The sequence below is a fragment of the Humulus lupulus genome, chromosome 3 (genome assembly GCF_963169125.1).
Source record: "Humulus lupulus chromosome 3, drHumLupu1.1, whole genome shotgun sequence".
NCBI classification, from domain to species: domain Eukaryota; kingdom Viridiplantae; phylum Streptophyta; class Magnoliopsida; order Rosales; family Cannabaceae; genus Humulus; species Humulus lupulus.
The window spans coordinates 275,174,448-275,246,536 of record NC_084795.1 but is presented as its reverse complement, the minus strand read 5'-3'; the positions used below and the strand labels follow the sequence as shown (position 1 = coordinate 275,246,536).

General features: G+C 36.6%; 1 protein-coding gene across 1 annotated transcript; it reads left to right on the top strand.

Annotated features, from left to right (window-relative positions):
* Window positions 1-41,413: 41,413 nt before the first annotated feature.
* Window positions 41,414-44,709, top strand: LOC133825731 (type IV inositol polyphosphate 5-phosphatase 9). Its single transcript, XM_062258637.1, has 8 exons — window positions 41,414-41,640; window positions 41,741-41,839; window positions 41,933-42,041; window positions 42,093-42,254; window positions 42,390-42,574; window positions 43,214-43,322; window positions 44,128-44,279; window positions 44,430-44,709. The coding sequence occupies exons 1-8, from the start codon at window positions 41,414-41,416 to the stop codon at window positions 44,707-44,709; spliced, it is 1,323 nt and encodes a 440-aa protein (XP_062114621.1).
* Window positions 44,710-72,089: the final 27,380 nt, after the last annotated feature.

The window sequence follows — 72,089 nt, the reverse complement described above, 5'->3', positions numbered from 1 at the left end:
TAATGGGCATATGACTTGATTAGTTAACAAGCCCCAAGTAGTATAATGGTCATTGTAGTAGTATGACATATGTTTATGATATAGCATATGTTATGATATAATTTTCCGTGTATGATTTATGTTGTAGATTTTCATTGTTGGGCATTAGGCTCATTCCTTTATGTTATATGTGCAAGAAATTAGCTACGGTGGCGGGAAAGGTTCTTGGCAGCTTGGGGATGTGTATTGAGGTTGGATGGAATCGATGGACTGAGCGTTCAATTAGAGGATGAAGTCTTTAAGTCTTTAAATTATGATTTCTATGTATTATTTTCCGCACTTGATTTTGTAACTCATTTATTTAAGTTATGTTTTGTTTTATTTTCAAAACAATGGGATCCCTTATCCTAAGTAAAATATTTATGTATTCAAACATTTTCTTTACATAATAAAGTTATGATGTTTTCGCATGTACGTTTTCTTATGATTAGCATAGTGGTCCAAAGTCTAGAATATTTGGGTCGTTACAACTTGTTTTTAATCTGATCTTCCCTCTGTTCAGCATGTTGTCCTGTGTTTGTTCTGGGCTGGTCGGTATGACTTATGAATCCCTACCGACCAGCACTGTTCAGTGTTCTCGCCTCACCTTTCCCTTTTTCTTGTATACGCATACGGGAGGTGATCACCAAACCGTGTTGTAACTTATCATTTGGAACGACTAATGGCCCGCATCAAACAAACTAACTGCAGTGCAGAGGAAGGAGACCCCCATGTAGCGCGTCATGCCGCCATTGGGGTTACGCAGGGGTTCCACTGGCGTTATTTAAAATTTCTTGAAAATTTGTAGAATGTTCTAGATAGCTATAATGTACACCGTCATATAAAAAATTTGGGATTATATTTATCTAGGTATCGAAAATAAAAAAAGGATGCACCGATATTACAAAATAATGGGATGCATTGTAGTCACTCCCTCAGTATATATATACATAATAATTAGCTAATGTTGTTACAACATTATATAATTACGTTACCTTCTTCATTTTTATGTATGTATTATTTAGTATTCATATGGTAACAAAAAAAAATATCAATCTTTTTGGACAAGTATGTTAAAATTGACTCCATTTTAAATAATGGGTTAATAAAGCTGCATGTACACAACACATCTTTGGAATACCGATACTTATTAATTTTGTGTCTCAAGTATAGGAGAAAACTCAATGAACTCTATTTATCTTATTCTTCTTTGTCTTTTAGTAATAATATTAACTCATAGATATAAGCTTATTTTATTGTACAACCATGTAAAAATCTTTATTTAATTTTATTATTATTATAATTATGCTAAAATATTGCTATTAACAATTAATATATCACTCTATCTATATTTTTTCATGCCACAAGTTGAAACCTAATGCTAAGAACATCTCCAATGTAGCAACTCTAAAATTTATTATAGTGACTTCATTTGTCATTTTTAACCAATAATTATAGTTTTTTATTTAAAAAATAATAATAAGAAAAGAGTTAGCATCGTTGTCACTGCTGAGCAATTTTGGTGGGCAATCTTGTTCCAAAGAGTAACTTAGGGACCCACTTAAGCTATAGCAACTGCAATAGCTACATGTGCACACTACTACAAAAAAGACTTTTTAGGACTCGCGGGGCGCGAGTCCTCTATTTGAGAGCCTTAAAAACTGAGATTTTTTAGGACTCGCATTGCGAGTACTAAAAAGTTTTATTTTTTATTTTTTATTTTTAAAAAATTAATTAGTGGGTTTTGAATCTGGTGGCCGGGTTCAGGCGACGACGGCGGCGCCACCATTCAAAGGTGATAGTATGGAAAATAAACTATTGGGTTTTAAAGCCCAAGAAGCACGGAGTATGGTGGTAGTGGTGGTTCAGCTCGTGGTGGCTCGAGGTGGCCAGAATATGCTCGGAAAGTTTGGGAGAAACCCATGAATGACCGAACTTCGATTGAGGACATTAGACCGCGCGTGAGGTGTCCATCTTCGGGGGTCGGGGGTTTTGGGGGACAGCGCTTCCGATGGTGTGGCGCGTGGCGGTGGCCGAAGACGGGATGGCAGTCGTTCAACCCTGGCAATGACGACGCAAGGTGAGAGAGGGAGAGAGAGAAGGAACTTCGGGAGAGAGAGAAAGAGGGAGCCGAGGAGAGAGAGAGAGAGAGAAAAAAAGGGGCTAAGTGATTTTTTTTGTTTTTTTACTAAATAATAATAAAACTTTTGTTAAAAAAAATTAGAGGGAATTTGAATTTTTTTTAAATTCAAACTTTTAGGATACACATAAGGTGCGAGTCCTAAAAAGTTCAAGAGGTGTTTGTTTAAAAAAAACTCAAACTTTTATGACACACATAATTTTTAGGACTCGCGAGTCCAAGAGATTTTTTTAGGACTCGCATTTTGGTGAGTACCCTAAAAAAGTGTCCTAAAATAGTGTTTTTGTAGTAGTGGCAGCAAATGCTCTAAGTAAAGAAACTCTCAAGCTCAATTATTTTTTGTACATTTTTTTTATTTAATTTCATGTGTCATCTTTTATACAAAATTCATTTTTATAAAATAATTATTCATCATATTTGAACTTTATTACAATTATATTACTATAATCAAATCACTCAATTCTCTTTCTTTTTTTTTTGGCAGATAGAATATCTTGAGCAAGTACATATATATCAACTTATAAATATAATATTTACTGCTTAAATATACTTTTGCTTATGTGGAGATCAATCCGTGAGAACTTCATATATATTTAGTTGTTGATCTCTTGTATGCAAGTGGTTAAGAAAGCTTTCCGTTTTTTAATTTAAAAATTATTAAATAAAAAGTTCTATGTAGGGGTGGTAATTTGGGTCACGACACGATTAAGGTAAATACGGACACGACATGTTTAATAATCGTGTCGTGTTTGTGTTTGAGTTTTTGACACGTTTAATAATTGTATCGTGTTCGTGTTTACCTTAATCGTCTCATGTCATAATCGTGTTGACCTGTTTAATAATCGTGTCATGTCATAATCGTGTTAGACACGATAACACGAATAATTTACATAAGTTTTATGATTTTTTTCATATAGTTATGATTAATCGTGTCATAATCGTGTTATCGTATTCGTGTCGTGTTGACACGTTTAATAATCGTGTCGTGTTCATGTTTACCTAATCGTATTGTCGTATCATAATCGTGTCGACACGAATTTGACACGTTTACACGAATTGTCAGCCCTAGTTCTATGTAATCATCCCACTGTGTTTTTTTTCTTGGCTAAAGTTCTCACTGCCTGACTTATACTTTCCCTTCATTTCATTTATTCTTTATGTTTGGTAGATGATGTTTGGTAGACGAAAAAAGAGAAAAGAAAGAAAATTTTGAAGAAGAGCTCAGAAAATAAAAAGAAAAAAATCATGTGTTTGGCTAGAGAGAAAAGAGGAACTAAGAGAAAAATAGTTGGAAAAATAATTAGTGGACCCACCAATTTGTATTCTTCCAAAATGAGAAGAAAAGTGATGAGAAAACTTTTTACAATATACATGATAATGAATTACTAATTTATCCTCATTTTTAATTCAAAAGAAAATTATACAAAATTATATTGTAATTTCACTTTTATTTTACTTTCCTTCCCTCCTTCCTACTAAGAATAGGACTGATGGCCGTATGTGCATTCTTATTATGTCTTTTTTATTTTATTATTTATATTAATGAAAAAATATTAAAAGGCACATACAATATTGGACACGCTATTTATTATTATTATTATTATTATTATTATTATTATTATTTCTTGAATATACCTTTTAAACTTCAAACAATGCAAAATTTACTCATTATAATGTTAGTATCTAGACTCAAACAAACCCATTCACTACAAAAAATGTCACTTTTGCTGGCGCAAATTTGCCGACGCAATTTTGCGCTGGCAAAGGACCGCGACGTACCCCCATCGCTAATTTCACTTTTGCCGACACAAAATGTAATGTGCCGGCAACAGTATCTTTTGGCAACGAAAAAATGCACCGGCAAAAATTTTTGTCACGTTGTTGTGGAAAACACTTTTAGCGGTGCAAAAATGCGCCGGCAAAAGTTGACTCTTTAGTGGCGCATTTTTGCACCGGGAAAGGTGTATATATCCAGTGAGGATTAAAACTTTTGCCGACGTAATTTTGCGCCAGTAAAAGTATTTTTTAAATAACATTTTTGATTATATTACTAATTTTATTTTCAATATATTAATATTAATTAATAATTTTCGATTTTAATATATTAATAATTATTTAATTTTTTAGTAATATTATTTAATTAGAAATAAAATTAAAATTTTATAAATAAATAAAAAATTACAACTATTAATATTTATTGTCTCCACCAAACATAAAAATATAAAAGTAGTTTAGTAAAATAAATGTCTCATAAATTAAACTTTAAATAAAAGTGCTACAAATGAGTACTGCCCGCCTCATCATCCCCGCCCCCGTCAGCATCATTGTCCTTGTCCGAATCCTGGTCTGGTAAGTCAACAGTAAAACCAGGAGCCATTTCACCAACCTGCTTCAACAAAGCACTGAGCAGGAGATCTTGACTCCGTTGACGACTCTCAAGTTTAGTATTATGCATTTTTAGGTTCTGATTTTCTAGCATAATGTCCTCAGTTCGCTGCAAAAGGTTGCCCACTTCAAGTGGCAATTGCCCGGACATTTGAGAAGTTGACGAAGATGCTGCCCTCTTTGTGCCAATTGCCTTCAACCTAGGCAACCCCTCAAACCCTTTCTTATAACGCGAGCGGGGTCCAAGGACATCCGTGACAATATCCATATCAGGCGGGAACTGATCGTCGACATTATCGCCGACACAAGAAGCAGCAGATGATACAAGGGCCGTACTCTGCGATGCTCGACGCTCGGTCATCTCAGTCTGCACAATAAAAAGCACATATCAAAAAATTCCAATATAACATTAATTGAAAACCTAACTTATAAATTTTTAATATAACAACATATAAAATATAACTTTATTATCTATCTGCCAACATCCTATCATTAATGACTGCAGACCAGTGATTGAAAAAGAATGTAATTAATTTTGTTCCCGTATCAAGGAGCAAGTGGGCTAAAGTAAATTTGGTCATGAAAATCCATATCTAAATGAAAATCATGAAGATGTTGTTGATATATACGGTAGGTGTAGTTAATTCCATTAATGGGGAATTTACGTCTCCAAACATATACATCAACTACATTTGCATGTGTTTTCATTCAAATATGGATTTTCATGACCAAATTTACTTTAGCCCGCAAGCTCCCTGATACAGGGACAACATTAGTTACATTCTTTTTTTATCTTAGTCCACAATCATTAATCATAAAAATATTGGCACATAGATTATAAAGATTATACGTCATCTTCAGCGTAAACATCCTCCAGGATATCCGCTATCTCATCTCTATCATGATCTCGTACCACAGTTGGTGGCAACGGCAGCGCCTCTCCATGGTAATGCCACACTTTGTAGGACTATATGATGCCATTGTTGAATAAATGCATCGAAATTGCATTTATAGGCTGGAACTTAACATTCCCACATTTCTTGCACGGACAGCGAACCAAACCCCGATCATTCAACTGATTTTTGGCGATATCGAAGAACTCCTTAACACCATTTCTATACTCCAGAGACCAACGATTCCTCGCACTCATCCAACTTCTGTCGCTCGCCATCTTTAAGCGAAATAATTAAGAAAATATTAATAATTGTCTTAAAATGAGGGAAATGATAGTCAAAGTATTTCATGACTGTTTGTCTCCCTAATTATCACTAACTGATAATAATATCTTTTCTCTGGCAAAAATAATTATTTATAGGAATATTTGCGGTTAAATTACTCAAACTTACAACTTACTAACACTTAAATGACACGTGGAACCACATGATTGGTACACATTATTATTATTATTTTATATATTTTTTATAAAAAAAATCATTTTATATTTTTCATTTTTTTTTAAAATCCAATTTATTGTTTTTCAATTTAAAAGTAACAAAAAATAATTTTTTCTCATTTTTTTAAAAAAAAATCAAATTTGTTGCTTTTAATCAATTATTTCAGATTAAGTAAAAAAAATATTTAATCTTAAATTATTGCTTTGATTTTAAACAAAATTACTTAATCTTTAATTGAAAAAAAGTAGACAAAATGATAAATAGGAAGATTTTAATAATAATAATAATAATAATGAATTAAAAAATTTGAGGATATTAACAATAAAAAATTAAATTTAAAAAAAATGTATTTTTCATACTTAATCTTAAATTGAAAAAAAGTTTGATTTTTTTATTAAAAAAATATAAATTTTATTTTTTGTTAAATTAAAAATTATTTTAAGAATAATAACAATGTGGACAAATCATGTAGTGCCACGTGTCCTTTGACCAGTCAACTTTAACATTTACTTATTTATTAGTTTTATTTTAAAATTAATTTAATTATAAATTAATTTCTTTTTGTAATTTTTCATTAAATTCTTCAATTTGTATTGGATTATTTACTTAATCAATAACAATTTTATTATATTTATATTTTACTTAATTATATTTTATTAAATCATTTATATTTTTAACTTTTTCAATTACAAAACATATAATATTAATGTTAAAATTAATTATTAATTATTAATTATTATGATTGGTAATTTTCTTTTATTTAAATTATTGTTAAAAATTATTTTTTTGATGAATTTTTAATTACACTTAATTTTTTATTTAATTAATTATTAAACTTTTATTAATTTTACTAACTCTAACAAAATTTGGGCAGCATAACGGCAATATTTCAAACTATCCCAAAAATTGAAAAACGTACAAATTAAACACATATATACCCAGAATATTCCCAGATCGTACAAAACATATATATACATTAAGAAATACATCAATTTACATATATACAAATATTTAACCACAAAAAAACATATACCAAAACTGATTTTTTTATTAATACAAAAAAAAATTATTAAATACATATTTACAAAAATATCACATTTAATATAAAACAATTTAAAAATATAAACATACATTATTAATCTGGTTTTTTTAAGTTCATACTTTAACTAAAATACATATATCGCAAAATACAATATAATAAATATTAACAAGTGTACGCCCTAATGTTCCACGGGCTATTAGCGAGCTGAGATATGGCATAATTATATCAGCCACGTGGATACCACGTGGCCGGAGCTGCTGTTGTCAAGTCCTACCTCTTTAGCTCGAGGTAACCAAAGGTTTATCAAGATTATTTAAGGGCCGAATCAGGAATATGAAGACCGCAGGCCAAGAAGGCATCCAGCTCGAGGCACGAGCTGAAGTTGGAGGCTGTGACCCTTTATAAAGTCAACCACGCAATGTAAACATACATATATCAGACATCACGTGTCTGATATATCCCCGAATTCTCAGACACGCAGCATGAACGTGCGTGTTCAGGCACCCACAACTGGGTTGGGTCGTGCGGCCCATTATCCCCCTTACCTATTGATTAGACCACACTTCATTTGTCAGGTTTTAGGAATTAATCATGAATGTCACAGAAGTGACATGATGGGTAAGGAAGTCATAGGATGACCCCCCTTACCAACCCCCAGGTGCCTTCTCCTATAAATATGGAGAGGCTGGGAGTTGCAAAGGGTTGGATTCGATGGTGTAACAAAATACCTTGTAAAGAATACCAGAAATATAGCAATAATATTGGCTGGTGGAGTAGAAGGATTTTAACCTTTGAACCACCTAAAAACGTATTGGTGTCATCAGTCCATTTTAAGATCATTCATCTGTTTCGGTTCATTGTTCAGCACTAATCCCTTTCTCTTATTTCTTAATTACCTGTTGGCGAAGAACCACGTCGACAACAAGCAAAATTAAACAAATACATATAACACATTAAAATAAATAAAAATACATATTCAAATCTGTTTTTTTAATTTTACAAAAAAAATTAATAAATACAAAAAACATATATTATAAAAGTAACTTAAATATAGTTGTTATTAGATAAACAAATACATATAAAGCATTAAAATAAAAATTAATTTTAACGGCTATATTTTTTGTAATTAATGTTAATTTTCCTAAGACTAACAAAATTTGGGCAGCATAACAGCTATATTTTAAACTATCCCAAAATTTTATAAAACCTGCAAACTACACACAAAAATATACATAATATTACTAGATCAATATACAGAATATTCCCAGAGCATGCACAACATAAATGCATATTTACTTAAAATTTCTAAAATATTTTAAAATTTGATTTTTAATTGCTAAAATTTAATCTTATTATAATGCCAAATCTAATCTCATAATCTTAAGATTAATCAAATACTAATTAAATTAATTTCTAATTATGAGATTATATTAGATCATCTAATGTAATGATTTTTACTATACTATCATGCACAACATAAAATTTGATTTTTTTTCTTGTACCTCTTTTTCTAAAATTTAAAACAGAAAATAAAACTAAAAAAAAAATAGAAAACAAAAATTAAATCATATATAAACATAAATAAATAAATAAAATAAGAAAATACAAAACAGAAAAAAAAAAACATAAATATAAATATAAACATATACATTTTAAAACATAAAAAACATATAATATATATTAATTTAAATATATAATATATATATCAGATTATATATAATATATAATATAAATCAGTTTATATATATAATATATAACATATATAAATTGTTGACGCCGTTTTTCGTCAACAGATAAAAGAAGAGAGCACGTAAACAATTAAAGACAATGGCCAAAAGAAAAAAACGAATCAAACACACGGTTTTTTACGTGGTTCAGCAGTTAAATCTGCCTAGTCCACGAGTCTCTGTTATTAATCTCAAGATTATCTCTAGGAATTCTTCCAGAATGAATTCTCCAGAGTTTTCTCTCAAGGATCAGAATTTCGGTCCATTACAATGGTGCTTAACCTCTATATTTATAGAGAAGGCTGCAAAATACTATCCCACATATTTTGGGTAGTTACTCTTTTGTGAATAAAAATAAATGCCTTTAAATGCCTTTAATCAGATAAAAAAGGAAACGTCCCTGAAGACCAGGGAATGCATAACTGACTAAATAATATCCCACGATTCTTGGGGATTTACATCAATAAATGAGGATTACATCTCATGTTTACAATACTTGTAGATATTCAAGGTGGTTATAGCGTATCTTCAAGGCTTCAGCATCTCAGGTTTCATGTCATTGTGCGAGCCACTGACATCTCCCGAGCTAACATTGCTTTCGAGATAGTACATCGAGCTCAAGACCCATGCTCCGAAGTTCCTGAAGATGAAGGTGTTCTCGGAGCTACCTTTCGAGATCGAGATCATTTCGAGGTCACCGCATTCGAGATCATATATCATACTTTGCATGCTCGATTTACAATCCTAGATCATACTCTAATCCTCACAAGACCATTTATTGCGAACTCAACTTTCGAGGTCATATTTACCATGGCTCGAAATCTGGGTATAACATCTTGCCCCCTCAAAAGTATTTGTTTGAATCCTAAGAGAAGGAAACTTTTGAACTACTTTCTCTGGGAACCGTACCGTCATACGCTCTTGAAAACGGACACGTGCCAGATGGGTATTGCTCACTTTAGGTAATTGAGTACCTTGGGAACACGCCCACGATCGTCCGTCTGACAACTTTTCGGCGCCATCTTGTCATTGATCCCCATCCGTTCGATCTAGTGAGAATTCCATTCGACGCTCCTGATTAATTCCATTTTCCCACCTATATATACAAGACCCCCTCTTCGTCTTCTTCTTCACGTTTGTTCATCGTAAACCAGAAAGGAAAAAAACAAGAAAACCAGAGACTTTCTTAAGAAGCTTCCGTCCCGTGCATGTTTTCTCGACCCAAGAAACAAAGAAATCCTGGTCTGTTCGAGTCAGTGAGTTCTTTCTTGCAACCTCTCCTCCAATCGACGATTTCGCTGCAATCACCATCACTGTGTAAGTATGCCATTTTTGTTTTCAGCTTTTTACCCATACTGTTCTTGTTGTGTATGCTAGTTTACGTTCTTAGAATGATACGATAAGAAGTTTTGAACCAATGGGCTTTTATGCCTTCTAGATTTTCATTCTGGATGTTCATCTCTGGTTTGTACCCAGTTTTGTCGTTTGAACGAAGTTTCAACTTTCTGGGTTTTGAAAATTTTAGGCCATGTTTCTTGTACAGTAAGTTTTCGGGTAAAAACCCTTGTTCTTGACAATTGCACGAAACCCAAAAATGCCCTTTCCTGGCTAACCGCCACCTTTCTTTCCCTTGAATTTCGGGATTTTCAAAAAATCATCCACGCTCCTTTTCTTTCCTGTGGAACACACGCTCTGACTCTTTAGTAAGGGTCTTAATACTTAGTTTCTTGTCCTTAAATCTCCGAGTTCATCCCATCGAGCTCGTGATTCTTGCATGCATGGCCCTCACCATTTTTTCTTTCTCGTTAGATGTCACAGAATCCGGAAAGACGGTGGGGGTCATTACGAGCAATCCCTTACGAGCCCAAATCTCCGAGCCCGGAATCGGTCTTTGCCAGGAACCAACGTCGGATTAAATAATACGAGATCGCACACGAGCAAGAAGACATTCGAGCCCACTATCGTCGCCAAATAGACAAGGTTATTGAAAAGAAGAGAAGAGTTCTTCGGGAAGCCATCTATCCGGAGCCCAACCCAGGACCTAGGCCAGTTCCCCTCGACCCTGCGTTAAAATTCACGGTTGCATACCACCCAGGGGAACTCCAGTTTTCCTTAATGGCAGAGCCTTCGTCTTCGCAGCCTAGGAGGGAGATGTTTGAAGCCGAGTTCTACCAGAGCTCGGTTACCACCAGCGACCAAATAACTGATATCTTGGCCCTCCATGGCCTTAGTTCGTTGGACACACTGAAGTGTCGAGCTCCGACTAGGCATGAACGGAGCTGTTTCGCCCCTGGGGGCCGCGATTCCAGTGTAAAATACGCGGCCTGGAGCCAGGAACATATAAGGGCAGGAGCTTTACTGCCCCTGAAGTCCTTTTTCAGAGACTTCATTGATTTCGTTGGGTTGGCTCCATTCCAACTCAACACCAATTCATACAGGGTGCTGTCTGCCCTGAGGTCCTTGTTCCACGAGCTGGGGTAGACAGGGCCTTCACCCCAAGAGATTTTATATCTCTTTTGTTTGAAGAGTAATCCCTCCTGAGCTCGGGGAGGAGATGGTTTTTACTATCTTTCGAGCTACCCCAAAGAGACGAAGATCTTTGAAGATCTTCCGAACCACCCTCCTGACTTCAAGAAGGCTTTTTTCTGGACAGACGGTCTGTCCCCGTCTCGACATCGTTCGTTTAGGCGGATTCGTAAGTATTCTCGTTACTTTCTATTTTTGAGCTCGGAATTTTAGCCCTTAAATCCATATTTAGTTGAAGTGTATCTCGCCTTTCAGCTAACTTTCAGCGTCCCACCCCTGATGAGACAATGAAGGGGCACAGAGAGACCTTGCTCCGACTCCCTTACGGCAGGAGATCTCTCTCATTTCTATTACATGAGGACAAGCTACGAGCTTGTGGGTTGTTGGGACAGGGCCAGTCAACCTCTGACTGGTCCAGGGGACAGGGCCAGTCAACCTCTGACTGGTCCAGTAAAAAATATGAACGCTGGGAGGAAGTGCCACTGCCCACAGGCATCCTTCCTCCGAGGAGAGAAAGGAGGGCATCTCTCCCAATTCGCTCGAGAAGTCCGCGGTCGGGGAATGAGGCCAATGACGAAGCCTCGAGTTCGGACTCCGATGGAGGTAAAACCCTTCCTACTTCGCGAATGTGGTCCCCCACTTTATTAAAACACAGGCCCAATAGACTAGTCTCATGCCCACAGGATAGATACCACTTCTACATATGGAGTTGGGTAGATGACTGTGTCCATAGGTTTGATAGTGGGCTCGGGAAATACGACACTATGTACACCACGGACGAGGTGTGGAATGGGATAGCTGTGCAGTATGGGACCAATGATTATAGGGACCTCTCGAGGTTATCACCAACTTATAGGGAAGGCACTCCCCCCGCCTCTTCTGAAGACGGGGGAATTTCATGGTCCCCAAGCTCGAGCTCGGGGGAGAGTCTCAGTTAGGTTTTTTCTTCAACTGGTTTCCATCTTTTTTCAAAGTTATTATTATTGTTTAACTCACTGTCATTGTGCAGGTGCCATGAATCCCGACCTCGACGCCGTGCTTTTTAGCGATGGGGGAGCTGGCGCCCAAAAGAGTAAACGCCCGAGGATACCAAAGAGATCCGACCGACCGTCCAAGGTACCTAAACATCGCGAGACGACTCCCACGGCGCAGACCACTGCGAACACCTCCAAGGAACCGACTACCCAGATTGATGGGTCAGGCCCGACTGCATCCATCTTGCTGCTTCCCACCAAAACCCGGTTAACAGTTGTTCGGCCCCCGAAGAAACCTTCTACCTCAACGGTTCAGCTGCCAAAGGCTCGAACCCACACTGAGGAGTATGTACTTGATGGTGCCGCTGGGACAGAAGGGGCTATACTCAGCTCGGACGTCCTTTCTCGGGTAGGTCAGAGCTTTTCTGGCTTCGGCGCCGACCACTGGGATCTCTTGCGCAAGGCCTCGGACTGCAACACTCTTTATGAGAAGAGTATCGAACTCACTGCCGCGGTAGCCTTCTCAACTCTATTTTAAGTATTTATGCCTCAATTCGCAATTCTGATTCGTTTATGTTTCAGGCCCTTGTTGTTTCAGCACAGCTCAACTATAAACTGACCAACGAGGTGCAAACGAGCTTGTCTCTGGCTCAGAAGTCGAAGGATCTCGAGCTTAAGATGGTTGACGAGCTCAAAGACTCGAGGTCTGAACTTGAAAAACTGAAGACCCGTCTCGAGGAGCTGGAAAAGTCAAACGCTGAGCTCGAGAAGGCCAATGCCAAGCTCGAAGAGGAGAAATCTGCTACCCTCGACCTCATGGAGAGCGAGAAGGTTCGCCTCCTGAACGAGTCTAAGGAGCAGAAGGAGAAAGCGGTCGACCAGGCCATGTACAAGCTTTGGGCCGACAATGCCGACCTCGACACCAGCTTCCTGGGTCCTCTCGAAGCCACATATGTTGAGCGATGGAATGCCCGTCTCGAGGCAAGTGTAGTTGCTCGAGAGGCGGCCCAGCAGGATAGCCATGCTATTCGTCCTGGAGGGTCTGGTGATACTGATGCTGAGAAGGCCAAGGATACTCCTCTCCCTTAAATCCGATCTCGGAGAAATCAGTTATCGGGGCTGCGTCCCCTTATTCCTGTAACTATTTAAATTTGTGCCCACGTGGCTGACACAATTTCTTTAACTACTCCTTTTATATGCTTTACATTTCTCGGCTCAAAATATTTTGCATATTCTTACATTGATGAGCTAGTTATGTTTATTTAATTCATACAAACATAGTTTAGATTTAGGCTCGAAATTCGATGCATTCATGCATAGTTTATTCGAATTATCCGCTTCCAACCTCGTTATTTATCAAGGTCGGACATTACTTTAACCATGAACTGAAAAGTACTTATATGGCATGTAATATGAATGATTTGGTTATATCTTTTATTTTAGTCACTTTTCCTCATCCTCAGTATTTTGGCTCCGAGGTTAAGAGTTCGAAACTATTTTTCTAAGATATTCCAGCCTCGACTTTGACTTATCTCGCAATAGGTTTAGGCTCCCATTTATCATCGATCGATAATTTTGCTGGTTTGTTCCAAACCTGTTGTGTTTGCACATCTGGTTAACTCTAAATATTTAGGTGTTTTTTTTTTTTTGGTTCGGTTATATCCGAACTATCTAAGCTTGCGTATTTGGTCATGTCCAAATACTTTATGTTTTTGATAATTCGGTTATGTCTGAACTATCTAAGATCGCGTACTTGGTTATATCCAAATACTTTATATATTTTTTATTTTTTAAACTGGTGGTATGTATACCAACGATGCCCCCTTAATATCCTATGAGTGTGACCATAGGTTATTAAATTAAGAGAGATTGCAAAAATAAAAATAAATTACATGTGAAACAAAGTAGACCTTTCATTTGATGAAATTCAAAAACAAACTAACATAGATAGAAAATCATGGTTACAGGCAACACTTTTCCTATACTATTGATAATAAGGTCTAAGGTGTTCGCCATTCCATGCTCGTGGTATCAGGCTCCCATCTAATCTCGCCAGTTTGTACACGCCAGGTCGGATGACTGATTCTATCTGGTACGGTCCTTCCCAGTTTGGCCCGAGCACTCCAGTCGCTGAATCTCGGGTTGCTAAGAATACGCGTCTCAATATCAGATCTCCCACTCCGAACTTTCGATCTCGAACCCTTTTATTGAAATATCTTGTGGTTCGTTGCTGGTAAGCAGCATTTCTTAGCTAAGCCTCTTCCCTTTTTTCTTCGATCAAGTCTAGGGTTTCTTCGAGCTGAGTGTGGTTTGAATCCTGATCGTAAATTTGAGTTCGAATTGTTGGGATTTCGACCTCGATGGGCAACATTGCCTCGCAGTCGTACGCTAGAGAGAACGGGGTATGTCCCGTCGATGTCCGAGCTGTAGTTCTATATCCCCAAAGGACTTGGGGTAATTCCTCAGGCCATCGTCCTTTTGCCTCCTCCAACTTTTTCTTTAGAGAACTCTTGAGAGTTTTGTTAACGGCTTCGACCTGACCATTCGCCTGAGGGTGAACCACTGACGAAAAGCTCTTTATTATGCCGTTCTTGTTACAAAAGTTGGTGAATAAGTCGCAATCAAACTGGGTTCTGTTATCAGATACAATCTTTCTTGGTACTCCATATCGGCATACAATGTTCTTTACCACGAAATCTAGGATCTTTTTCGAAGTTATGGTCGCCAATGGTTCAGCCTCCGTCCATTTTGTGAAGTAATCAACCGCGACCACAGCATATTTTACTCCTCCTTTGCCAGTTGGGAGTGAGCCTATGAGGTCGATGCCCCATACCGCGAAAGGCCATGGGGATGTCAACATGGTCAGTTCGGAAGGTGGAGCTCGGGGTATCGTGGAGAATCTTTGGCATTTGTCGCACTTTTTCACGTACTCGAAAGAGTCCGTTTTAATGGTTGGCCAGAAATATCCTTGGCGTATAATCTTCTTGGACAGGCTATGCCCCCCGGTATGGTCTCCGCAGAACCCTTCATGAATTTCTTCAATAATCTTCTTTGCCTCGGGAGGAGTCACACATCTGAGCAACGGCATGGAATACCCTCTTCTGTATAGCCTTCCGTCCAGGATGGTGTAACGAGGAAGTTGATACATTAGTTTCCGAGCCTGATTTTGATCTTTTAGAAGAATTCCATTTTCGAGATAATCAACTATCGGGCTCATCCAGGTCGGCTCTGTCTCGATCATACACACATCTTCCTCGTCTGGCTCAGTAATGCTGGGTGCTGACAGGTGTTCTACGGGTACAACATTCAGCTCTTCATTTTCGGCGGAAGTGGCGAGCCGAGCTAAGGCATCTGCATTTGATTTTTGCTCTCGGGGAACCTGTTCGATTGCATAAAACTCGAAATACTCTAATGCGGATTTTGCCTTCTCCAGATAAGCTGCCATTTTTGTGCCATGAGCCTGGTATTCTCCCAAGATTTGATTAACCACGAGCTGGGAGTCGCTGTAGTAATGTATAGCTTTGGCCTTGAGCTCTTTTGCTATTCATAGTCCCGCAAGTAAAGCCTCGTACTCAGCTTCATTATTAGATGCTTTAAAGCCGAACCTTAAAGCAGAGTGAAATTTGCTCCCTGCAGGAGTGATCAGAATAACTCTTGCCCCCGCTCCATTTTCATTTGACGACCCGTCGACGTAAAGTTTCCACAGCTCGTGGGCCGTGGTTGTTACCTCGTCGTCAGCTATACCGGTGCACTCCACTATAAAATCCGCCAACGCTTGTGCCTTAATGGTCGTTCTCGGATGGTAGGTGATCTCGAACTGTCCGAGCTCAACAGCCCATTTAAGGAGTCGACCAGACGCCTCTGGTTTAGACAAGACTTGCCTTAGTGGTTGATCTGTTAGTACATGGATAGGATGTGCCTGAAAGTAAGGGCGGAGCTTGCGAGATGAGTGGATTAGACTGAGGGCGAGCTTCTCCATCAGTGGATATCTTGATTCTGCCCCCAGTAATCTTTTACTGATATAGTAGACGGGTTTCTGTATTCTCTCTTCTTCTCGAACGAGCACCGCGCTTATCGCGTGTTCGGTAGTTGAGAGGTATAGGAACAGTACTTCTCCCGTCTCAGGCTTCGATAGGATGGGTGGTTCGGCTAAGTGCTTTTTGAGCTCTTGAAAGGCTAGCTCGCACTCATCTGTCCATTCGAACTTCTTACTTCCTTTCAATAAGTTGAAGAATGGGAGACCGCGGTCCGTTGACTTCGAGATGAACCTGCTCAGAGCTGCCATCCTGCCAGTCAAGCTTTGAACATCTTTATGCTTCCGAGGCGAAGGCATATCGATCAGGGCCTTTATTTTTTCGGGATTAGCCTCGATCCCACGAGAGTTGACAATGAAACCCAGAAATTTTCCTGAAGACACCCCAAAAGTGCACTTCTGAGGATTCAACTTCATGTTGTACTTTCTGAGCACGCCAAAGCACTCTTCGAGGTCATCAACATGGTTCTTGTTAAGTTGAGACTTTACAAGCATGTCATCAACATAAACTTCCATGTTGTTCCCTATTTGCTCTGAGAACATCATGTTTACGAGCCGCTGGTACGTGGCTCCGGCATTCTTGAGTCCGAATGGCATGACATTGTAGCAGTAGAGCCCTTTATCTGTGATGAAGCTCGTATGCTCTTGGTCGGGGGCGTGCATGGGAATCTGGTTATATCCAGAATAGGCATCCATGAACGACATCAGACCATGCCCCGCCGTGGCGTCTACGAGCTGGTCAATTCTTGGCAGTGGAAAACAGTCTTTTGGGCAGGCCTTGTTGAGGTCCGAGTAGTCAATGCACGTTCTCCACGTCCCATTGGGCTTCGGGACCAACACTGGATTGGCCACCCAGTCAGGGTAAAAGGCGTCCCTAATGAAATTATTTGCTTTCAGTCTGTCAACTTCCTCCTTTAGTGCTTTCTTTCTGTCTTCATCCAGCTGTCTTCGCTTTTGTTGCTTCGGGGGAAAGCTTTTGTCTATATTCAATGCGTGGCTCGCTACATTAGGGCTTATTCCCACCATGTCAGAGTGTGACCATGCGAAGACATCCTGGTTTTTCTTCAGAAAGCAAATTAATTGCTATTTTGATTCGTCTTGGAGGTGTTTTCCGACCTTCACCTTCTTTGAGGGATCAGCTTCCTCGAGCTGAACCTCCTCGAGCTCTTCCAAAGGTTGGAGGTCAACTTTTTCCTCAATCCTTGGATCGATCTCCTCATCAATTTCTAAAACTGTCCCATCTTTATTTTGTATGACAACGAGTGCTTGAGCGCTCGTTTGTTTCTTTCCCCTCAAGGAAATGCTGTAGCACTCTCTTCCTGCCAATTGATCTCCTTTTAATGTTCCGACCCCGCTTGGGGTTGGGAACTTAAGGGCCAGATGCCTTACAGATGATACTGCCCCCAGCCCGACCAGGGCGGGTCTCCCGAGCAGTACATTGTAGGCAGATGGCAACTCTACTACCACAAACTCCATTATCTTGGTCACCGAGACTGGATAGTCTCCCAAGGTCACAGGGAGTTCAATGGATCCCATACAGGCAGTTCCTTCTCTAGAAAAGCCGTACAAAGTGGTTGCACAAGCCTTCAGGTCGCGAAGGGAGAGTCCCATTTTCTCTAGCGTTGCTTTATAAAGAATGTTTACTGAGCTCCCATTATCTATGAGAACTCGGCGCACTCTTCTGTTGGCAAGCTGCAGGGTGATGACAAGTGGAACATGATGAGGGAACTGTACATGGGAGGCATCTTCCTCGGTGAAGGTTATAGGCTGAGTTTCAACTCTTTGGCTTTTTGGTGCCCTTGGTTCGGGTTCATAAGGAGACCCGTCCCCTGTCTTCAGCTCATTCACATATCGCTTTTGAGCATTTCTACCCCCTCCTGCGAGATGAGGACCTCCCGAGATGGTTATTACATCCTCTCCATCTATCGGCGGAGGCCTGTCTTCTTCCCGAGATCGGGAGTTATTATTCTGTGCTGCCGGAAGTGCGGCTACTCTCTGGCTTGCAGTAGTCTGTCCAGTACTCTGGTTTTTGACATACTGCCGAAAATAACCTCTCGAGATCAACCCTTCGATCTCATCCTTCAGCTGTCGGCACTCATCAGTTGTGTGTCCGGTGTCTCTATGAAACCGGCAATACTTACTGGAATCCCTCTTGGACTTTTGATTCCTCATTGGGTCCGGACGCCTGAAGGGGACCTGGTTTTCATTAGCCAGGTATATATTTTCCCGAGGCTCGTTGAGCTCGGTGTGTACTTTATATACGGAGTAATACCTTTCTCCTTTCTTTTTCTTTCCTCCTTCAGCCTCGGGGTTATTTCCCTCGCTCTTTTTCCTCTTAGAGGGATTCTCTGAGGTAGGTTGTGAAGCCGCTGGGTCAGCCGAGGTTGAGGCGGAGTTAATGTTTATCGTTGTAGTTTCGGTTTGCGAGGTTTCTTTTAGCGTTGACCTCGCCTCCTCTACATTGACAAATCTCTGCGCCCGCTTGTTAAACTCGGTTATTGACCTCACCGGTTTCCCTTGCATGTCATCCCAAAGGGCACTTCCAGGTAACACACCAGCTCGGATGGCCATCAAGTGCCCACTGTCATCCACGTCTCGAGCTCGGGCGACCTCTAGATTAAATCTTGTCAGGTAGCTTTTCAGTGTTTCGCCCGGTTGTTGTCGGACGTTAGTCAAAGTGGATGCTTCGGGTCTGACTCCCATCATAGCCCGGAACTGCTTCTTGAAGTCTCTAGACAATTGATCCCACGAAGTTATAGAATGTCTCTTGTACTTCTCGAACCAACTCTTGGCAGGTCCGGCCAATGATGTCGGAAACAACATGCATCTGAGCTCGTAACCTACATTACTGGCTCTCATAATAGTGTTGAATGTACTCAGGTGGCTACATGGGTCGGTTTTTCCTTCAAACACTGGGACGTGAGGAATCCAGAACCCTTGAGGAAACTGAGTGTTAGAAATATTAGGAGCGAATGGCTCGAGCTCCTCATCAGAGTCCTCGTATCGACCACTCCCTTGTTCATTCTTCAAAAGCCTAAAGGCTTTTTCGAGCTGATCAATCCTTTCTTGAACTGGGTCCTTAGGTGGTGTCTGGAATTGATGGTCAATAATCGCGATCCCAGGCTCGCGTCTCCGTGATGGATCTCTACGCCCATTCAGATGATTCCTTAGATCTGGATTTGTCTGATCTCCCTTTCCCCTGCTCTGATTCAGATGATTTCGCAGGTCAGGATGACTCTTGCGATTCCCAGTATTTTTACGACCTCGGTCGTGTTTACTGACGGACCTAGTCTCTCCGGACTCATCACTGGTGAAACTCATTGATCGGTCATTTCGTGGTGGATCCTTTCTACGTCGCCTTGTCTCCGCAGTGCGAGATCGAGACGTCTGACTTCTCTCAGATGGTGTGCCTCTCCGCTCCTGGAACGTCTCCCTGTTTCCTTGTCTTTCCCCTGTACGCCCTTGATCCTGATCTCGAACAGGTTGAGCGTTTCTGCGGGGAGGTGAAGGATATCTTATGGGAGACGGAGGGAACCGTATAGGCGACGGTGGTTGTCGCCCTTGCCTCGGCCTAGAGGGTCCAGAATTTGCCCGAGATGGGTCAGTCGTGTTCGGTGCACTACCAGGAACCTGAGTCCGAGCCTCGGCAGGAGCTCGGTTGTTCTCAGTTCCTGCAGGCACTTCCACAGGTGGATTAGGCGGGACCCGAGCTCAGGTACTCCTCTGAGGCCTAGAAGGAGCAGATGGCTCTGCTGGTGCTGGAGGTTGTGTCGGCCTCCTTGTGGCAGCATTTTTTCGTGGACGTCCACGGGGCCTCCGGGGAGGAACGTGCACGTCCCTTGGAGGAGGGACTTGGTTTTCGCGCGGAGGCGGGGGCTGAGCCACCTGCGCCTCTGCGACTATCCTGGTCAACTCCTTGTTACGTTTGTTGGCTTCTGCCAACAACTGTTTCAGCTGCCGATTCTCCAATTCTACAATAGGGACATAACGCTCAGGATTGTAGTACATGTCCTCATCCCTTGGTTGTGGAGGTGGTCCCCGGGAATCAGAGGACCCACTTCTTTCATCAGCATCCGGGTTCTCCATTGGTTGTTTTCCAGGGCGCCTTGGGTAATTTTCTTCAGGAGTGTTCTGATTGTTTGCAGCCATGAATCTCTCAGGGATGGATGCTTAAGGCTCTCAATGAAAGCACCAAACTGTTGACGCCGTTTTTCGTCAACAGATAAAAGAAGAGAGCACGTAAACAATTAAAGACAATGGCCAAAAGAAATAAACGAATTAAACACACGGTTTTTTACGTGGTTCAGGAGTTAAATCTGCCTAGTCCACGAGTCTCTGTTATTAATCTCAAGATTATCTCTAGGAATTCTTCCAGAATGAATTCTCCAGAGTTTTCTCTCAAGGATCAGAATTTCGGTCCATTACAATGGTGCTTAACCTCTATATTTATAGAGAAGGCTGCAAAATACTATCCCACATATTTTGGGTAGTTACTCTTTTGTGAATAAAAATAAATGGCTTTAAATGCTTTTAATCAGATAAAAAAGGAAACGTCCCTGAAGACCAGGGAATGCATAACTGACTAAATAATATCCCACGATTCTTGGGGATTTACATCAATAAATGAGGATTACATCTCATGTTTACAATACTTGTAGATATTCAAGGTGGTTATAGCGTATCGTCAAGGCTTCAGCATCTCAGGTTTCATGTCATTGTGCGAGCCACTGACATCTCCCGAGCTAACATTGCTTTCGAGATAGTACATCGAGCTCAAGACCCATGCTCCGAAGTTCCTGAAGATGAAGGTGTTCTCGGAGCTACCTTTCGAGATCGAGATCATTTCGAGGTCACCGCATTCGAGATCATATATCATACTTTGCATGCTCGATTTACAATCCTAGATCATACTCTAATCCTCACGAGACCATTTATTGCGAACTCAGCTTTCGAGGTCATATTTACCATGGCTCGAAATCTGGGTATAACATAAATATACATATATATATATCAGTATATACCTGTGCAGATGGCGTGGTGGTCCGGTGGTGGCGGGGTGGTCTGTCGGCGGTGTGTACAACTGAGAAAAACAAATAGAAATGAGAGTAAATTTATGGGCAAAACAAACAAACAAACAAAAAAATAGCAAACAAACCTTACCTTGAGAGATGGAGCCTTTGAAGAAGAGAGGTTATGGTGAAGAGATGAGAGAAATCTGAGAAAATGAAAAAAATGGAGAAGAAGACTCGGGCGGCTGAGTTATAATGTTATGACTTTTGTCGGCGCGTTTCGTTGCGCCGGCAAAAGTCTATCAGAAAAATCTTAATTTAAAACGACGCCGTTTAAATAATCATACCTTTACCGACGCTTTTTTGACTTTTGCTGACGCAACGAAACGCGCCGGCAAAAGTCTGGCCACCTACCTCCTTGAAAACGTGCACAGAATTAATTTCACGCTGATTTTTGTCGGCGCGTTAGGTGAATTGTGCCGGCAAAAGTCCCTTCATAATATATTGGTAAACTTTTGCCGGTGCAACTCGGAATTGCGCCGACAAAAACAATGACTTTTGTTGGCGCAATTCACCAAATGCGCCGATGAAAGTTGTTTTTGCCAGCGCAATTCCGAATTGCACCGGCAAAAACGTTGTTTCTTGTAGTGATTACTTCCCAACTAACTAAATACAAAAATGATATCGCTTCTAATAAAATTAGTATTATATGCATATAAATTATTTATATGAACTAATAAATATATATATATTAAATGTATTTGGGTAATAAATAAAAGAGTAAATTGAGGCTAAAATATTAAATATTTTTAAAATATTGCATTTTTATACCTAAATTTTTTTTTTGGCAGTGAATATACTTAATATTTTTAAAATGTCGCACTTTTATACTTATTTTTTATTATTATTTTGAAAAAATAATAGAAAAGTGAAAGAAAAATATAGATTTTTAATTTTAAATTATATTCACCTTCATATTCTTTCTCAAAATAATAAAATAATAATCATTTAAAATTAATCAAAATAATTAAAATTTATATTTTAAATTGATGGAAAATATAAGTTTTCAATTATTTTTTATTAATTTTCATAAAATATTTATTAATTTTTAATTTATAATAGTTATTTTGAGAAAGAATAAAAAAGAGAAAACAATTTAAAATTTTAAAAATAATTAAAAACCTATATTCTCCTTCACTTTCTTATTATTTCTCAAAATAATAAAAGAATAGGCATAAACGTGCAACATTTTAAAAATATTAAGTATATTTACTGCAAAAAATTGGGTATAAAAGTGCAATATTTTGAAGACATTGAGTATATTTACCGGAAAAAAAAATTGAGTATAAAAGTATAATATTTTAAAAACATTAAGTATTTTAGCCGCAATTTACTCTAAATAAAATAAAGCTTAAAAAAATATGACCAATTATTTCTTAAATAGTTATCGTCTGATTTACATCTTCTAATAAATAAATTAAAAATGAAATATGTATTCGATGGTGATGTAATTGTAATAAAATTATAACATCCTTGGTCAATTATTTTGTCAAATAAATATTGTTTAAAAGATGACACATGATACCAAAACTAAAGAGAAAGTACAAAAAAAAAAATTAATTAAAGAGTCTCCTTAGCACAACTTATTATAATACGGAGTAGCAAACATACCCGGTTACTTTCCTTTTAAGTTCTTAACTACTTAAATGTAATTTTATTTTTCTAACAATTTATTGAGAAAGTTACAGATATTATTATTATTATTATGATTTTACAGCTAGATATAATTTAATATTATTTAATAAAACATGTAATCGTATTAGTTGGATTGTTTTAATGCTGGAGTTATTTGCATGACAACGATTGTTTCACAAGTTATGAATTCTTTCAATTTTCAGTTGGTTGCTGTTTGAATTAAAATAGACTCTTTCAATTCTTTCAATTGTATTGTTTCAATATGTTATTCTAACATATTAATTAAAATTTTTACATGATTTACTAAATTTATGTTTTAACTTGTTTATTATTTCTGTTTTTATCCTTTCATAACATATTTATAAGATTTACTATCTACTTTTAAAATAATTTATTGTTATACTAAGATTAATATATTATTTAATAGTAAGTTATGTGAAGAAATTTATATATATATATATATTTCTCTAACTTTTCATAAACTGATATATTAATATTATTTTAATTTTTGTTTTATTATTATTAGTCAAAGTTATTTTAGATTATTGCTAATGTCAAACCTGATTTTGTTATGAGTTTGGAATGAATTACTAATGGCAGTAAATGCATATTGCATATATAAGTTTTTAACTATTTTTGTTCTTTCTAATTTGTTTTATAATAATTATTGGAGCATTTCTTATTATTGTTTCAGAAAGTTATTATTTACTTTCTTGTATTTAATTTTTTTCATCATTCATTTAATTTAGATTTACTAATATATATTTTCTTTATTTATAGTTTAAACACATAATAAAGGTTGCCTAATTCTTCTTTAAATTTGCTAACTTCTTGTTAACGATGTCTTTCATTTTGATGGTGAAGTTGTAGAGGTCGGAGCTTTCATTTGCATTTTAAATGATTTTCTTCTTTTATTTCATAAAGTTTGGCATTAGTGGCTAATTTTATTTTCTCATCTAGAAGAAAGTTGTATTATTATGAACTTTAGATCATTGTTATCTGTTTTCCCGGACATATATCTTTCATGTTAGATATATATTATAAATAGAAAATAAAGTTACTTGGTTGGAAGGATATCCACCTTGTATTATGACTAATGTATTTTATTATATTTATTATCAATGAGTATTTGTTCATTTGTCAAAAAAAAAATTCTCCATAGCACTCCTCTTATTTTTATATGATTTAAAAGTAGAACAATTTAAATCCAATGGAACTAAACTCGTTTAATGCACCCTCACTTTCAATAACATAATTTATAAACAGAAACTAGTCAAAGGGGCAGAGACCCATTCAAGAACACCATACAAGAATAAAAAGGAATATAGTGTAATCTGAATTTTTAAAATAATTTTAGTTAATTGAAATAAACTCGTTTACATTTGGCAAAATATATAATTTTTTCTTCATGATTTCATATTAGGGAAATAAAAAATTTGTTTAATTTATATAGTTGTGATTGTTTATATATAACTATATTTTTCAAACACACATATAAATGATTTGTGTACTGCGCGTGTATAATATATGCTAATTTATATAAGTTATACAGCTTACCAAAAAAAAACTAATGGCATAATTAATGTACCCTAAATCTCAGTCATGTGAAGAGTAGTTAAGAATATTCGACTGCTTAAGAATATGTGCTTAATTAATTAAGTGTATATTATACAACTAATTAATAATGTTGTAAATTTATATGAGGCTACGAATAATTATTTGTGTATAATAAAAGTTATATAAAAACGATTCTTGTTTTGATATTGTATATACATAAAAATTAGGATACAAGTACATACAATTGGGATACAAACAAAAGCTAATAACACAAAATATACATAATTTTTAGACCAATAATTTTATTTAATAGAATAGCCCTCTATTTTGCGGGGGTCATTGTCAAAAAAATTTAAAACTCATCTTTTCGCTGACTTAGCTTTCTCTAAACCTTTTGTCATTAAATAGTGCTTAATTAATATCAAATTGAACCAATTAGGAGGAGCTTTTCTTAATTTAGATTATAAATAAAAAATTATAATAATAATTAGTAGGGTTTCCTAATTTGGTTGCGCGTAGTATACGTATATACAAATATATATATATATATATATATTAGTAGGAGAAGGATCGAGTGAGAGTATTATTAAACTAATTTTTTGACACATACATATCATTTTTCTTAAAAAAAAATCATGAAAATAATATCAATATAACAAATATTAAAATTGGTCTGCAAATACAAACCAATGGTTATGGATCACTATCTATCCAAAATGAAATCTTGTTATCAAATACTATTGTACATGCATTATTAATCTGTGGATGTCACTCTCACTCCCTATCAAAATCAAGGCCAATTTGCATGGTTTTTTTTTATACAATTCATTGAGCCACATGGTTTAAAATACCATATAAGAAAACAATGTATGTATAAATATATAATATGCAAATATACAAGTGTGTATTTATATATAACTAACCAAGAAACTGGCAGCAGCTAGTTTTTATACGTTTAATTAGAGAGTGCAGGAGATGTAGTACATAAATAAATAAAATAAAAACTTATTGATTTATTTAATTTTTGGTTTGGTCTAGGGTAGGTCAGATACTGTTCCAAGGTCACATAATAGGACAGAATTAATACAACCTGGAATGGAATATTAATTAAAGCTTTATTCTCTTTGTTATATAGACATTAATATAGTGCTGCTACTACTCCAGCTTATATAAATACAAAACTCTTTGCCGGGGCATGCTGTATATATGACACTTAATTAGATCTTTTGCCCATAATATGTGAATAGAATCTTATTATTAGACTTTATATAAATGTATACATATGTATAAAAGCTCCTAATTCAGTGTAATATGTTATATTAATTATAGTCATGTTATACTAATTAGGCAAGAACTTATTAGTAGTCTTTATGTAAGATATTCTCTATATATTTTAAGAGCCTATATACCTCTCTAATCAAAAAAGAATAATGATATATGCACTCAAATATTACATCCACTTAGCTAATTACATTTATCAAAATAAAAATCTATTATTTTAAAAAGCATTAATGTATCGTTGAAAATACGGTCTAATTTTTAATTCTATTTCCAATTATATCTCAATTTTGTTTTTTGTTTTTTGTTATTTTTTTCTTCCATTGCATAATTTATTTGTTTGTATAAGTAATAATATCTTATCAAGTAGTCCTTTTTGTCGGTTAGCTCATCTCTGTCTTTTTTGAAGATTGAGATATTTTAAATTTCCAATTATTAATCAAATAAAATATTTATATAATTATTTGATATATTTTGGTATTATATAATTGTTTAATTTAAATTAAAATCACTATATATAACATATAAACTACAACATAAACAAATACCAAAACTTAAATGCACTATCAAACTTAAAACTAATAAACAGCATCACACAATTTATTTTTTAAGCTATACACAAATTAACTAATTTAAAATTTAACAAAAGAAAAATGCGTGTTTATAAATTTTAATGCTATGAAAAAGAAAATAATAAACTTTTTTATACTTTATGTTGTATTCTATTTAGTTTAATAGTACATATTACACTTTAACTTCAAAAATCATTAACTAAACCATATGTCTAAAATCTTATTTTTATTGGTATAAAACCAATCACTTTAAACTAATAAAAATATATAATGTGATTTGATAGTATATTTGAATTTTTTTTACTTCAAAAGTATTTCATCACTACTACAAAAAAAAAAAAAAAAAAAAAAACATTTTAGAGCTCGCTTTGCAAGCCCTCTATTTGAGAGCCTTAAAAACTGATATTTTTTAGGACTCGCAAGAATGATTTTAAGACTCGCAAGGCACCACCACTCCACGGTGGCCATTGGGTTTGATTCTTTAGTAGGTTTTTGTAATGCCCCGAATTCTCCGATGTGTTTAACGGCATGAATAGTAGGCCGGGAGGGCCATACTTGCTTAATTAATTGATAAAATGCATGTATATGTTGATTATATTATAATATGATGTGAAATGCATGCATGTGAGTCCATATTTTTAATTACAGGGGTGTGATGGTAACTTGGCCCGTTGAGGGTAAATTGTTTGTTTGGATGCATGTCGGTGATATATTGTTAAGGCCACATTATAATGTGGATTTGTTCGAGCTATTCGGCATGAGACGATCTCTAAGTATTAAAGTAGCGGTTTAGTCATAACGGGATTAAGTTCGAGGCTTGGGGTGAGTTTCGAGATGTTTTAATGATTAGAGCGTTGCCGGGAGTAAAAAGGGTAACGGGACATGAATTATTGGTGTTTGGGAATTTTGAGAATAGCGGGAATTGGGAAGCGTTAATTATGATTAACGGTATAGGTTCGAAAGTACCAACTTTGCCCTTGGGAAGGCTTTATAAACTTTTAAAGACCTATGGGTATTTTAGTCATTTGGGTTTGGATTTATATGGCTTTGGATGGCTGTAGAAAGAGAACATAAAAACAGAGAAAGAATTACCCTTCCCGTACATCCATTTCTCTCTTTCTTCCTTTGAAGTTTTTGGTCCCAATTTAAAGATACAAGCTAGGAAATCAAAGCTTGGGAGTTGTAGACTCGGTTCATCCATTGAAAAGGACTTTAATTCCATTTGAGGTAAGAATTCATCCATGAAAAACAAGCCATACTCTGTTTTACTTTATAGTTTTCAGCTTATAGTTTTGGTGTGGATAGTTGGAATCAATGGGAGTTTTTGTGTAAGATTGATTGGGTTTTGATGAGGGTATGATGTAGATGAAGTTTAGGGGTTGAATTGGGTGTTTTGGTAAGGTTTTGGATTGGTTTGGAGGGTTTGGTTTCAAGAGAAATCGCAAAGAAGATGAACCAGAAAGTTTCTGGTCTGTAATTGGTGCAGCAGCGCCACTTAGGGCGCAGCAGCGCTATTCAGGGCTCAGAGCTGGGTTCTCTGACTTGGAAATAGGGCTGCAGCGCCACTCATAGGGCTGCAGCGCCATTTGATGGGGCTGCATCGCTAGTCCATTTTTCAGCAAACCTATTTTAGGGCTCGGAATGATCCTTAAGGTTCGGGGTTTGGTTCCTTTGCCCCATTTGAGTATATTAAGAATCCCGAGAGTAGGGGATTGATCCCGAGAGTGTGGTTTTAGATTGTAAACCATTTATTAATTTATTTTATTAATGGATTATAATTGGTTATGATTAGGTAACCGCTAAGGAATCTAAAGGTTGATCGTTCTCAAGGGTTGTTCTTTTACTCATTCTAGCTCGAACCAGAGGTAAGAAAAATGCACCCCAAGTGTGACATGCATGGATATTCATGAGGCATGTTGGTTGTGTTAATATGGACTTGGATTGAATAAAGAATATTTAGCATATGTTGCTCACTTGCGCATGGTACTGACTCATTAGTCAGATTTGGCAAATGTGCTAGTATCAACTGTGAAGCTGTGACTTATTAGTCAGGTTCGGCAGTGGTACTGGGCACTGGTCACATTGAGCTGACTCATTAGTCAGGGCGGCCTTAGCGTGTTAACGCAAGCCAACAAGATTAGATCTAATCAACTATCAGCATTGAATGTCTCAAAGAGCGTTAATGCCAGACCGACCCCGAGGGTCGATGAATGAATTAAGCGCTTGGAGGCTAGTGGCTTACCTAGCAGCCACTCTCCCACTTGAAACAGTGACATGCTTGTCAGTCACTCAGTATGGTTTACCAGAACCTGTTGAAGGTTAGTGGCTTACCTAGCAGCCACTCTTCCATTTGAATTAGTGACTTGCTTGCCAGTCACTCAGTATGGTTTATCAGGACCTCATGTGATGTTCACTCTTTTGTTTGAAAGCTTTATGCTCAGTGTGATTATAATGATAATCATTTGATAATGTTTATGAAAAGTGTTATGTTTTCTTGCTGGGCTTTGGCTCATGGGTGCTATGTGGTGCAGGTAAAGGGAAAGAAAAGCTCACCTAACCTTGAGTGGAGAGCTGATGTGGTGATGTGTACATATGCGGCCGCTTGACCACCACGGCCAAGGAGTTCTCAGAGGAACTAGGGGGTTTACCTTATTTTTGCCACTTAGGTCGGCGGGATTGTAAATTTTAAACAGTAGTGACCATTTTGTACTGAGAACAACTTGTAAACGTTTTGTTTAGCTCTGCAGAGCAGTTTGTAATGAAAATCTCCATTTCCTTTTTATTGGTTTTACACCTTAACCTGTTAATTACACTTAGAGCACGTTTTTGACCAAAGGACTCGGGTAGCGAGTCAAATTTCCAGTCCACCGTTCACCGTAACTGTTCTGGGGCAACCAGTGCGTTACAACTTGGTATCAGAGCAATGCCAAGGTTAAGGTTCCTGTAGACTGGCTGGGCATGTACACACATCACTGAAGTCAAGCTCGACTCATGGTTTGGTAACTCTTTATGTGGTTATGTGCATAACTGCCTAAATGTGGTGCAAATGCTTTACCTGTATGCATAAGACACTGTGTTGGCCTTGTGCCCCTGAAATATTATAAACCATTATGTGATACATGCTGAGTGCTGAGTGCCATAAACATGTATATGTTTGTGAATATTGAATGACTGTGGAATATGATAATTGTCTGCTTGTTCTTGGACCGTGAGGCGGCAAGATGTTTAGTTATTACTACCTGACTGGCCGTATTGATTATTGTTTCAGTAAGGTATCAGTGACAGAATGAACCCAGAACAAACAGATACTGCAGCTGGCCAGAGTGGTCAGGGTCAGAATAATAACAACAGCCAGGGTCAAGAAAATGACCAATCCCAGATTCCACAGCCAGCACCTGCAAACTGGCAGCAGTTGTTTAATGATTTGCAGGCTATAGTGTTGAAATAGGGAGAGGAGCTTCGTCTCCTGAGACAGCAACAAGTGCCTACAGTGGTTAATGTATCAAAGGCACCTTCTGTGTCAGTGCCAGCAGCAGGGCAGCTGCTTGAGGTTGTAAACAGATTGGAACCTCTTTATGAGCGGTTCAGGAAACAACAACCTCCAGTGTTTGAAGGCAGTGCAGATCCTATCAAAGCTGAACAATGGATGAGCATGATTACCACTATTCTTGACTTTGTGAGGGTAGTTGGTATTGAGAGGGTGGCCTGTGCTGCCTATATGTTTCGGGATGATGCCCGGATTTGGTGGGAGGTGGTTGGCCAGACCAAGGATGTTAATCTCCTGAGTTGGGAGGAGTTTCAGACCTTGTTTAATGAGAAGTACTATAATGATGCTATTCGAGCGGCGAAGGCTGATGAATTTATGAGGCTTTTTCAGGGAAGCTTATCAGTAATTGAGTATGCCTTAAAGTTTGTCCGTTTGGCAAAGTTTGCCAAAGAGCTGGTGCCCACTGATGGGACCAGGAGAGAGAGATTCCTCCAGGGGCTACAGCCCAGGTTAGCCCGTGACGTTCGCATCACCACTGTGGCAGGAGTCACTACTTATGCACAGGTGGTGGAGAAGGCACTCACAGCTGAGAGTGCAGAGATTAAGATCTGGCGTGACAGTGCAGCCATAAAGGATTTTAGGAGGACAGTTCCTCCATTTGTTGGTTCTAGTAGGGGTGTTGGCCCCAGTGATCAGAAGAGGAAGGTTCCTGATACCTTCCCAATTCCAGGTCCTGACAGAAGACCCCGTGGCATTACAATGAGTCGTCCTGGAGGTAGTGAAGCCTGGAAGACTCGTCCTGAATGCCCTAGGTGCAAGAGGCGCCATTTGGGAGAGTGTAGGGCAAAGGCCTGCTATTTGTGTGGAGCGGTGGGTCATCTTAAGAAAGATTGCCCTCAGATAGGGAAAGAAGAACCCATAAAGGTGGACAGCTCGGCCCCAGCTCGAGTGTTCATGTTGACTCAAGCAGAAGTTGAGGCTTCCCCCTCAGTTGTTACAGGTCAGCTTCTTAGTGCAGGAACCCCTTATCATGTGTTAATTGATTCTGGTGCTACACATTCCTTTGTTGCTAGTAGCATTATTGATAGGTTGTGTAGACCTTGTGATTTCTATGCTGTGGGGTTTGGTACTTTGTTACCCACTGGAGAGTTAGTGGAATCTAGAAGATGGGTCAAATCTTTGCCAGTGACAGTAGAGGGCAGAGAGTTGTCAGTGGACTTGATAGAGTTAGTCATGACTGACTTTGATATGATACTGGGTATGGATTGGTTGGAAAAGTATGGGGCAACTATTGACTGCAGAAGGAAGATGGTCACCTTTGAGCCTGAAGGTGAGGATCCTTTTGTGTTTGTTGGTGCTGTGCATGGACCCCGTATTCCTATGATTTCGGTGTTGAGGGCCAGGGATCTACTGCAGAGAGGTTGCATTGGATTCTTAGCCAGTGTGATTGACACCACTCAGGTCATGCCAGTGAGACCAGAGGATACTAGACTTGTATGTGAGTTTCTGGATGTGTTTCCAGAAGATTTTCCAGGATTACCACCACACAGAGAGATTGAGTTCGTTATAGAACTGGCACCAGGGACGGAGCCAGTGTCTAGAGCACCATACAGAATGGCCCCAGCTGAGTTAAAAGAATTGAAGGTGCAGTTGCAAGAGCTGCTAGATATGGGTTTCATTAGACCTAGTTTCTCACCCTGGGGTGCGCCAGTTCTGTTTGTAAAGAAGAAAGATGGTTCTCTGAGAATGTGTATAGATTACAGGGAACTGAATAAGTTGACAATTAAGAACCGATATCCTTTGCCAAGGATAGATGATCTTTTCGATCAGCTGCAAGGTATGAAGGTATTCTCTAAGATCGACCTTCGTTCTGGTTATCATCAGTTGAAGGTCAAGGAGGGAGACATACCGAAGACTGCCTTCCGTACCAGGTATGGGCATTATGAGTTTCTAGTTATGTCATTTGGATTGACTAATGCCCCTGCTGCTTTCATGGATATGATGAACAGAGTGTTCAAGGATTATTTAGACCAGTTTGTGATCGTCTTCATCGATGATATTCTGGTATATTCTCAGACTGAGTCAGAGCATGAGCAGCATCTGAGGTTGGTTCTACAGAGACTGAGAGAACACAGATTGTTTGCAAAGTTCAAGAAGTGTGAATTCTGGTTGTCTCAGGTATCCTTTCTTAGACACATTGTCAGTAAGGAGGGGATTAAGGTAGATCCAGCAAAGATCGAAGCGGTCAGAGATTGGCCAAGGCCAAAGAATGCTTCTGAGGTTAGAAGTTTCCTTGGGTTGGCAGGTTATTACAGGCGGTTCGTGGAAGGGTTCTCAAAGATTGCTAGTGCTTTGACTGAGCTGACACGCAAGAGCCAGAAGTTTGTGTGGTCAGATAAGTGTGAGAACAGCTTCCAGGAACTGAAGCAGAGATTGATTACAGCTCCGATTCTGAGTCTTCCGACAGACCAGGAGAAGTTTTTGATTTACTGCGATGCTTCTCATCAGGGTTTGGGTTGTGTCTTGATGCAATCAGAGAAGGTTATAGCTTATGCTTCTCGTCAGTTGACAGAGTATGAGAAGAGGTATCCTACTCATGACTTAGAGTTGGCAGCGGTGGTTTTTGCTTTAAAGATATGGAGGCACTATCTCTATGGAAAGAAGTGTGAGATCTATACAGACCACAAGAGCCTGAAGTACTTCTTCACCCAGAAGGATCTGAACATGAGGCAAAGGCGTTGGCTGGAGTTAGTAAAAGACTATGATTGTGAAATTTTGTATCATCCAGGAAAAGCCAACGTGGTAGCTGATGCTTTGAGCCGAAAGGGTCCGGGGCAGATTCATGGTATGAGGCTGATAGCCAGAGAGTTAGCAGATGATATGACCAGAGCTGGTATAGAGTTGCTGGTGGGCCAGTTGGCTAACATTACGCTGCAGTCTACACTGCTGGAGAGAATCAAAGAGGGTCAGTTGGGTGATCCACAGCTAATCAAGATCAGAGAGGATGTTCTGGCTGGAGCATCCAGGGATTATACAGTGTCTGAGGTAGGCTTGTTGAGATACAAAGGACAGATATGTGTTCCGTTAGACACTGCATTGAGGCGAGAGATTCTGGATGAATCTCATACTACACCTTACTCTTTGCATCCAGGCACCATGAAGATGTACCAGGATGTGAGATCGTTATATTGGTGGCCGGGGATGAAGAGAGATGTAGTAGAGTATGTGGCTAAGTGCTTGACATGTCAACAGGTCAAGGCTGAGCATCAGAGGCCGACAGGGTCATTGCAGCCTCTGGATATTCCAGAGTGGAAGTGGGAAGACATCACGATGGATTTTGTGGTGGGCTTACCCAGGACTACTGGTCAGCATGACTCCGTTTGGGTGATAGTGGATCGCTACACCAAGTCAGCTCACTTTCTTCCAGTGAGGACTACATATACAGTTGATCAATATGCAGATCTCTATGTGAAAGAGATCGTGTGGCTCCATGGTGCACCTAGATCGATCGTGTCAGATCGGGACCCTACTTTTACTTCCAAGTTCTGGGGGAGTTTGCAGAAAGCCATGGGGACAAAGTTGAAGTTCAGTACAGCTTATCATCCTCAGACAGATGGGCAATCTGAGAGGACGATACAGATATTGGAAGACATGCTGAGAGCATGTGTGCTGGATTTCAGTGGATCTTGGAGTAAGTATCTGCCTTTGATAGAATTCTCCTACAACAACAGTTACCAATCTACCATTGGAGTAGCACCTTATGAGATGTTGTATGGTAGGAAGTGCAGATCTCCCATTCATTGGGATGAGACAGGAGAAAGGAGATACTTAGGTCCTGATGCAGTCCAAAGGACCAGTGAGGCTATTGAGAAGATTAGAACTAGAATGCTTGCTTCTCAGAGTAGACAGAAGAGCTATGCAGATCCCAAGCGTAGGAACGTGGAGTTCAAGGTAGGAGACTATGTTTTCCTCAGAGTCTCACCATGGAAAGGGGTGAGAAGGTTTGGGAAGAAAGGCAAGCTGAGTCCTAGATTTGTAGGTCCATTTGAGATCCTGGAGATGATTGGTCAGGTGGCTTACAGATTGGCTTTGCCTCCGGCGTTGTCTGCCGTGCATAATGTATTCCATGTATCAGCTCTTCGGAGATATGTATCTGATGTGGGCCATATTCTGAGTAATGAAGATCTGGAGCTTGAGCCAGATCTCTCATTTGAGGAGCAACCAGTTCAGATACTTGACAGAAAGGACAAGGTCCTCAGGAATATGACAATACCTTTGGTTAAGGTGTTGTGGAGGAACAACAAGGTCGAGGAGGCGACCTGGGAGTTGGAGTCAGTTATGTAGAAGTGTGGCCGACGAAGCCCAAGATGCAAGGAATATGGTGGTGGTGGTTCATCTCGTGGTGGCTCGAGGTGGTCGAAAAGTTTAGGAGCCACGTGTGAGGGGCTGAGCTTTGGGGGTTTGGAGTTTCAAGGGGCCGCGCGTCGATTGGGGCAGCGCGTGGCGATGAGCGGCGACGGCAAGGTGGTTGTTTGGCCTTGGCAGAGAGGAGCAAGAGAGAGAGAGAGGGAGCTTCGGGAGAGAGAGAGAACCGAGGAGAGAGAGATAGTGATTTTTATGTTTTTTTTTTATATTATTGAGTGATTTCAGGGATTGGAGGAAATTTGTGATTTTTTAAAATTCAAACTTTTAGGACACACATAAGTTTTTAGGACTTGCACCACGTGTCTTAAAAAAAATCTTTAAGGACTCGCAATAAGTGTCCTAAAAAGTCCAAGAGATGTTTGTTAAAAAAAATTCAAACTTTTAGGACATACGTAGTTTTTAGAGATCGCTCCGCGAGCCTTAAAAGAAATTATTTGCGAGCCCTAAAAAGTCCAGAACTGTTTTTAGGGCTTACATCTAGGTGAGTGCCTTAAAAAAATGTCCTAAAAACATGTTTTTGTAGTAGTACATATTTTCACTTTTGTTCTTCTTATTATCCAAAGAAAAAAAAGAAGACAAATTCCACATCTATATCAAGAATTATTGAATCATATAGTGATTTCAATGCACCTATTCTCCACCACAATCATTTTAAATTTTGCTTCAATATTTGTGACAAACGCCTATATATAGGTATTCTCATTATAAATGAGATAGTAAAAAAAAAAAAGATGACTTTATTTGTAATTGAAAATAAAAAAAGTTATCTCCAAAAAAATAAAAACATAAATGAGATCAATGACCTAAGTTTTTTTGCAAGAAGTTTGATATTATTTACAATTGTTGACTTGACTCCTCATTATTTGTTTTGAAATTTCAATTATTTGTATATCATAGTTTTGTCACCTTTAAAACATATTCTTTTTTTTCTTTGTTTCATGTAACTTTGTCGTTGTATTATTTGTTAGTTGTATAAAATTATTTGTATAGAGAAAAATTATGTAATAGTTACGCTAATATAAATTAAATTTTATCATATACTTTGTTTATTATTATTTATATATTTACATAATTTTTGGTCTATATAAATATTTTTTTATTATAATAGCAACACCTTGCATGAGCTTCCATCACTATAGTATAGTGTGTGTATATATATATATATATATGATAAAAATGTTTTTTCACGAACTATAACATTTCTAGACTTCTGCCTCCTGAATTTTTTTGCTTGGTAAAAATATCTTTGAATTATAGTATTTGTAGACTTTTGTCCATTCCGTTCAAAATAGTACTAATTTGATTACGTGAAATTTAAAAAAATATTTTTTAATAATTAATTGATTTTAAATTATAAAAAAATAAAAATGATTCCAATAATTAAAAAATCAATAAGCATAATTAATTTTTAATCTAAATATAATTTTTTTAAAACTAAACTCAATATTTCTAAACTAAATTATACTTTGAACTAAACTAAATTAAAATATTTAATTTTTTTCTTCATTGTTTTCTAAATGTTTTTCATTATCTACATTTGAAATATAGATTTGGTTGACTTTTTAATTTAGCTTGGTTTAAAGATTTTAATTTAGTTTAGAAATATAGATTTTAGTTTTTTTTTTAAATTATATTTGGATTAAAAAAATTATACTTATTGATTTTTTATTTATTATATTTTATATAATTTAATAAATTTAAAAATAAGTTGTTATTAATTTTTTATTTTTTTTCTAATTTAAAATCAATTAATTAATAAAAAAATTGGACAATTCTTCTATAGGGGCTTCACTTTAAGCCCTGCCGGTAGGGCTTTCAGTGTTTCTCGACCCGTGAACAGTTTTCGGCGCGACTTTTTTTTATGGCCGTGTATATTGTAGTTATTTAGAGCATCCTGCAAATTTTTTAAAAATTTCGAATAGTTTACAATACCGAAAACTAGGTTCAAACATATTGTTTTCCACGCGCATAAAAAAAATTAGTCACATGTACAACAACATGTTTGAACCTAGTTTTCGGTACTGTAAACTTTTTGGAATTTTCTGAAAATTTGCAGAATGGTTTAAATAGCTACAATATACACGGTTATAAAAAAAATCGCTCTGAAAACTATTCACGGGTTGTAAACACTGAGAGCCCTACCGGTAGGGCTTAAAGTGAAGCCCCTATAGGAGAATTCCTCTAAAAAAATTATTTTTTAATATTTTTTTAACTACCACGTCATCAAATCGTTACTATTTTGAACCACTACAACAAAATAGACATTTAATGCTATATGGGGGAGACATTGTAGACATTTAATGTCTCCCCCTAGGGGAGACGTTGTTGCAGGAGCCATCTAAAGTGGCCATATGACGTCTCCCATGGGGAGACTTTGTAGACTTCCAACGTCTCCCCCTGGGAGACGTCATTGGTTTTTGTAATTTTTTTTAAAAATAATTAAATAATTATTTTCAATATATTAATTAATAGAATTAAATATATTAATTTTTTTTTGAAATAGAATTAAATATATTAATTAAAAAATCTAAATTATATGCAAATTTAAATTGTGAATTTTCATTAATAAAACCGAAATGTGTATATAATATGTTTTTGCTAGCTAAATATACAAAATTGTAATATTTGTTGTTAAACATACAAAATTAACAAATATTACTCTAGCTAGCTAGACATATGGTAAGAAATAAATGTAAAAAAAAACCTAAAATGTGGGACGATGACCTTGAATTATCGGTAGCATATGGTTCGCCCAGTGTTGTCTCAGTTCATTAATATGTGCTGGTGTATATGGCGTAGTGTTTAGCTACAAAAAAATACAAAATAAAATATATTAGTTAATTATGATTTAATTATATATACTTTAATAATAAATAAATTGTTAACTATGTCTATGAAAAATTAAACTAAAAAATATATTAAATAAGCATACGAAAAATTGGCAGCATTTCCCCTATATTAGTAACTTAACCATTTGTCAATCTAATCAAATCCAATCGAATAAGTACAACACAATACAAATATAATAATAGAATAATAAAATACATAATTCTAGACAAAATCGAGCAGCATTTCCCCTATATTAGTGATCTAACCATCTGTGAACAACAAGTCAAAAAATTCAAATAACACACAATAAGTTTCTTCCTTATAGCTCCGCAGCACACAAACAAATTTTTCAGAACCTATTTCACTAAAACACACAGTTCTCAACCTTCTGTTATCACCGAAACACACAATTTTAATCTCAGAACCTACTTCACTATGGATGAATATTTAAGATATTTAAACCCCTCTAACAAAAGTTTTATAATATTAAAACAAGAAAGAAGATAATGTATGTACCACTTGCAATTAATAGTCCTTGCTAACAAATTTACTTCACTTTGCAAAGAGCGCACTTTGCTATTAAATTCACAACCTACAAAACTAAATTAATTAATAAATAAAATATTAATAAACAAACTTCATTAAATAATTAGATTAACAATAATTTATTATTGAACTTTTAGAAACTTAAAAACCTCAAATGTGTGCTTGAAATCGAAATTTGAAGCAAAAATCTTAGTTAAAACCACAACTTAAAATTTTTAATTAATTAATTAATAAAATATTACTAAATCAATAAAATAACATAACTATATATAAATAACCTACTTAAATTTTAATAAAGATTACAAATATATATAATTTTCTAATTAAATAATAATATAAATTAAAAAAAATTATAAACATTATAAACTTGAATTACTATTTTGTATGTAAAATTCAAATTAAATTATTTTTCTTATTTTAGACAATTATTAAATATATTTTAGCAAAACATATTTACATATATATACTTAACAAACATTAAAAAATAATTAAAAAATGTATAATTTTCGGATTAAATAGTAATAAAAATTAAAAATAGTAAATAATGTGGTATCATCTTAAAATTAAACAATATAGTATCTCAAATATACATAAAAATTATTTTTCATACTTTAAACTAATATTTCTAATAAAACCCACAAATCATATTAAAAAAATGCACAAAAATAATTTTTTATACCATTCTAACTATAATACATTGTTTAATCTTAAAATCCTATCTCAAATATGCTTTAAATCCACTTTGTTGAGCCAAAAATCACCCAAAACCGCAACTCATAAACCCTAAAATCCCAATATCAATTCCTTAATAACTAGAGACAATAAGCATGAAAATTATCCTAACTATTATACAACACTTATAAATAATAAAAACTTACCTCAAATGAAACTTTATAGCCTAAAATCGGCCAAAATCGTCAAAAAATTGCCTTGAAATCGCCCAGAAAATCGCCATTCTCCGCCTCTGGTTCGTGCGCTCGGGGAAGAAGAAAGAAAGGTTGAATATATATATTAGGCCAAACATTTAACGTCTCATCTGGGAAGACGTGCTAGACATCTAACGTCTCCCCTGGGGAGACGTCCCATGTGGCACGTCTCCCCAGGGGAGACGTTAGATGTCTGGCACGTCTTCCCAAGGGAGACGTCAGATGCTCTTACAAGTCTGATATTTTATAAATAAATAATTTTATATTCATATTTTTCAATTAACGTCTCCCACCACTTTTAATGACTTACCTTGGTAGTCATCAATAATAACTTTTAATGACTTACACCATTAGACTTTAAATATCCCTGAATACTTTTAATGACTTACACCATTGGTGTAAATCATTATAGAGAGTCATTAAAAGTGAAAATTATTGTAGTGAACGGAATTGACAAAAGTCTATAAGTACTATAGTTCAAGGGTATTTTTGTCAAGCAAAAAATTATGGAGACAGAAATCTACAAGTGCTATAGTTGCTATAGTTGGGGGAAAAACATTTCATCATATATATAAATATCACAAGGTACACATGAGTGGAGGGTCAACTATCTCTTCATGTAGAGGTTATGTGGGATATGCCAATCCCCACCAATTAATATCGAATTTCACCTAACCTAGTTTATTGGTTTTTCAATGTTTTTGTATTTTTAGATAATTACAAATACCACCATGAAATCTGGATTATTTGCTTTCTAGATCCTTCGCATGATCCATTTAAAAAGAAAAATGGAATGCCAAAAACGGTATTATATATATTCTTTCGTATTTTGTTTTTTGTAACAATTTTCTGACATTGTGAAATTGATTTTATGTTCTCTCCCCTTCATTTAAATGAGGGCAATTTCGTGCTTTGAAAAAAATCCTATAAAAATTACTATAATACGGTGGAGGATTTAAAATAAATAAATAAACTATTCTCAAATTATTTACAAAGTATATTTCTTACAGGAATCAAGGCCCTTATTGAAAACGTATATATATATAATCATGGGATATAATATTAAATGTAATATATAACATGTGAAAAATTTCCGGACAAAATTATATTAGTAAAACTCAAATTTATTGTGTACATATACTAACTAATAATGAGTTTGACTAAAATTATGTTCATTATTATTAAATTACGTTGTCGTATGAATAAGCATAAAAATGTTAAGTTATTAATAAAAAAAATAGGTAATTTTATTAATTACTTATTGATTTTTAGATTGAACACTGCCATTCTTGTCAATTATAAAATAATCACTTATATATATAATAATTTCAGTTATCAAATATAATATATGATTAACAGAACACATTGAATTTAATTTGATAATTATATATAAACAGATCAATTTCGCATAAAATTTGATTAGGAGTAGTCTGATTATTCCTGAGCTGACAGAAGTGTTAATTTGACTAATTAGTTAGAGAATCAAATGCTTAAATTAAAGCTAGATGTACTAATTATATATATAAATTAAAAAAGAAAAAGTATTTTCGATTAAGTTTGCTGACTTTGGCATGAGATCATTGGAAAATAATAAGAAAATAAAATATTTATATGACATGGAAATTAGTAATTAATTAAAGCACATTACATATGCCACAGCATTTACACGTCAGCAAAACCATGGTTTCCTGTTGTTGGGGCAAAAGCTACCTCTCTCTCTCTCTCTCTCACACATCTTTTTCAGATTATATATAAATAATTAAATAAAAATGTGCAATTTTTTTTATTTGCTTATTTATTTATTTTTATTTTTTTAGGGACCAGTCTCAACTTGCTATTTATATATATAGCTCCTCCATCAAACCAATTTTTAAAGCACTCTATATTTCTAGGATTAATATTTCTCTCATGTGTTGACATTTAACTGGTCATGAACTTAAATAAAATATAAAAATTGGTCACAATTTATTTTAAGTAATGTTTTTATTAGTCCAATCAAGTTAAGTAGCGTTACTTTTAATGTAAACTCAGGCAATTGGCTTAAAAAAACACCAAAGAGATTAACATGAGTAAATATCCTAGCTAGCTATATATATAGCTAATAATAAGTAATATTTGTTATAATAGGACTTGAATTTTTGCCTTTCTCATAAAGCAAGATATCTCAGTTTTCTCGGTTACTTATTATAATAATATGACTCAGTAAAACATAAGTTATTTTTTCGTACGTAATCAAAATTCAAATCAGCTATGTATGCTAGTGTTAATTAATTTACTTTAATTAGATTTATTATGGATTATTATTATTATTGATGAGTACCATGTTTGTTTCTTTACTTTTTTTTGGTCTTGTTTTTGACATTTATTAATTCAACATGTATGTATATATATATAAATATAAATGTATAAATCTCAGCCATGTCAATGTAAAAGTCTTAACTTCTCTCTCTCTCTCTCTCTCTATATATATATATATGTAGTGTAAGTATCATTCCCGGCAAGTTGCAGAGCTGGTCCTGTCAGCATGATCTCTATCGATATATATATCTCATTTTATCTCTTTTGGATTTCTCTATTCATCCTCTTCTCTCATTCTCCTCCTCGGATTACATCTCCTTCTGAGTATGTTTATGATCATATATATATCCACAAATATGCCCATTATTAACCAATTAATAATAAGGAAGAATTATCCTGTGACCATTATTTTACAGTGAGTACTATATTCTCTTTTTTCTTAATTCATTATTATTTCATGCTTAATTACCAGTCATATATATATACGATTTGTTATATATTAACATGAATAACTATTGATTAACATTCTATATATATATATAGGTAGTAGTCATGTGGCCTCGGTTAGTAGCTAACAAAGTCCTGAAGAAGAGACTGGGAAGCAACAATTTTGTGGCAGATTTTCCGATCAGCATTAACTCATCATCATCATCATCATCAGCCGAGTCAACGACGTCGTCTTTGCCGGAAAACACTCCTAGCTTTGATGATCATCACACATCTTTAACTCTTAACACCACAATCTTCAATCAGCACAAGCTCAACGTCCATAACTACAAGTACGTAGTTACTTATTTATAAATTTTGCATTTTATATATATATAAGGCTTGAGTTATACATTATTATAAATTTCCATATTGTTTTCTTGTTATATTAAGGTTCTTTACTAGTACATGGAACGTGGGTGGGGTGGAACCACATGAGGATTTGAATTTGGAGGATTGGATAGACCCGTCTTGTGACATCTATGTTTTTGGGTACAAATTTTTTTATTTATTTAAAGATCATCATCATCAATTTATATACATGAAATCAACTTATACATAGTATATATATGTGTTTGTGTATAGGTTTCAAGAAATTGTGCCTCTAAAAGCATCAAACGTTCTAGGATATTCAGAGAGCAGTAGAATTGCAAGGAAATGGAACAGTTTGATCAGAGAAGCATTGAACAAGAAAGTGAATAACAAATACTATTACAATAATAAGGGAAACTCGATCATAGATCAGAGCAGTAATAGCTTTGACCAAAAGAGCTTCCAGTGTATCATAAGTAAACAGATGGTTGGGATTTTGGTGTCTGTTTGGGTCAGAACAAGTCTTGGTCCATTTATTAAGCACCAGAGTGTCTCATGCGTAGGCTGCGGCATCATGGGCTGCCTAGGAAATAAGGTACGTACATTTATATTCTATAATTTTTTGTGAAACAACCAAACTCGACCCAACAATAACTCCAGTCCAGTCCAGTACAGTACTCATCATATATATATATTCATTAACTTATAATTGTTGTTGTTGGTGGTGCAGGGTGCAGTGTCAGTGAGATTTCAGATACACGAAACGAGCTTATGCATTGTGTGTAGTCATCTGGCTTCTGGGGGCAGACAAGGAGATGAGAAATATAGAAACTCTAACGTGACAGAAGTTCTATCAAGAACAACTTTTCCCAGAGGTGCTTTGCTTGATTTGCCTCAGAAGATTCTGGACCACGAGTACGTATGCTTAAACCAGTCCAAACATATATATATATATATAATTAATTAAATACATAATTTAATATTCCCTTTCTTGTCAATCTTACTCTCGTCAATGTTTCTTTCACTAGAGATCGAGAAAATAAAGACAGCAAAAACTAATTTATTGAAAGCTTTAAAGTAAAGTAACATTATTTTTATTATTATTATTATTATTGTTGGGTCTGCTTAATTCCATATCTGAATTTGTCGTAACTACAGCTATAGCAGAGGCTTGAATGCCGCCATAAATATAAAATTGTTATTTTTAGTGTATTTTTATGATCAATTGGGGAGTTTAAAATTCAAAAGGGGCAATGAGTCTATATAGTCCAATGGATTGTTGATTAAGAGCCTGAAAAGATCGATTGTATTTACTGGTAGCTAGACAGTCTCTATATATATGTTTTTTTTTTTGATAAATTAAAATATTGGCAAGTAGTTGATATCCTCATAAATATCATAATCATAATTAAATATTATATATGTGTCACAATTAAATACGAAGTCTTCAGACAAGTTAATAAATTAAATAATTAAGATATTGAAGCTTTGAAAAATGAAAACTAAAGATAGTCGAGCATGAGCTGGTAATTGAGTGCTGTTGAATATGTGCAGTCGGGTAATATGGCTTGGAGATTTGAATTATAGAATTTCTTTGCCTGAAGCAAGGACCCGTTTGTTAGTGGATAAAGGGAATTGGTCGGCCTTGCTAGAAAATGATCAGGTATATTTATATATTTATATTTATATTATTAACTGAGGCAAACAAAAAGAGTATACATATACAATTAATATCCGTACACAAAAATAAATGTATATATATACATATTTGGGAATTTTATTTTAAGTTCTACATATTGGACTTTTAGTATTTTTTATCCGTGAACAGTTTTCAATGCGATTTTTTTTTATGAGCGTGTATATTGTAGCTATTTAAAGCACCCTGCAAATTTTCAGAAAATTCCGAATAATTTACAATACCGAAAACTAAGTTCAAATATGTTATTACACACGTAACTAATTTTTTTTATACACGTGGAAAGAAACATATTTGAACATAATTTTCGGTACTGTAAATTATTCAGAATTTTCTAAAAATTTCCAGATGCTCTAAATAGCTACAATATATACGATCATAAAAAAAATTCGCGCCGAAAACTGTTCACGGGTCGAGAAACACTGAGAGACCCCACCAATAGAGCTTAAAATGAAACCCTAAAAAAATTGTCATATATATCGTTTGTATACATTAGTGATATAACCTTTGGGTAACTAAATAGTAGCTAGGAAACAAAAAGTTTGTTTGAAAATGTGTTTAACAAAATTATACATATTCTTTTGGGTAACTATTAATTAAGTTGTTGTACTTGAAAACAAAAGGATTTTGAAAGACTCCTCAAATCGATCTACTGTGTAATTTTATGATGATATAGCTCAAACAAAAAAGAATTCCACAAGAGATTTTCAATCCCTATATATATATATATATATATATTCTAATTTGGCTAATTATTTATGATATTGATCAGCTGAGAAGAGAACTCATGGATGGCCAAGTATTTGAAGGGTGGCATGAAGGAGCTATAAAATTTGCTCCCACTTACAAATATTGTGTCAATTCTGATGCATATTTTGGAATTGTTAATGGCACTAAAGGTGAAAAGAAACGAGCCCCAGCATGGTACGTAATGCATTTTCTCTCTTTTCTTTTTTTTTTAAAAAAAAAAAGAAAAGAATAAATTTGCCTGAGAATTTGACTGTTTTTGTGTAACTAATAGTAACAACAAATTTGTTTTTTTGTGTTTTCTATTCTATCAAATATAAATTCCAGGTGTGATCGTATAATTTGGTATGGAGAGGGATTAAAGCAACATTTTTACAGTAGAGGAGAATCAAAGTTGTCAGATCATAAGCCTGTCAAGGCATTGTTTTCAGCAGAAGTGTGCGTTTTGAAAACACTTGGAGCAATCCGTGGTTTCTTTCTATCAGAAAGGTTTGAACAAATTAACAGGAATATTGATCATCACCATCATCATCGTCGTCATCATGATATATCTTCCGACGATGATCATTTTATATGTAATGAAAAAATAAGTTTGTGTCAAACCTGAACCAAAAAAAATAATAAAATTATGTGTGTGAACTACGTCTATTTTAATTTTAAAAAGATTTTTTCTTTCTTCTTAAAATCAATATTTGGGTTAGAGAGGCAAGACTACAGAAGGCTACTCTTTAAGTTTAAAATCTAGCTTCTTTCATTGTGTAATCATGTGTATAACAGCTAGATAATGATGATGAGTGTACAGTGAAGTTGGTTATTAATTGCTTGAATATGGCCATGCTTTCATAAATATATATATATCTAAAGCACTAAAATTTAATAAGGTTTTAGAATAATTATATAGCTATAACATATTATTGTTCTAAGCATGCATTTAGATGCATTTACATGCCCAACTTAGAAGTTATTAGAACCCAGGGGTGTTGTATATACTAACTCCCTCATTGAGATACATTTATATCTTCCACCTTCAAATTGATTATTTATTTATTTATTATGTTAAAGTTATAAATAAAGTACTTATATTATACTGAGAATTATATGGATATAAAAGTTTTTAGTTGAGTTTTGGCGTTTTTGTTGTGAAAGCACTTTGTGAATAATGAGTTTATTTTATTGTTATCACTTATTCAGCTGTCTACTAACATTTAGCAGTAGGTAGAGGCCGTTATGCATATGATATCACATGTCAAATTTTTCCAATATCTTTATTATTAAATGGTTATTTTAACCTTTTTTTCCCTCTCTAATAAATTAATATGATGTACATGTGACATACATTTTGTCCTGTGAAAATTGAAGAATTCATATCAATTTGACCGGTATAGGAGTGTCAATGATCAATAGCCTTAAAATGGTATAAATTATACATATAATGTATGTATTGTTTATGGATTTTTTATTTATAATATTTTAAAAGGATAGTGGACAATAGAACCATTTATATAGCATATCCGTTAGTGTAGTGGACTGCCCATTTACAGACTTAAATAGTTTATAGTTTCCTTCGATATAACAGTTTTTGTTTATTGTATCATCAAAGATATGGTCTTATAATATAATTATATAAATACAAGTGGAAGAGAAAATTATTAATGTATTTTTCACCCTTTACACTACCACAGTTTTAGAAATAAGTATTTTTATTATAAAAAAATGTTATGTGGCTATAGACTAATTAACAAAAGAACAAAAATAATAGATTACGTTGACTTCCCAACTACTTTTATTTTTTCTAAAAATAAAACTACTGTTAGTAATTTGTGTAGGCTTGGCCGGGCAAGATTCAGGTACAGCAAAAGGAAACCGTTTATTATTAAATAAATTTGTGTGCTTAAAGACATTTAGTGAATTAGTCACTCTACTAAGCATATCTTTTCCGTTTATTATTAAATAAATTTGTGTGCTTAAAAACATTTAGTGAATTAGTCACTCTACTAAGCATATCTTTTCCCACCCAAGTCTCTCCCTCTCCCTTCAAAATACTAAGGTTTCATCCTTGGTCCTGGCTTTCTCGGCCGGAGTGCTACCGTCATCCTTTGGAGTTGTGGTAGGTTTCGACCGAGAGGCCCTCTTTCGCTTGTAGGTCTTCGTGGACAGTCTGTTAGTGGCATGGTTGGCTTCTCCAACATCAAGAGGTCCTGGTGGTGCGACACCCCTCATCTCCTCTTTGTAGCGTCCTTTTTGCTCCTCTATGTGACATCCTTTCAGTTTCTCCTTGTGACTTTCCTTTGTTGTAGGGGCTTTGACTTTGGGTTGGTGTTGTGCTTCGAGACTGTCGTGGTGTTTCCAATGGTAGAGTCGTGGTCTATGGCTAAGGGCCATCACTGGTGGTGGTGCTCGGGGTTGGCGTGGTTATTCGTGGTGTCGGGTTGTCATTCATGGTCGATTGTCACCAGTGATGCTCCTTGTCATTGATGCAGTGTCTTGTGTCCCTGTTTATGAATTTGTTTTGCGTTTGGTTTAGTGTATTTTTTATCTGGCTTAGTCTTTTATTTGTTTGTTAGTTTTTGTATTATTTTGGACTTGTAATGATGGTGTTTATTATCTTGTCCTTCGAGTACTCTGGCATCTGTCATTTTGTATAATATTTCCCTTGACGAGTTCAAATTTGGGTGGTCTCACCAATTTGCACTACTACATAAATAGTCATTTGTGACAGTTCCTAACTGCCACAATTGATTTTTTGCGTCGGTTTTGCAACTAACGCAGAATCCCATGACACAAACCAGTCTGGCTAGCATTTGTATAAGTGGAAAACTGCCACAAATGCCATGTTTGTGACAGTTGGGCACTGACGCAAATGCTATATTAAAAAAATTAAAAAAAATGTTATGAACCCCAACCCCATGTACCTAGCCCCCAGCCACCCTATACAACCCCAGCCCCCGTGTACCCAGGCCCCAGCCAGCCACCCTCTCAACCCCCGCGACCCCAGCCATCCCCCACAACCCAGCCACCCCTATAACCCCTGCGAACCCAGTCCCTGCCACCACCTGCGACCCCATGCCACCCCCCGCGACCACCACCAAGAGGCTCCTACAAAACAAAACCCAATTAGAGAAAAAAACCAAGAGGATGGTTTTTGGGTTTTGATTTTTCAAACAATAATCTTCAAAATAAAAAATCTACACAAAAAATTCAAAAAAAAACTATGTATAAGGTTCATAAACATATTATATTCATTAATTTAACTAATTTAACCTTAAAATTAAAAAAATTAAAATAAATCACTAAAATGGGTCAAGAAAGTCGGAGGCGCTGCTGGTTGTTGGGAGAAAACCTAAGTTTTTGAATTTGGGAGAATGAGGGGCTCGAGGACGATGGCTGGGATTTATTACTGGGCGGACCGTTTGTGTCAGTGCAAAACTGACGGTAACAGCTTGTTTGCGTCAGTGGGGCACTGATGCAAACAGTTAAGCAAAGCGCACATTTTGCTTAACTATTTGTGTCAGTGCCCAACTGACGCAAACACGTCGTTACCGTCAGTTCCCCACTGATGTAAACAGTGACGTTAACGACGTCAGTTGGCCAATAACGCAAACTTCGCCAATTAATAGCGTCAGTGTTACTACTAATGCAAATGGCCCTGCATTTGTGGCATGCTCAACTGCCACAAATGCTGATTCTCGGTCACCGGCGTCAGTCAATTGTGTTGACTGATGCGTTTGACTGACACAAAAGGAATATTTTGGTGTAGGGTTAGTTTGGTATATTGTTGTTTAATTGTAAGATCTTTAAAAGGCAAAATATTGTTTTGTGTGTCTGTTTGAGGGTTTTGATCGGTCATTCCTATTACAACTTTTGTCTCTATATCTGTCTTGTTAGGAAAAAATTAGTTCTTGGGATATTTTCTTAATATATTTTTAAATTTACTAAATTTTAATATTTTATTTATATAAATACTTATTAATGATAAAACTAATTTAAATACTAAATTTTTATAAGCACAAAATCATACAATAAGTCAATTAAAAAAAAAACCCAATATGGAATGTAAGAAAAACTATGTTCATATGTTGACCGATTTTTTAGCCAACTAACGCGGAGTCAAATAATTAATTAGAGAGCTTTTAATTAGACAATCAATACACCATAAATGAGCCAAGAACCCAATAATAATGAGCAAATAAATAATAGAGAACATCAGGATTTATATAGGTTCGTCCCCAAGGATTGGTATTGACCTACTTTCTCTTAGATTTGTATTAATCTTGAAGATTTACACAAGATCAAAAGGGATTACAAGTGTAATTCTATGTGTAAAAGACAATACAGTGTGGATGAATCGCTGCTAAGTACCAAGCCAGGCTACTTGGTATGTTTCTGGTGCTGGCTGGTAGTCTATTTTTGTATGTTTGTTCCCCCTCACCGTGGTGGAGAGTTTGTATATATATTGTCCATTTCGCCCAAGGGTTGCACCTGAGCATAAATGATGGGGAAATATCCATTTCTTCTCGCAGGTAGTTACAATCCTATTTGTTAGGAGGCTTGATCATGTTTTCAGGGCTATTAGGCGCTTTTTGTGGGTAGTTGGGTGATTCCTGCAGACTGTTAACGGTGAGTGTAACTGCTTTCAGCCGACCATGTTTATCTGTATGTCGTACCAAACAGCCACTCCCCTGGCAAGCATACCGAGCAGTGACTGTTATTCATTTTCCAAGGGTACTCCAACCATATCAAAATGAAGAATAAATCTACTGTTAGTAATTTGTGTTGGCCGGGCAAGATTCAGGTACAGCAAAAGGAAATCGTTTATTATCAAATAAATTTGTGTGCTTAAAAACATTTAGTGAATATTCACTCTACTACGCATATCTTTTCTCACCCAAGTCTCTCCCTCTCCCTTTAGAATACTAAGATTTCATCCTTGGTCCTGGCTTTCTCGGCCGGAGTGCTACCGTCGTCCTTTGGAGTTGTGGTAGGCTTTGACCGAGAGGCCCTCTTTCGCTTGTAGGTCTTCGTGGATGGGTTGTTAGTGGCATGGTTGACTTCTCCAACATCAAGAGGTCCTGGTGGTGCGACACCCTTCATCTCCTCTTTGTAGCGTCCTTTTTGCTCCTCTATGTGACATCCCTTCAGTTTCTCCTTGTGACTTTCCTTTGTTGTAGGGGCTTCAACTTTGGGTTGGTGTTGTGCTTCGAGACTGTCGTGGTGTTTCCAATGGTGGAGTCGTGGTTTGTGGATAAGGGCCATCGCTAGTGGTGGTGCTCGGGGTTGGCGTGGTTATTCGTGGTGTTGGGTTGTCATTCATGGTCGATTGTCACCAGTGATGCTCCTTGTCATTGATGCAGTGTCTTGTGTCCCTGTTTGTGAATTTGTTTTGCGTTCGGTTTAGTGTATTTTTGATCTGGCTTAGTCTTTTATTTGTTTGTTAGTTTTTGTTTTATTTTGGACTTGTAATGATGGTGTTTATCATCTTTTCCTTCGAGGACTCTGGCATTTGTCATTTTGTATAATATTTCCCTTGACGAGTTCAAATTTGGGTGGTCTCACCAATATGCACTATATAAATTGTCATTTGTGACAGTTCCTAACTGCCACAATTGATTTTTTGCGTCAGTTTTGAAACTAACGCGGAATCCCATGACACAAACCAGCCTGGCTAGTGTTTGCGTCAGTGGAAAACTGTCACAAATGCTACATTTGTGACAGTTGGGCACTAACGCAAATGCTATATTAAAAAAATAAAAAAATGTTATGAACCCCGACCTCATGTACTCAGCCCCCAGCCACCCTATACGACCCCAGCCCCAGTGTACCCAGTCCCCAGCAAGCCATCCTCTCAACCCCCGCGACCCCAGCCACCCCCATAACCCCTGCGAACCCAGTTCGCAAACCACCTGCGACCCCATGCCACCCTCCGCGACCACCACCAAGAGGCTCCTGCAAAACAAAACCCAATAAGAGAAAAAAAAATCAAGAGGACGGTTTTTAGGTTTTGGTTTTTCAAACAATAATCTTCAAAATAAAAAAATCTATACAAAAAATTCAAAAAAAAAAAACTATGTATAAGGTTCATAAACATATTACATTCATCAATTTAACCTTAAAATTTATATAAAAAAAAAAGAAAAAAAACTCACCAAAATGGGTCAAGAAAGTCGGAGGCGTCGTTGGTTGTTGGGAGAAAACCTAAGTTTTTGAATTTGGGAGAATGAGGGGCTCGGGGACGATGGCTGGGATTTATTACTGGACGGACCGTTTGTGTCAGTGCAAAACTGACGGTAACGACTTGTTTGCGTCAGTGGGGCACTGATGCAAACGGTTAAGCAAAGCGCACGTTTTGCTTAACCGTTTGTGTCAGTGCCCAACTAACCCAAACACGTCATTACCGTCAGTTCCCCACAGACGCAAATAGTGACGTTAACGACGTCAGTTGGCCACTGACACAAACTTCGCCAATTAATTGCGTCAGTGTTACTACTGACGCAAATGGCCTTGCATTTGTGGCAGTGCTCAACTGCCACAAATGCTTATTCTCGATCAACGGCGTCAGTCAACTGCGTTGACTGACGCGTTTGACTGACACAAAATGGGTATTTTGGTGTAGTGTTGGTTTGGAATACCGTTGTTTAATTGTAAGATCTTTAAAAGGAAAAATATTATTTTGTGTGTCTATTTGAGGGTTTTGATCGGTCATTCCGATTAGAACTTTTGTCTCTATATCTGTGTTGTTGGGAATAAATTAGTTCTTGGAATATTTTTTTAATATATTTTTAAATTTACTAAATTTTAATATTTTATTTATATAAATACTTATTAATGATAAAACCAATTTAAATACTAATTTTTTATAAGCACAAAATCATACAATAAGTCAATAAAAAAATACCAAATATAGAATGTAAGAAAAACTATGTTCATATGTTGACCGATTTTTCAGCTAACTGACGCAGATTCAAATATTTAATTAGAGAGTTTTTAATTAGACAATCAATACACTATAAATGAGCCAAGAACCCAGTAATAATGAGCAAATAAATAATAGAGAACACCAGGATTTATAGAGGTTCGCCCCCAAGGATTGGTAATGACCTACTTCCTCTTAGATTTGTATTAATCTTGAAGGTTTACACAAGATTACAAGGGATTACAAGTGTATTTCTATGTGTAAAAGACAATACAGTATGGCAGAATCGCTGCTAAGTACCAAGCTAGGCTGCTCAGTATGTTTCTGGTGCTGGCTGGTAGTCTATTTTTGTGTTTGTTCCCCTTCCACCTTGGTGGAGAGTTTGTATTTATACTGTCCCTTTCATCCAAGGGTTGTGCCTGAGCATAAATGATGGGGAAATATCCCTTTCTTCTCGCAGGTAGTTACAATCCTATTTTTTAGGAGGCTTGACCAAGTTTTTAGGGCAAATAGGCGCTCTTTGTGGGTGGTTGGGCGATTCCTGCGGACTGTTAACGGTGAGTGTAACTGCTTTCAGCTGACCAGGTTTATCTGTTTGTTGTACCGATCAGCCACTCCCCTAGCAAGCATATCGAGCAGTGAATGTTATTCATTTGGCAAGTGTACTCCGACCAGCTGGGCCTCAGTGATAGTATATCGAGTAGTAACTTGTCGTATATCCTGCAGGTATACATTGATCAACCTATCGAGGGGTCTGCTCAGTCTATTCCATGTGTCCAAACTTAATGCCACGTTGGATGTGTCAATATTTAGAATAACATTTGCCCCCCCCCCAAGTTTGCAATGGTGCTAAGAAGCATGGGAACTTTCTTTCTGGGGACCATACCATCCAGCCTGGTCGGGGTATACGCCCCTTGCTAAGTGGCATAGTACCTGGTGTAGTTAATATCTGAGTATTTCCAAGAAATAGCCTTTCAGTTTTTCGCGCCTCTTTTTGGAACCATAAAGCACCATACTAGTCCCCCACTTATTGTACCATGTAGTTACCAAAAAGTGGCTGACGTACTTGGCGGTAGAGGCGAAGTGATTGGATGGACGTGCTGGCGTGTCTGGGGAGGCATGCCTTCAGCAGTTGAAGAGACAACCCATCAATGCTGTGAGAAGAGAGAATGAGCTGCACCTAGCTCATAAATAGTCTCCCCCAACCCCGGTACCACTTTACATTTTCCCTTTTCCAGACATTACCCATACTCGGAGCTATTCGAATCTCCAAACTTCCACACTGACCATCGTTTTGTCGTGCTTTGTCGAGGCTCTTCGTACCGCGCTTGTTCCAGCCGCTTTCTACTAGTAAGTCTTCCATTTTCCCTTTTGTTATTCTTGTAACTCATGCAAGATGCTCTCTTTTTTCTTTGCATTTTTTCATTGTGACTGTGAGTAATTTTCTTGATAAATCCCTAGATTTCTTGAATGTATATTGCTTGAATTCGTAAATAGATGACTATTTTGAGTGGCTCTTGGCCTGGATAACCTTTTTGAACCTCTGATTTTGTAAAAACTGGGTTTTAACTTCCTCTTTTTGTTGATTTACGTTCGATGTTCTTGAAAGAACATAAAGAACACCACTCAAAAATTGTTTTGGGGAAAACCCTCAACTTTCTTGGGTTCACTTGTTTTTTAATCTAATCTACCCTCTGGTTGGTATGTTGTCTCGTGTTTGTTCTGGGCTGGTCGGTATAACTTATGAATCCCTACCAACCAGCACTGTTCGGTGTTATCGCCTCACCTTTCCCTTTTTCTTATATGCGCAGAGGGGAGGTGACCACCGAACTGTGTTGTAAGACATCATTTGAAACGACCGATGGCCCGCATGAAACAAACTAACCGTGGTACAGAGGAAGAAGACCCCCATGTGGCGCGTCGTGCCACCACTGGGGTCACGTGGGGGGTCCTACTCGCTGAGGAAGAGCCAAGCTCTTTAGGGCAAGAAGGGGAAGCTGAAATCAACCATGCCACGGAGATCCATACCGAGACCAATCTTAACCCTGCCTCAGAGACAGAGGGTGCCCCCTGTACGCAGCTCCTAAGAGCACTATTTCTGACAAATAGCTGCAGAACATCAAAGAGCATTTCCATTTCAGAGATGTTTCCATTCTCAAACGTGCTGCTGTACAAACTGCCGAGCACCCTGTGGCCTAATTCTGCGCCACCCAGGAGCAAATTTCATATGAACGTGGGCGTCACCCTTCCACTTCTGCCATACTTTCGCAGTGTGCAGATTATTTTGGGCTTTGCCCTACCCAAATTAGTCCTAAAGGCATCTGATTCCTTTCAGCCCTCTATGTTTTATACCAATCCTTAAACTGGCCAGTACCAACTACACACGAGATAAACTATCTCTTTGACCTCAAATCCAGCCATCGACAAGGCAGATCGGGGTATTTTTACTTTAGCCACCGGGACTCCAACATTTACTTATCGAATACTGAAGGTTTCTCCAAGGTTGGGGAGTACGTTAGCCAATACTTCGTCGCAGAAAACATCGCTACTAATCACCTGTACTTCTATCGCAATGGTCAATTTAGTTGGCCGGCCCCCACTAGAGAAATGGGGATAAGGGCCAAAAAACTAGCTGCTATGGATCCTTGCTACAAAGATTTGGTGGCCTTGACCACCGCAAAAAGACTTGTATCCGCTGGGCTCTACCCTGATCCCAAGACAAGGGCCAAGGATGCCACCCCTACCAGGCAATCGCCTAGGAAAACTTCGTCAAGCACTAAATCGCCTAGTCCACCACCCAGTAAGTGTTAGGAAAACTTATACAGAATCTTTATTTATTTTCATGTAGATCTAATATTAAACAAATTAATATGAGATAACCTAGAACATGTTTCTAAAATTGAATTCAAAGAGAAATAATGATAAGAATATTTACATTATACTCAGCGGAATGAATGAGTCCTTCCTTCAGTTTCTCTAACCCTTGTATCCTTTCTGTCGCAGAGTATTACCAAGAAACTAAACCGATCTTCAATTTTCTTCACAGTCTTCAAAAATATCCTTAGAATCACCTAGACTATAGTGGGCAATTCTCAACACATGAGATAGATACAGAGAGAAGAAGAATATAAGAGAAGAATTGAGGCGTAGAAAGGACTTATGTTTAGAGAGAATCTAAAAACTACCAGAAACTTGTGTTTCAGAAATTTGACTTGTGTTTTCAACTCTCACTTAACATTCCTTTTATAGACTCAATGAGATCATTTATTTAATTAAAAAATCAATAAAATAATAGCTAATTAACAGCCCTAGAGAGAATCCAAAGTGTAATCCTCATTCTTATGGAGGATTATTTTCCTATAGCTCCTCCAAGTTTGTGGTAATTTTGCCACTATTGCACCAACTTGGAAGGCCTCGGGAAGCTCAATCTTGAGAACTTTCAACTTGTTCACAATCACTTGTAACTCATGAATTTGAGGTAAAAGAGTTTTCCCATCAATGAAAGAAAATTCAAAATATTGAGAAATTAAGAATTTTCTTGTACCTTATTCCTCAGCCTTGTACTTACTCTCCAAGGCATCCCAAATCTCCTTCGCAGATTCGGTATTGGTATAGAGATCATATAGCATATCGGATAGGGCATTAAGGATATGACCCCTACAAAGAAGGTTGTCATCTTCTCTCTTCCTTCTTTTCTCCACCTCCTCGGGAGTGTTTTTGTCGGATGGCTCGGCTAGAGGTGCCAAGGATGACTCAAGGATGTAGGCTATCTTGAGTGTTGTCAAAAGGAATTTCACCTTGTCTTGCCACCTAGTGAAATTTGATCCATCAAACCTATCCAACCTCACTAGGTCTTGGTTCATGATCTTGATGGTTTCCCCTTCCATTGAAACAAAGAGAAAATAAGCTTTTGATTGTTAGAGAATATATCTTAATACTCAATGGAAATATGGAAAAACCAAATACAACTCTATGCAAAAATACAATGGACAAGATAATATTGATTAAATAAACATTACAACTCAATTGCTCAAAATACAAGTAAATAGAAATAAGATGTAGAGGAAGAAGATTACAAGCTCAATACTATAATAATACAAATAAATAAGAAGAACAAGAGGAACAAAAGAATGAAAACACAAACAAACTCTCACACAACCAAAGTGTAGAGTAGTGGGGACCACCAACTTGAACAAGGTTCAAGACCTTTGTCCAAAAGCTTATTTCCCCCTATTCTCTAAGCACTAAGGGATCTCTCTAGGAAATCGCTCTTTGGAATTATCAAGCCTTTTGGTGTATTTTCCAGCCAAGTGCTTTGTGGTTGAAAAATGGTGTGTCTTACAAGTGAGCATTAGGCTCCTATTTATAGAGTTTGAGATACCCCTTTGAATTTCAAATTCCACCAACCCTCATGGCTGTTACCAATGTTTAATTGGATGTTTATGGAATTAAAATGGAGATTTGGGAGTTATTTGAGATGTTAGAACTGTTCAATTTGGAAAAAACTGAAAATTCACATAGGCTGTCAGCCTCACTGGCCGTGGCCAGGACTTTTCAGTGGCCGCGGCCACTGGCTTCTGTCCCCTAGGTCGCGGCCACAGGCCATTTTCAGCACAAAAAAGTCATTTTTCCAAAACATTCCAAAACGTCACAAATCCTTTCCCACATGATTTTGTAACCTCCAAACACCTATTGGGAGTTAAAAACATGTCTCCAACAGTCATATATCATCATGACTTTATGAAATCCAATCTCAAATGTGTAACATATAATATACACATTATTGGGTAATATTTGGGAGTTACAAATTTGTAACTGATTTTGTAACTCCAAAATATGTCACATTTGGGCACACACATTAGTCCAATTTTGTGACTCTCAATAATATGTTACAAGGTGTGACAAATCACATTTTGTCACATCATTTAATCTAATATTATATTATATAAAATAATATAACAGGACCATGGGCCTATAAAATCAAGCTCCAATAAGTTATCATAAATCTAACAAATAAATTTACTAACTTATTAATTCCTCGTGACTCCACTAAAGACTCAGAATTGCACTCTTGAATTCATAGAACGCTCTATAAGCAATATGGATACGTTATTAATTATCCATTGTTACAACCATAATTGTCACTCAATCCTCTATAGACGGTCTACAATGAGATCAGACTAAAATATTGTTTTACCCATCATTGTATTTTATCCTTAAAACACTTAGTTCCTTGTAAATGATATTTTAGTAAACTAATATTAATTACTGAAATGAGATCTATATCATTTAGCACCTTGAACCAAACTAAAAGGAAACCATCGTTTTACTTATTCATCAGAAGCTATAGATGTTCATATCTATGATTAACACTCCCACTCAATTATACTACCGAGTTCCCAAGATGTAAGTATGGGCTAGTCTGTAGGGTAAGCTCGTAACGAACAAGTCAAAGAACTCAAATAATACAATCAGTTAGAATACTAACCACTTAGAATTGAGATTGAATTGACCTATGGTAAACTATATGATATGACTAGAATAGATAATAACAGTATGTTTACTTATCCTATCTACTGTTAATATTGGTCCCGTCCGATGTAAACAAATACATCCGATCTTATCTGCTTTGCTAATGTTACTGGAAATAACATAATACTACAATGTGTAAGTAGATCATATCGTAAATTGGCAAGTCAGTGTAAATCATGTGCACTGACTAATCTTAGGACTAACTTATTTTGAACATATAATCATATTTATATTCCATTGTGATTACGTCACTATAAATACGATTAGCTATATGCTCGGGATTTAATAAGAAGTTTATATTAAACAAATAATCATGAAAACAAAACATGTGAGCAAAGTGATTGACCAAGTCAAAAAATGATTTTTATTCTTTTATTGATAATAAACGAGATTACAAAGAAATTGTGTTTTAATTAGGGCATAAAACCCCAACAAACTCCCACTTGCACTAATTGAAACTAAGGTCTTAATTCTACTAATCTCATTTCCTTGATATGCTTATCAAATGTAGCTTATGGTAGTGTCTTTGTAAACGAATCTACAAGATTGTCTTCAGGTGCAATCTTCATAACCTTCACATCTCCCGTGGCCACATATTCTCGAATAATTTGATACTTCATTTCTATATGTTTACTCCTCTTGTGACTTCGAGGTTCTTTCGAGTTGGCTATCGCTCCTATATTGTCACAAAACAACACAAGCGGTTTATCCATTTCTGGAATAAAACCAAGATTCGAATAGAACTTCTTTAGCCAGACTATTTCCTTAGCTGCTTCTGACGCGGCTATGTACTCAGCCTCCATGGTGGAATCTGAGATTGCAGACTGCTTTATGCTTCTCAATATCACAGCTCCACCGCCAAGAGTAAACACCATTCCAGAAGTGGACTTCCTGTCATCGACATCAGTCTGAAAATATAAATCGGTGTAGCCTACATGGTTCAGAACACCACCCTTGTAGACTAGCATATAATTCCTAGTCCTCCTTAAATACTTCAGGATATGTTTAACTATTATCCAATGTTCCGGTCCTGGGTTTGATTGATACCTGCTCACTACTCCCACTCCATAGCAGATATATGGTCTAGTACACAACATGACATACATCAGACTTCCAACTACAGATGCGTAAGGAACTTTTCTCATTGCATCTTCCTCTTCAGGAGTCTGGGGAGACTGCTTCTTTGAAAGATGAATTCCATGGCGGGACGGTAAACGTCCTTTCTTGGAATTGGTCATTGAGAAACGTTCAAACACTTTATCAATGTAAGCTGTTTGAGATAGAGCTAAGAGCCTATTCTTTCTATCCCTGATGCTCGAGATACCTAGAACATAACTTGCTTCACCCAAATCCTTCATCTGGAATTGAGTGCTTAGCCAGTTCTTCACATCTAACAATTTCTTAACATTGTTTCCAATGAGTAAGATAGCATCTACATAAAGAACCAGGAATACCACTATTTAATTTGCCTTTAGTTGGTAAACACAAGGCTCATCAATATTTTGTTCAAATCCATAGGTTTTGATTATTTCATCAAACCTAAGATTCCAGGAACGAGAAGCTTGCTTAAGTCCATAGATGGACCTATTCAACTTGCAAATTTTTCCTTCTCGTCCAACTACTTTAAATACTTCTGGCTTATCCATATAAATGACTTCGTCAAGCTTTCCATTAAGAAAAGTTGTCTTGACGTCCATTTGCCAGATCTCATAGTCGAGAGCGGCTGCTATGGATAGGAGGATGCAAATGGACTTGAGCATGGCTACCAGACTAAAAGTTTCATCATAGTCCACGCCTTCTCTTTGGGTATAACCATTTGCCACTAATCGAGCTTTATAAGTCTTGATATTTCCATCAACAACTCGTTGTTCCATAGGAACTGGATCAAGTGGAATATTATGTTCCCGGACAATATTTTCTCTACCTTGACCACCCTGGTCGGGTGTTTTGGGTCAAGCGGGACCTTAACTAATTCTTCGACTGGGCCCACCCTCATATTAATATCCTATTTTTGGTGATTGAGCCCTGCAGGCTGCTTGTCCTGCCTTTTTTACTGACTAATTATAACATTCTCTGGCCACCAGTTGGTTCCCTTTAAGACATCCTGTACCTGCCCGGGTCGGGAATTTGACGAGCAGATGGAAGACTGAAGTGACTGCCCGGAGGTCATACATGGATGGTCGGCCTATCATGGCATTGTATGGAGATTGGATGTCAATTACTACGAACAAAGCCATTATAGTGTTGCTATTAGGTGTCATTCCCACTGTAAAACGCAACCTTATGCAACCTGTCAGGGCTATGCCATTCCCTATAAACCCATACAACAATTTCTCGCATGGTTACAATTCTCTGATGCTTAAATTCATCCTGTCCAGGGTAATCTTGAACAAGATGTTGGCAGATGACCCATGGTCAATCATCATTCGGGCTATGATCATGTTAGCGATTTGTACTTCTACCACCAACAGATCATTATGCGGATGATGTACATGACTTGTGTCTTCCTCGCTGAATGTGATTGGCTCACATTCGTAGCGAGGCTGTTTGGGAGTATGCTCCTAGACTGCTAATACATCTTCCTCTTGCTCGTGCCTAAGGGAACGAGCGTACCTTTCTCGAGCCTTGTCGAAGTTTCCAGCTAAATGCGGCTCGCCGCAGATCATATCTAGCCGATCAGCAATTGGTGGTGGTAGGAGAAGCTGACTGCTTTGATACTGCTGACACTGTTGCCGAGGAGGTTGTTGAGGACGTTGGTCGACAGTCGGCCGTACATACCTCTTTAGATGATCATTGTTTTGTCTAATGAGGAATTCTATCTCCTCCTTCAAGTGGTTACATTCATTGGTTTCATGACCATAGTCATTGTGAAACTGACAGAACTTTGTCATATCTCGTCTATTAACGTCCTTCCTCATTGGTGGAGGTCTTCTGTACGGTACGACAGCCTATGTGGCATTAAAAACGTCTGCCCGGGTCTCTAACAGGATGGAGTAAGTAGTAAATTTAGGAACACAATCCTGTGGCTTAGGCTACTCAGCGGACTTAGGCTTCTTATTGTCATTGTCGTTAGCGTTACTTCCAGCCCCATTACCGCGTTTGTCATTCTTAGCCCCGCTCTTTTCTCCCTCTGCAGGGTTAGTTGTATTCACAACATATGTTTTCCCCTGCTCAGCAACTATCAGAGTTAGATTATCCACCTTCCGTTCGGCCTCCTTAAGCTTGATGAATTCCTCTGCCCGATCAAGGAACTCTTGGGTGGTACGTGCATACTTCATTTTCAAACTGCTACAAAACAGACTTTTTACCTTAACTCCCAAATCGATGGCTATTAATTTACCGTCATCACTAAGGGATTTCACTCTGGTGGCTTCCCACATCAAACATTGAATGTAATCCTTCAAAGGTTCATTATCTATCTGTTTTTATGTCCACCAGGTCATTTGGCTCGGCGGGAAAGGGCATTGCTGAGGAGAATTAGGAATAAAATGTACGTACAAATTCATCCCACAATGTAATCGACCCTGGCTGTAGCTTGAAGAACCATTGCTGGGCGATTTCTGACAGGGTGGCTGGAATATCCTGCACCTGGCATCATCCCAAACTCCTTGTAAATCAGTATGTAGTTCAAAGTTGTGAACATGAGATACTGGGTCCTCCATCCCAGTGTACATATTCCATGTCGACATTTTTAATTTGACAGGTATAGGCAGCTGATATATACGGTCTGAAAATGGGGAACCTCTCTGCCTTTCCATTTCAATAATTTTTAACTTGGGGGTTGTCAAGTCCCTTACCAGTCGGGTTAACAGATCCAGCTAGGCTTGGATGTTAGGGTCTACAACTACCTAGGGCTATGCTGCATTGTGAACCTCATCCATTTTCGAATCCCGAACAGGCTCAGGCGGAGCTATGTTGTTTGAATCTCGACTTTCCCTGCTGCGATTAAGAGCATCTCGATGGTTTTCACCTCCCATGGGACCCATTCGATTGAACACGGAGTTTGGCCAAGGTCTGCCCCCGGCATTCAGGCTGTCTGCTCGACCTGGTACTGGAGGTACTCCCTGGAACCCTCCACTTCGAGGTGGTTGGTTGTTCGGGTTATCCTGCCCTTGTGGAACCCTCCACTTTGAGGTGCTAAAAACATGCCCATAGAATTCATACATCAATCATAACCCCCTGCTCTTCCAACATACATACCATGCCTCCAACTCTAGAATGCAAATAACACATTTATATATTCACTGAGCAGATAATCATATAATCATATCAATAGTCAAGAGCCAGGCTCTATCAGAATATCATGCTCCCTAATACAATATGCAGGTAAAGCATTTACATTCTATTTAAGGAGTTAAATACATAACCACATAAATAGTTACCATACCCTAAGTGAAGCTTGTCTTTAGTGACGAGTGTACATGCCCAGTTTGTCTACAGGAACCCTTAACCTTGGCTCGCTCTGATACTAAGTTGTAACACCCTACTACCCAGGGACTGTTACGTTGTGCATTTTAAACAGTGCTAAACTCGCTAACCGAGTCATTTGGCCATAATTGTGTAACTAAATGTGATTAACGGTTTAGGGTTAAATTTTTTTGTTAAAGATACAACGTTTCACTAAAAGTTTACTGTATACATTGGGATCCCAAAATATATTTTAAAGGTTAATTACAATAAAAGATTTACAGCAAGCTGACCTAAGCGGCAAAATAGGATTTAACCCTAGTTCCTCTTTAAACCCTCGACCGTGGTGGTCGAGCAGCCACATATGTACACATCGTCACCTAAGCTCTCCAACTCAAGGATGGTCCAGCTTTCTTTTGCCTTTACCTACACCACATAACACACGTGAGTCGAGGCTTAGTAAGAAAACTTAAACATGCTCATAAACAGGTAATAACATGTCACTAAATCATAATAGGCATGCCTAGCAGTAATAACCCTACTCATGCATGCAAGCAGATACAAATAAATGTTTGTGGAGTCCTGCGCTCTGAGTAGATGCTAATAAGTCTCTCGCTCTGAGGTAGATGACTAATAAGTCTCTCTCTGAATAGACGACTAATAAGGCATACTTTGTATAGATGACTAATAAGTCTATCTCTGTGTAGATGACTGATAAGTCTATCTCTGTGTTGACCATGATTTTGGCCAACGACGAGTAGACGTCAAAACTACAATGAACCTTCAAGAGAAAAATACGACACAGACAATTTTTATAGTGGCTCAGCCCCAATGTGTTGGTAATAGCCTAGTCCACTTAGAGTTATGATTATGAATCTACACTAAAGATCAGATGAACCTGAGTCAACTGAGTTTCTTCAGTGCAGATGAAAAGAATACAATATTTCTCTCAAGATACCAATACTCTCTCTGGAAAATTAGAATCCGCCTCCTCTCTATGATGCCATGAGCTTTGAATTTATAAGCCCAAGACCGTACAAATGCTGTCCCTCATAATCGGGATCTTTCTGTTATTTTTTCAATATTTAATTAATAATAATATATAAAATACAACAATATGCGATTCTTTGGGATAAAATGAGAGATTCCCACGCCAGTATGACCGATTCTAGCTGAAGCCGTTACTGGGATCTTTTGCGTAGCACTGTTTTGCTTAGCCGGTCCACATCACACCCAAAAGGAAAACTGAAGGGCCAAAACACTTCACTGGTCGGCCACATCCTCACTGGTCGCCCAAGACAAGTGACTGGTCGGCCAAACACATGTCTGGTCGCCGAAACACTTGACTGGTCGGACAAGCACCTGACTGGTTGGACAAACACCTGACTGGTCGGACAAGCACCTGACTGGTCGGTCATGACACTTGACTGGTCAGCTAAGTACATCACTAGTCGGTCATGACACTTGACTGGTTAGTCAAAAATCTTCACCGGTCTGACAGAAATTCTATCGGATCGGTCAGATCACTTTATCACAACTCCGAAGATCCAACACATTTATTGACTATTAACGTGCCATTTACTGACCATGCATTGCCATTTGTCACCTCTGATTGCCACGTCATCAAACTGAAATTTTGGGGATAACACTCTGTATAGATGACTAATAAGTCTATCTCTGTTTAGATGAATGATAAGTTTATCTCCGTATAGATGACTGATAAGTCTATCTTTGAGGTCCCACGCCCTCCTAGCCATGTGACGTTTTAGTCACCTGAACTTATAACCCTGGCTCTAAATAACTAGCCTTTAGAATAGACAAGCACTTTTAGTTTTCATCAAACTTAGGGTCGATCAAGCATTTAATGTTTAAGTTGATTAGATCTAATCATTTTGGCTTGCATTAAACAAGCTAATACCGTTCTTGACTCATAAGCCAATACCATACGAGCAGTGCTCAGTACTACTGCCGATCTTGACTGATAAGTCACAGCATCACAATCAATACTAACAACAATGCAATTCCCTAACTAATAAGTCAGTGCTTCCTCAATGAGGTAATGCAAACAGACATATATCGTATGTCAAATATCCAAATATAGGGCATTTAGCATGCTTACTCAACAATCACTAGCATAATTATGATCATGCACATTTACAGAGACTCAAGCTCTGATCAATTTCATATTTAATATTCATGAAATGCCCTAATCATATATATCGCATGCATCACATACTGGGTGTAGTTTTCTTACCTTTGGTCCAAGCACATGTTACTAATAAACGACCCTTAAGCACGATCCTATTTCCAAGCTCCTAGCGATAACCTAGTCACAACCATAATATAAAACCTCATCAAAATGAGTAAATAAATACTTCCGGACCCAATCCTAGCCTCCGGGACGTCGAATCCTACTCAACTGGGTAGTAGGATCGATCCCAGGCCCTTAGAGTTAAGTTCCCACGATTAAAAACCAAATCTAGGCAAAAATGCACAAGCCGGCAGCGACTTGCCCCAAGTCAGAAAGCCCATTTACTGGGCTCTGGGTGTGGGTCGCGACTTGACCCTCTTGGGTCTTGGCGCACCCCCCAGGCTTCCTCCTCCTGACTTCTGGCTTCATCCAAAGTCGCGACTTGCTAGAACAAGGTCACGACTTGACCACGAAACCAGCCATTTCCTACGATTTTTCCCACTTAAAATCCTCCAAAAACCTATCCAAACATATCCAAATCCCAAAATCAAAGCTCCCAAACATCCCAATTATCCAAAACCAATAAAACCCAAGTCTCAAATCATCCAAAGACTCATCAAAACATAAAATCCAATCAAAGCTTAAAAACTTAGAACTTAAAACTTGGATTACCTCTGATTTAGTTGTTTCCCAACTAAATCCTCCGGCTAATAAGCTTCTAATATTCCCTAGAATCGCTATGCCTCGATTCTTGCTTGAATCTAAATCCTAAAACTCAAGTTTCCTTCGAAAATGTGATCGGGTGTCAAAAAGGGAACGAGAGGAAGAGATAATGTTCTGAACGTTCTTTTATAATTCTAACAGGTTATTTCAAACTTAAGTAACCTCAAGCAAATCCTAATGCTCAGGGTCCTAAAAACGCCCCACGGGGTAAAATAGTCAAAATTCCCAGAATTCTCTCCTGATCTCACTAATTCCCCATTTATCATCAAATATTTATTCCCATTACCCAATATCTCGGTAATGTGCTAAATACCCCTTGACTCACTCCGAGTCAAGTATGAATCCCGCTGTGACTTTCCCACTGGCTTGCCTCCTAGGATCGTCTCGTGTTGAGTAACCCAAGCATAACCAAATAATAATGAAGTACCACACACATACCACATATATGCCAAATATACTCATAATGGGCCAAATTATGAAAATTACCCAATTAAACAAAAATGGGCCCACATGCATATTTAATACACATAAACATGCATATCAGGTCATATTATAATATAACTCAAATAATCACAGAATGATACACATAAATATCATATAATCACATAATTCCAAAATTTGCCATCCTGCCCCCTAATCAAGGTCGTAAGCCTTATTAGGAAAGTTGGGTCGTTACAAATAGCCTGAACTAATTCATTTGTATGGACGCACAAATTTGTACTAAAAAGAAACTCTGCCAAATTGCTTTCATTCGAAGCATTGAGAGAGTATTCATAATAACAGTGACTCGTGGACGTAGGTAGATTTTAACTACTGAACCACGTAAAAATCTCTAGTTTCTTCTATTTTTTCTATATCATTGTTTAGTGCTATTCATAATTGAGTTGATGAAAAACGACGTCAACAGATGACATCAGATTTTAGAAGGCACTTTGTCAGCGTGAAGAAGGTTAACTTCGAGGCTAACACACTTGCTAACATAAAACAAAGACTTGGTGTAACCCTGAAGAAATACATCAATTGTTTCAATCAAGAGGCTGCTCGTTCAAAGCGAATGGACGACACACAACAACTGATGGCCTTACAGGCAGGAATCCTCCCTCGAACACCCTTATGGAATGATTTACAAAGAAAGGGTTGTCGCAGACTAGGCGACTTTTCCAAATGAGCCCAAGCCTTTATTAATTGGGAAGATGCGTCGTTGGAATTACTAGGAGGGTCGAGCGTTGTGCCCGGATCCTCGACCCCAAGTTTGGTGTACTTTTCCGATCCTCAATACAGCCAGATGCCAACCGCCAGTCTTGGAGGAATACCTCGCGCTCTTAATATAGCTTTTCCGCCCCCAAGCCAGTTTTTGCGTCATACCGATGGCCCAAAGTCAGCCAACTATACAGAGCAATATTCGAGGGTGTGAAAAAATGGGTAATAGTAACCAGTCACGAGGAGGGAACAAGAGGGGTAAGAAGAACCAAAAGGACAAGTATACCCCCCAATATGTCGAATATACCGAGCTGGTGGAGACCCAAGAGAACATCTTTGTGGCAATAGAGAGGAAAATTCCCTACCAAAGGCCTCAGCCAATCAAAAGGGATCAGGTGAAGAGAGATCCCTCCAATTTTTGCAAATATCATAATGACATCGGGCATAACACCAATGAGTGCCGAAAACTCATAGATGAGATCGAGGACCTCCTAAAATTGGGACATCTTCAACATTATGCTCGGGGGAAACAACAAGGAGTCACACCTGGTTTTCAACAAGGGCAGCAAGCCGCAGAGGGTGCGTAGTTGGCACCACCTCCTTTGGTAACACTTGGGGCTTTTAAAGTCGTCAATCCTATACCAGTTGGTAACCAAGGACAGCCACCGCCGATTCCTCCAAGGCCAAATGGACGTGTGAATACTATATTGGGAGGACCACATATGGGAGGTTAATCGAGATCTACACAGAACAGATACGCCCGAGCCCTGAACCATGAAAAGGAGATTTACACACTTGGGCAGTCCTAAGCACAAATGCTGAGAATGATCGACCAAGTAATCGCCTTTACGGATGAGGATGCTTGGAGGGTTCATTTTCCTCATCATGATTTGTTTGTAATTGAAACCAAGATAGCCAACAAGACAGTGGCCTGCATTTTCGTTGATAATGTAAGCTCGGTAAATGTCCTATTTAAGTGGGCCTTCGATAAGATAGGGCTCGAGGTTTGAGATTTTCAGTCGTGCACCTCCACATTGTTCAGCTTATCAGCGAAAGGATGGTTCTCGCTGGGAAAATCAAGTTATCGGTTACCTTGGGCGAAGCCCCAAGGAAAACTTTCAAATATTTTACCTTCATTGTAGTCGACTGCCCCTCGGCATACAATGTAATACTTGGTCGGCCAGCCTCTGTAGAATTCAGAGCCATCACCTCTGTCAGGTATTTGTGTATGAAATTCCCAACTGACTCAAAAGTCAAAATAGTCTGAAGAGACTAGAAAGAGGCATGACAATGTTACAATGTGTCAGTACGACTCTTGAACCATCCTAACCCTACAGTCATGGTAATAATGGAAGAAATATCGTAGACTGAAGCACCCATGGCCGGTGACCAAGTCCTCGAAGTTCCTCGAGAATAGGAGGATTTAGATCTGCGGTTAGGAGAGGAACGCTTAACTATAAAGCCAGGAGATGAGCTGGAAGAGATACAACTAGACGAGAAAGATCCCTCTAGAGTGATTAAAATTGGAAAAGGCATGAGCCAAGACCTTCGCGACAACCTTGTTTTCCTTTGCGAGAACCACGATTTTTTCGCATGGTCTCACGTTGACATGGTTAGCATTAGTCTGCATGTGATAAGCCACACCCTCAATATTGACGAACATGCCTCTCCTATTCAGTAGTAAAGAAGAATAATTAATTCTGACCGATTCGAGGCCAGTAAGGCTGAAGTACAAAAGTTGTTGGCTAACAACTTCATCTGGGAAGCTTTGTACCTAGTCTGGGTGACGAATCCAGTCCTAGTCAGGAAGCCCAACGGAACTTGGAGGACTTGAATAGACTTCACGGATGTCAACAAGGCTTGCCTGAAGGATTTTTTCCCCTTGCCACGCACCGACCAACTAGTCGACGCTACTTTGGGGCACGAACTCTTAACCTTCATGGACGCCTACTCTGGCTACAATCAAATCACCACGCATATCCCCAATCAAGAGCACACTAGTTTTTTCACAGACAAACAAGTGTATTGTATATAAAGTGATACCTTTTGGGTTGAGGGCTATGACTTCCTTCGAATTTCACCTTAGGGGAAAATGAAGCAGTTTGGAAGAAGGGAAAGTTGAGCCCTAGGTTTGTGAGACCTTTTGAGATCATGGAGAGGATCTAGAGCTACCGATTGATTTATTCTATGAGAAATGGTCGGTTCAAGTCCTGAATAGAAAAGATAAAGTCTTGAGGAACAAGACTATTCCTCGGGTTGAGATTTTATGGGGGAACAGTAAGGTTGAGTAAGCGACCTGGGAATTAGAAACAAATATGCGATATCAATATCCTGAATTGTTCGGATAACTTTTAAGGACGAAATTCTAAAAGGAGGGGATAGTTGTAACATCTCAAAGTTCTTAATATTGCTTAGTGCCTTAATTAGGGAATTTTCAATATAATGTGTATGTGTAAATTTTCCAAGAGGAAATTACATCAAATATGAGATTTTTTTAAAACTTTGAAGAATATGGTAGTTTTTTTTTTCTTAAGTTTCTTATGGCATTTTTTTTTATTTCCCATATATTTGTAATATTTTATTTCTTTGATAAAGTTGTAGTAGCTAGTTTTAATATGTTTTGAGATTATTTTTATAATTTTATAAAACATTTTCTTACATTATTTTTGAAGAAAAAAATCTGAGACCTTCATCATCATGCTTTTTTTTTTTTTTTCTTTTTCTTCTTATTTTCTTCCATTTTTTTATCTTCATCAATCAATATTTTCTCCGAAGTAACCGGTTAACACTATTAAAATAATTTTGATTTTTCTTGTGGTAGTAATCGTATACCACTATCAATTTTTTTAGTGATGTGTGGTAACTTGTTACAACTATAAAAATCAGTTTTATTTTTTTTAAGTGGTATTGTAGTGACTGGTTACAACTATAAAAATAATTTTGAATTTTTTTAGTAATGTACCATTATCAAAATACCAACTGAATTGTAATTGGTTACTTAGTGAGATTTGGAAAAAAGAAACTGATATGAGAAAAATAAACTAAATTGATCGCGAAGGTAACTGGTTACAGCTAGGTTTGAAAAAAAATATATGAAAAAAATGGAATTAGTTGCGATGGTAATTGGTTACTTAGCCAGACCTGGAAACAAATAGGATGCAAACATTTAAACTTATCATAATTGTAACTGGTTATAGCTAGGTTTTAAAAAAATCAGATCTAAAAAAAAAAATAGAACCAATCGCCATGGTACCTGGTTACTTAGTCAGGTGTGAAAACAAAATCAGATCTAAACAAAAAAAATATATAAATTAATCGTTATTGTAACTGGTTATAGCTAGGTCTAAAAAAAAAATCAGATTTGAACAAATAGAATCAGACGCCATTGTACCCGGTTACTTAAACAAATTTGGAAAAAAAACAAAAAATAATAACATAGTGTGACTATAACCGATTACAGTTAGGTTTCGAAGAAAAATAAATAAAAATCAGATCTGAAGAATAAGAAGAAGAAAAAGTAGAAGGGCGGAGGTACGTCACTTTCAGGGGCAAGGGCGGAGGTGCGTCGTCGTCGGGGACGGAGGTAGCATCGTCAATAGAGGGCTGAGATGAGGGAACCAAAAAGGAGAGGAGAGAGGAAGAAAGAAGAAAAAATAGTGAGATATCGTGAAGGAGAAATGAGAACGTGAGAGAGAGTTTTGTGTACTGGTTATTTGCGGCAAAAGTACCAAAGTTATTACGTTTGTAGCACTTAATTACCTAAGTTGTTTTTTGACAGCGAAAGTACCTTCTGTCATTCTTTTGGTGCAGTTTGGTACAACTGTCAATTCTCACAATTAAGTTCGTTTGTAAAACGTAGACAAAAGTACCCAATTAAAGAGATATTTGCGGCAAAAGTACCCAATTTAAAAGATGTTTGCGACGAAAGTACCAAATTTACGAGATGTTTGCGATGAAAGTACCAAAATTATAAGTAAATTTCACACCAAGTAGGCAGACTTAACGACGAAACAGACAGTTGTACTAAACTGCACCAAAATATGGACGAAATGTATACTTTCGCCACAAAAAAAAGTTGGGTACTTAAGTGCTACAAACATAATAATTTAAGTATTTTCGCTGCAAATATCCATTTTTTGTATTTATGATTATGGTATTCTATTTTGGGATTTTTTTTATTCGTATTTATGAGATTTTTAATGTTGTTTTACAAAAATATGGACATTTAATTTTTCTACTTTTTTTTTATGCCTTTTTGACTTGAAAGTTCATATTTATGAGATTTTCATTCCCATAAATTTGAAAAAATATATAATTATGCCACATTTTTTTATCATAGTTATGTTTTATTTGATTTTGAAGATAATTTTTTTTTTCAATTTTTTTTTTCATTCTATTGAATTAGTTTTTCAGTTTATTTTCTTTCTTTTTTTCCTTACTTATTTTTTCTTCCATTTTTTCCTTTTTTTTTTTTTCTACCAATTTTTCCTTCATCATTTTTTTTCTTTCCATTTTTCAATTCTTCTTCTTCTTCTCCATTTATCTATTTTTTTCTTTTATTTGTATTGTTTTGTTCATATTTTTTTTAGATTTCTTTCATTTATTTTTCTTTTTTTCGTTATATTTGTTCTTCATTTTTGTATTTATTTTTTTCTTTTTCCATTTTTTTCATTCATCTTTTTTTTCTTTTCATTTTTCCATTATTTATCTTCTTCTTATTTTCATTTTTATTCATTCATCTGGTTTTTTTTCCTTCATCATTTCTTTTGTTTTGTTTTTTTCATATTTTTTTAGTTCTCTTTCCTCAATTTTTTTTCCTTCTCTTTTCTTCATTTTTTGTACTTATTCTTTTCTCATTCCATTTTTTTATTTTTTCCATACATATATTTTAACATTACATAATTATTTTACTATTTTTTTTATTATCTTTTATTATTGAATTTTTTTTATAGTTTTTTCCACTCTATGTAAAAAAAATTCAAATCAAATTTTTCAGCATTTTCTTTTTACTATAACCCTTATAGCAACACCCGAATTTGGAAAGAAAATTAATAAAGATATGAAAACATAAATGGGTAACCATTTACCATGATGAGAACATTCAAATTTATAAAAAAATTTATATGAAAATGTGAATGGGTAACCAGTTATCCTAGTGGCAACATCTAAATCTGGGAAAAAAAAATATGAAAACTTGAATGGGTAACTAGTAACCTTAATAGAAACATCCAAATTCGGAAAGAAAAAAAATAGATATGAAAACGTGAATGAGTAACTAGTTACCCTAATGGGAACATTCAAATCCGAAGAAAAAAAAATCTGATGAAAATGTGAATGGGTAACCAGTTACCCTAGCAAGAACATCCAAATTTGAAAAAAAAAATAGATATGAAAACTTGAATGGATAACCAGTAACCTTGATATGAATATCCAAATTTGGAAAAAAAATAATAGATATAAAAAACATGAATGGGTAACTAGTTACCCTGATGTAAACATTTAAATTTGAAAAGAAAAAAAAATTGATACAAAAACGTGAATGAGTACCTGGTTACCCTGATGGAAACATCCATTTTTAAAAAAAAAATCATATGGTAACTGGTTATCTATGTTACTAAAATCATAGTTACTTCTTCTTCATTTTTTAATGAAGTGTTCTTTCTTTTTTTTCCTTCAAATTTGATATATATTTTTTTCATATTTATTATGAGTAACCCGTCATCTGTCATATGGTAACTGGTTAACCCTCTTATGGCAGAAGGTTACTCATCTCAGGGTAACTGGTTACCTCTCATAGTACATGTTATTTTATCTAGTTCTAGGATTTTATTTTTATATAACTGTCAAAGATCAATCAAGTATCTAGTTACCTTACCCAGGATTTGAAAAAAGAAACGTATAGTCTAAAAAAAAAGGAAAAAATGTTTATAATAAATAAAAATAAAAATAAACACAATTCATATTAAAAAAAAAATTGCAAAACAACCAAAGAAAAAATAAATCTAAAAATAATATAAAAAAACAAATAAGCTAAAAAAATAATAATCAAATTACAAACATACCATTCCAAATTAATAAATTTGATTAAGAGTAAAACTACGACATAAACCAACTTTTATAAAAAAATATGAGAAATACATTCATAAAAGTAAAAATTCTTAAAAATAAGTCATAGATAACATTTTTTTGAAAAAAAATCATATTTTTGTACACTTTATTAAAATCTCATATAAAATGTAATTTCATCTTCTATTTGTTATATTCTATGGAATTAACATATTTTAGACAGTAAGTATGGCTTATTTTAAACTTTATGTTTATTTTTAACATATTTATATAAACTTCTCATTTTTCAATGGGCGTAGTGCAAAATGACTCTTAATGATGTGTGAAAGTAAGTAAATGTCCATGTTTTTAATTTTATAGTAAAATAACCAGATCATCTCCTTAATATCACATATTACCAAATATGTCATTTAACAAATTACTATTTATTCTAAATATTTTAATATTATGGTATATGTATATTAGTTTTGTTTAATTAGTTTTTATTTTTAAGTTATTTTGATTTTTTTTTTCGTTTTTTATGAGTTGTTGAATGATATACTATACCACAAAATATATATAATGAGTTGAAGAATAATATATCATAAAAACTTACAAAATTATTACTAAAAAATATATATACCATGCTAACAAAGTTATATACCGCCATTAAAATGTATATATCATGATACAAAATTATATACTACCACTACGTATAATAAAATAGAAACTAAATATCACAAAAAAAAATTATATACTATACCACAAAAAACATATACACTAATTAAAAAATAATATAACAACAACCTATAAAAAACTTAAAAAATCAATATAACTTTACAATAAAACTAATTAAACAAAACTAATATGCATATATCACTATATTAAAGTCATACAGTCTTAAATAAATAAATAAATTATAAAAAAATAATATAGATAATCAATAATGTAAAATGTAATTTTTCTATAATTTTAAAAA

Bases quoted from the DNA above. Each gene is read 5' to 3' on its own strand.
- LOC133825731 (XM_062258637.1), top strand. From the start codon at position 41,414: ATGTGGCCTCGGTTAGTAGCTAACAAAGTCCTGAAGAAGAGACTGGGA. The intron at 42,042-42,092 runs GTGAATAACAAA...ATCATAGATCAG, and splicing joins GAGAAGCATTGAACAAGAAA to AGCAGTAATAGCTTTGACCA. The intron at 44,280-44,429 runs GTACGTAATGCA...TATAAATTCCAG, and splicing joins AAGAAACGAGCCCCAGCATG to GTGTGATCGTATAATTTGGT.